This window comes from Ips typographus, linkage group LG10 (genome assembly GCF_016097725.1).
Source record: "Ips typographus isolate SLU linkage group LG10, UJ_Ityp_2.0, whole genome shotgun sequence".
Lineage (NCBI taxonomy): Eukaryota > Metazoa > Arthropoda > Insecta > Coleoptera > Curculionidae > Ips > Ips typographus.
The window spans coordinates 1,108,493-1,177,755 of NC_138431.1; the positions used below are offsets into that span (position 1 = coordinate 1,108,493).

Consider the following 69,263-nt stretch of genomic DNA (forward strand, 5'->3'; position numbering starts at 1 on the left):
CTATTTAATATTTTGAGCTGAAACGTTCCTTAAAGTGCTTTTAACATGGAGATTTCTGAAGACGCAGATGTTACTCATCATCACCTGAGCTGCGAGCTGTTGCAGAGGTGGCGGCACAGTCTCTTAACTATAAAAAGTAAGCTCAGATATGACAAAACGCATATTGACATTTACCCGGGTGGAAAGTACTTGCTTTCAGTACTCACTTTCCACGTGGGTGGAAAGTAAAAGCAGGTAACTTTCATCTTTCCACCTGGTTTACACATAAGAAATAACGTTATTACATACCTGGTTGAAAATAAAATGGTTTGTAATACTTCAACCTAATAAAAATGAGACGTTTTGGTGACATTGCGAGACAATCTCACTAAATTGCGAACTTTCAAATTAACAAGTTAATTTTCCATAGCATGTTTTCATTGCCAATTTTTCTCGTCCTCGTGAAATTATGGAAAAGATACTATCATGCAAATTATCTTTAATTTTACGTCGTCATCGAATCATTATAATTCCACGGTACAATTTTCTTATTATATGTGTTTATCAAAAGATACTTCAACCTTATAAAAATTCATAAACCTTATTTTATTTTGACTGTATAAAGCCTCCAGAAACTTAATATTTTATTTTATTTTATATAGGGTGGTCCAAATTGATTGTCGGATAATTCCAGGTTAGAAAGTACAACTAAAATTGACTCCAAAGTGTAATATAAACTGTAACAAAAAATGTCTCTGCGGAGTTCCTATTCTAATGTCACAAACACCATTTTTTATTTTCATTCTTTAACAAGAAAAGTTACTTAAATGAAATTTTGCATTCATGTTCACCATTTTAAAGTGGTCATATGAGAGTTTATCTATTTTTGAAAATAATCTGGACAGATATGGTGGTCGTTTAAAAATTTTGACAGCTTCAAATTTATTAAGCTGTAATTTTAAGGCATTCTGATGTAGCACATCTGATATTCCATACTTTCTTCTTGAAGATGATTGTCTGGATATTTTAAAAATTTAGAAAATTCTAAATATTCATTTTAAAATAGTAGCACTTTAAAATACAAGCATCCCAAATACGAGTTTTTTTGGTTAGTTAATTAAAATGACAAAACTATTTTTTTGGGCACATATTGAGGCACACTTCTCAACCATACATGACATGACTCAACATGACACTTTGGTGTTTATTTTTTACTCTCCATCCTTTAAGTATCCTGCAATAAATTTGGACCACCCTTTATCATATTTTTAATGTTAAGTTTCTGTATAAACCAGGCATAAATACAGCTCGCGCTTTTAAATTAGATAATTTTTTATTATATAAGATAATTATATTACAGGGTGCGGAATGACATACAGTCTTTTCCACTATAAATTTATTAACCCACCAGTTAATGGGGGCGCGCTCGACTAGTTTCGGGCATAGACATGCCCATCATCAGGAGCTAAAAGAATTAAAACGCTCTACAAAGGTGAACTCAAAAATGTGGACAATGGCGAAGGACATACCTTAAAAAGGGTATGTCTCTCTTGTATATATATACGTGTACTCACGATTTTATTATTAATAATTATAAGCATCAACTGAATAAAGCCACCAACATCAACCGTGAGGAGCTATTAAAAAAACTGCGTAAACAGTTTGTTGACGATTTTGCAAATCACATGTACATATTAATGTTTGACATGCTGCTTCCTAACAAAAATTCCCCTACAGAGCCCCAAGACCAACTAAGACAAACAATCTCAAATATAGAACATTCAATTTAAAACTAGTATACGCCAACATTAACGGACTCAACAACAAAAAAACATTTGATCTTTAATTACGTAGAGAGCAATGACACTGACTGCTGCTTGTTTGTAGAAACACAAACAAAACTGGGACAAACTCCGACTTACAGGGACTGGCAGTACATCTGCAAGCATGGTAATAAAACTAGGCAAAGCAAACCCTTCTTCCTTAAATAACCGTCTAAATGACTGCCTCCACTTTACTATACCCTACCTTGACGACAAAATCCATATCTTCCTTGTATACATCCATCCTTATTCAGACATCGAACAAAACATACTGACTAAAGCTTGCCTGTACAAGTATGCTATAATCATTGGAGACTTAAACTTAAACAGAAACAAGAAAATACAACTAAACAGATTTTTAGACCACTAAGACTTTATTAAAAAACAAACCCCGCCTACTTTTCTGATGCCACAAAACCAAGACTCGACCCCAGACGTATTACTACATACAGCAAACCTGACAAATAATATAAACAATGAAAGAGAACATGTTAGGCAGATAACAACTTATTATTAATATATATTTGTGGAGATCGACTTTGAGTTTTGCTTTCACTTACACTCACTACTCCACTGCGTGCATATGGACTACTACTTTTCGATACAATCAGCTGGTCAAGCTTTCCTGGTCCGTGGACTCAATAAGAACTTACTAAGGAGGAAGTTTGCCCTCCTGGACATATGGTTCAACTCTGAGAGTCTGCGTACAAGCCTACAACCCAAGTATGTCTCTCTACGATCCAACTCCAACACCACAGCTTCCAAGAAGGCACTCCACCATGCCTCGAGGATTTGGATCAAAGAGGAGATAAACATGCAGCTTTTACATCATTCAACTTCCTTGGGTTTTGATTAAGTTTTTTCCCCCTTCAAGAATAAAAAACCAAGCAACTAACTTGTTCACTTACTGGCACCTTACTTCACTCACTCTTACTGGCAAAAAATTAAGAAACTATCACGATACCATAAACCAATCCGCTGGGAACAATAGACGAAAATGGCACCGAACAATACTGAGACCAAGACAAAGCTAACACATTTGCCAGGCACTTTCAGAAGGCTTTCCAGACATCTACCAACCCTAACTTTGACGTCGAAAACTGGACCTTAGTAAATGACTGGTACAACAACTACATTGACAACCAAACAGACAATACTTTTCCGTTAATCTCTAACGTTGAAGCACTAGCTAACTTAAAGAACACCGCACCAGGCAAGGACAAAATTAAAAGCAAATTGCTGAAAAACTTAACCCCCGAAACTCATAAACTTATACTAGACTCACTTAACAACTGCATTCGCCACAACATAATTCCGGATGCATGGAAAACAGGCATAAAAATACCGCTTCCAAAAAGTGGACTCGACAACACACAAACTCAAAATTACCGACCTATTACACAACTTCCAGTACTAAGCAAATTACTCGAACTCATCATCAAAAACAGACTTCAAGAACAGATTGGACAACGCATTCCACTATACCAGTGGAATGCGTTGATAACACTCGAGTATACACCCACTTTTTATTTTAACTAACAACATACAAACAACGCATCTCAACGGCAACAAAACAGCTTGTTTGTTCATGGATGTCAACAAGGCTTTTGACAGTGTCTGGCACAAAGGACTACTCTACAAACAGAAACTTACTGGAAAATAGACAACTTCACGTTCGAATAGACAATACACATTCTTTTGCTTTCAGTCCTGAACAGGGACTACCGCAAGGTTCGCCTCTCTCACCCCTACTTTACAACATCTACTGTCACGACATATACAACCACAACAAGCAGGACAAAAACCAAATTGACAAAACAGCATACATTTTACAATATGCAGACGACACTGCACTTATTGTGCACGACAAAACCACGTCAAAGGCAGTGTCAAAACTACAATTACTTACTGACAACACTATGACATGGTTTTACAGATGGAGACTAACGCCCAACGCAACTAAAAACCAACTATTACTAGCAAACTATCAAATCAAAGACGACACTCCAACTATTACAGCGGACAGTCACACTGAACCCACAAATGACGTAAAATACCTTGGAGTGACACTAGACCAAAAGCTAAAATTTACAAAACACCTTAAAAATGCACGAACTGAAATTATTAAAAGAACGAAGCACTTTAGGACATTAACATACAAAAACAAAGGTATTAGCACAAAAACAGCAACTAAAATTTACAAATCCATCTGTAGACCAGTTCTGGACTACGGACACATACTTAGAGCAAACGCTACTGACAAAACTAAAAAATACACACAAACCACCGAACAGATTGCTCTAAGACTAATAACTAAAATACGACATCCTGCAAACCCTCAACACAACCCATCCAACCAATTTCTCTACGAACGTACGATTATGACCAAAATAACTGACAGACTCGTACAACTCCAAAACAATTGGAAAAACAATCCACACAACTGGACTATAATTACTCCACTGTGCTTAACAAGACCAACAAGACAATCCCGTTACCTCTTTCCCGCATCCACCCTGTTGGAGCATTTCCAATAGAAGTATTTTTTTTTTTATCTATAATTTGTAAATATTGATTAGGAATAAGATAATGTATATATAATATGAACTTGTAAACATAGGCAGAAAGACCACGTGTGGTCGATAGCCTTTTTTTCGCTGGAAAAATAAAGATTGTTTATATATGTAGATATATAGTTTTGTTTTTGTAAATTTTTTAATGTACCTCGGTGCGTTTAGTTCTCCTAAAGTGTTGAGATTTTAATTTTGGTCAATTATTGCTAAAATATCATTAGGTACTCATTTCCTTTAGTTTTGGCTTATACCAGGTGTCCAAGAGCACCCTGGACATAGGAGATTAACATGGGAAAACGGTTTTGATTTTTTTGCGCCTGTACGGTTGATTTGATTGAAAAATCGTAATAATGAAAGTTGTAGTGCGTATCACGCACTAGTTTTCTGTATTTTCAGATCTCTAACTTGTGCCCTTTCGTCGTAAAACACGAACACAAATGAGAAAATTTAAACGTTTTGGCCTGCACTGTATAGGCGGTTGTCGAGCAACGGGTAAACAGGTCATTGTTGCTGGTACGGCTGCTCGACAACCGCTTATACAGGGTAGGTAAAAAGTTACTAACTAGTCAGCTAAATCGATAATAAATTTGATATTTAAATGTTGTCAGTGAGTTTAACCTCTGAAATTTAAGCTGTATCGCCAAAATCGCTATACGTTTTAAGTTTCACCGTATGTTTTCTTTAGTTTGTATGATATGTGGTTATGTCCCGAATAAAGAGAGTTGATTTGTTACCAGTTTGCTTCACTCATCCTTGCGGAGCTCACAAACCCAGAAACTTCGTTCTCCACTATTTAAAAGCGCCCCGAAGGCAATCGTGTTCCTACTGGCAAGTAACAGCTCAGTAGGTGGCGCCCGAGTTTAGAGCTGTTGAATAGAACCATTTCAAAAACGCGTCACAAATTTGGCGCCCGAGCAGGGACCTTTTCTTTTTTAGTGGAGGGGACCATGCGAACTAAGTTCTTGAGCTCCGAAAGGTTTGAGGGAATAGGGAGTCCGTAGCTAGTAATTGCCCAAATTATACCCGGCTCGTAGTTTATAGACTTTTGCTGTTTAATAGTTATTTGCAGGAACCTACCGCTTGTCTGCCGTGACCGACTCCACCAACATAGCATAGGTTCCTTTCCTGATGTAAAAGGTATCCGAGATTAGCATGGGTCGATACTTGGTTTTTTTAGAGCAGCGTGAGGTCCAGAAGTAAACCGCTGACCGTGCCTGGAGGATGCGCCATGGCGTCTTGGTAGGTCAGGCCTGACTGAGCCTGTAAGGATGAATGGGATATCTTGGAGAGCCGACGGACCGTAAACCTCCCGGTGGGTACATAGGGCGTACCTTGGAGGACCGTGTCGGTGACTCTTGGAGAGTCAGGCGGGGTTTTCTAAACGATTTCAGGGGCACCCGTTGAACCAAACTGACTGGCCGTCCATGGACCGTATAACCAAGTTCCAGCTTCTGAGCAATAGGAATGGCAGCCCAGGAAGGGGTTCTGTTTGTTGGTGTTGTCTCGGATACCATACCAGATTCGCATGATACTAGCTGAGGTTTTTTTTTGGGTAAACCGGACCACCGCTGTTCCGTTAAATTAATTTATTTTTAGAATACGATAAGTAGATTGTCACAAGTAGATTTTCGTTAATTACTTAGTCAGCAAATAATCGGCCACTGACCGAAACAAGTCGTCGACCACTTGGGTTGCAAAATAAGCAATCGAACCTTTTAGAACGGAAGCTAGCTAAGGTGTTGCAATCGCCGGTCAGCAATAAGTCATCAATTGTTCGGACAATGATCCAAGTGCTTAGACAAGCAATTAAGAAATTGAACTGACTAAGGGATCGCAATACCTTACAATAAATAGCCGAGAAATTGGGAAAGAAAAGTTAGTTAGAAATTATCCGCGAAACTAAACGGTTCGGTCGCGAAAGTTAAGGGAACTCTACCTTGACACTTACCCTCGTCCAAAATGGTTTGTGCATTTATTATCATGTAAGTACGAACTTGTAATTTATAAATAAGCCAACTTGTGTCTGACAATGTGTATAAAATCAGTCTTCAACTTAGTTTCTCTCTATGAATAAACGTTGTTGTTTTTGTTATCCAATCTTTGAGTTTAACTTGACTACGACCCCAGCCTACACGTCCCCGCGTTACGGCTAAAAATTAGATCGTGACAACTTGGTGGAGGCGCCGGGTATTTCTAAATGTAGGTCTTCATTACCTACATTTCATAATTAGCATGTATAACTTTAAAGAAAAAAGTTTGAACTATGAATGAATATACGAGGTTTATAAACGATATCGTGGAGACTAAAAAAAGATTGGACACCCTATACAATGACGTTTGTTCTAAAAAATTTTACGAAAAAACTAGTGAAGCAAACGAAATAATTGACCTTTTAAAATACTTCTCAAAAATAAAAATTACTGTCAAGGTATTAGAAACCACGCTGATAGGGAAAACTGTAAACAAATATAGGAAATTAGGGGGTGCAATAAGTTTCTGGGCTACAAAGATAGTACACAAATGGAAACTCCAGTTAATTATTGAACAAGAGATGGAAGAGTTTCTCAGTGAAATTGAAACTCCCGAATATTGAAAAGGCGCCTAGTGATTTTTTTTTTTTTATTATTCTATTATCATTATTTTTTTTTTTTTTTTTTGTCAGACTAAGTTCGGCTATGTGCAAATGTGTTTTTTTTTTATGGGAACTAATGATTGCCTAAGGTGAATATTTGTATGCGTATATTATTTCTAAATGAGCAGTGGGGATAAAAGAACGACACGTAGTGCGGCAAAAAATAAATTGGATTTAAGATTGCAAATTGGGACATCGCCCACCCCATCGCATTCGCTATTTGACCCTCCCCTAAGCAGCACCACCGTAGGAGATCTCTGTCGTAGTCCAAAAAAACAACGCTTTACATTCGAGATTCACCAACCGCAAAACAGTCAAAAACCTGCCGACATAGCCCCAAGCCCTAGTAGTTTGTCCGACTCGGACGTCGATCAACCACCCAACCCACTAGACCAAACGGTCATACCAAATCCTACACAGTCTATACAGTCTTTACCGCCAAATAATCGAGTAACTACAGTAGAAATGGCAAATGTTACTTTATCTAGCGCTTTATCAGAAACAAAAAATCCTGCCAAACCAAAGTTTGTCCCGCCACCAACCTTCAACCCAAGTTTGGACTCGGCAATAACCTTCTTAAATAATTACGAAAAAATAGCGAATTGTAATGGTTGGGACGATGGTTTCAAGATAGCATATTTAGGGAGCTTCCTCGAGGGTCCAAGTGGTCGATGGTATCAAGGCTACACCGTGGACGACACAAATCGGAATAAGACCTGGTCAAACATAAAAGAAGATTTTATTAAAGAATTTGGAGGAGAAAGCCCTCTACGAAAGATAAAATTTAGGTTCAATAAAAGAAAGCAAGGGGACAGCGAGGATATCAAACACTACTACTACGATCTATTGAATTTAGCGAATGAAATCGACCCGAATATGAACTTTGAAACATTCAAAGACCAATTCGAACAAGGATTGCATCCTTCGTTTGCCGAGACCTACTACCTTTTTGGCAACGATGCGTCAAATTTGGACAAACTGAAAACTCTCGTCTTAAGATTGAGCGACGTCAGAGAAAGAGTACTGGTGGACAGAATGATCTCACAAACGGAAGTGCTTACGCTTTCTCAGACAACTAGTTTCGCAAACAGGCGTCAGGAAGACGAACGTCGAATGGCGAATAAGTCCAAATAGAAATTACCGGACAAATTATCAAGCTCAGTATGGAGGCTACCGTGGAAACAGAGGATACAATGGATACAGAGGAAACAATGGATACAGAGGAAACAATGGATACAGAGGAAACGGCGGATACAGAGGAAACGCCAGACCATCAAACTTTGCGAATAATGGTAACTACAGGTCCCAGCCCAGGAGGAATGAAAACTTAAGATACGACGAAAGAAGAGAACAGACCCCCAGGGGGAGAGGATTTACACATCGGGGACGCCCAACAGGACCGCAAAATCTACCTAATACTAGGTACAGCGACGGGAGACCGAGATGTAACACGTGTAATCGAGTGGGACACTATACATGCTATAGTGAGAGAAGAAGCGGAAACGCGCACCCAAACGAAGGTGGGCGACTCCAATAAGGGGGCCAACAGAGTTCGCCCTCCAAACATCAGGCCCGAACATACTGAAAATAAAAGGACTAGTAGACAACACATACTGTGACATAATTTTGGACACGGGATCCAGCAGAAGCATAATAGACAGTAATTTAATAAAAGAATATAAACCCCTTGACGAAAATTTGAATTTGGTTGCAGCCGGGGGAAATAAAATACAACCGTTGGGAACGGGAGAAATCTTAATAGAACTAGGCGAATTAAAAGGACGTAAATCGGTCTTAGTTGTAAAAAACTTGTCTAAACCACTAATTCTTGGAAACGACTTCCTGAACAAAAATAACGCTGAGATCAATTACGGCACAAAAACCGTAAGACTAACAAAAAATGACGCGACAGTAACGTTAAACTTCGGACAAACAGAATTCACAAATTGTATTAGTACAATGAAAATAAACCCCGTCAAGTCAGTCTCAAACCAGAGTACACAAACCCAAAGGGAAGACGAAGAAGAGGGATTACCGGAAATTAATTTAATTCAAGAAAATCCAATAGATAGGTTTGGACGTTGCACGACATTGTTTTGAAACCCGAGACATATAGCCAGGTAGCATTGAACCTACCGGTCGATGTAACAGTGACCGACTTATCAAATTACGAATTCATAGAAAAAGATGAATTCTTACGACCTAGGGGAATACTTCTACATGAAGGACCGGACTTAAACAAAAACACATGGACAGTGCACGCAACTACAAAAAAGACTAACAGGCAAAAAATTTACAAAGGAACCACGATAGGGTATTTACAACGGAAGACCAAACCTAACCTCAACGAACTTGCCGTTCTACAAATAGAAGACGATGAAGAAGTAGTCACCTTGGAAGACCATAAAATCGGGCACATCAAAGACGAAAAACTAAAAAACCTCTTCAAGGAAACACTACTAGAATTCCCAGACGTGTTCTCTAAAACACCGAAGTATATGGGAAAAACGAACTTAGTTGAGCATAAAATAGACGTCGGGGATGCGAGGCCAATAAAAAGCAGAGCTTACAGGGTGTCACAAAAAGAAAAAAATATAATCGACCAACAAATCATCGAAATGGAAAAATACGACATCATAAGACCCAGTCAATCACCATGGGCCAGTCCGGTCGTCTTGGTAAAGAAAAAGTCGGGCGAATCTAGGTTTTGCGTGGATTATAGAAAACTTAACGACGTAACAAGAAAATCAGCATACACAGTACCAAATATCGACGACATCTTAACATACCTAGGCAATTCAAAGTATTTTTCAACGTTGGACATGTACTCTGGGTTTTGGCAAGTACCGATAAACGAGGATTCTAAACAATATACTGCATTTCAAACACAAGGGCACGGACTATGGGAATTTAACTATATGAGTTTTGGACTATGTAACGCGCCGGCGACATTTCAGGCATTAGCGGATAGGGTGTTTAGAGACATGAAATGGAAAGAAATACTTATATACATGGATGACATAATTATATTTTCAAAAACAAAAGAAGAACATCTGTTTAAGCTAAGAAAAGTATTTCAACGCTTGAGGGACGCAGGACTAACCCTAAAACCCAGTAAATGCGAATACCTAAAAGAAAAAATTAATGTTCTAGGGTACAGCGTCTCGCGGGAAGGCCTTCAGCCAGATGAATCAAAATTAATAGCGATAAGAAACTTCCCAACCCCAAAAAATGTAAAAAGTGTACAAAGCTTTTTAGGGCTGTGTAATTATTATCGAAAGTTCATAAAGAATTTCAGCCAGTTGGCCAAGCCACTATACGGAGTGACACATAAGGATACAAAATTCATCTGGGGCGGAAGTCAAGAGGAAGCATTCCAAATTTTAAAGGAAAAACTTTGCACTGCACCAGTGTTAGCGCACTACAATCCCGAAAAGCCGACGGAGCTAAGAGTGGACGGAAGTTTGTTAGGCGTAGGAGCTGTGTTGCTACAGGAAGATGAAGAAAGAAAGAAGCACCCCATCGCCTATGCTAGTAGGACACTATCAAAAGCAGAGAAAAATTACACCATAACAGAAATCGAAGGACTCGCGGCGGTATGGGCATTAAAATATCTCAGATCATTAATATATGGAAAACCAGTAAAAATTATAACCGATCATCACGCGCTCTGCTGGTTAAAAACTTTAAAGGACCCAATAGGCAGGCTAGCGAGATGGCCTATCACACTGTCGGAATTCGACTACACCATAGAACACAAGAGTGGGGTTGCTCACAAAGACGCCGATTGCGTAAGCAGACACCCAGTCCTGCCGCCAGAAGAAGTGGAAGAAGTAGACACGTTTCTGTTGGAGGCCATTGACATTCAAGGATTTCAAAACAAAGATGATGCTATAAGAGAGCTAGTGGAAGCTGTAGAACACCCGGAAAACGCAAGTATTGGACTAGCGAAAAGGGCCAAAAACTTTAGACTGGAAAATGTTGTCCTATACAAGATAAATAGTAACAATACAGGTCGTAGTAAATTGTTGGTAATCCCGAAAGAATTAGTAGGAGAAATTATGTACAGCCACCACTCGGAACCCCTTTGCGGACACCTCGGTATGGCAAAGACCTTGCACAAAATCAAGGACCGTTATTACTGGGACGGACTTCAGAAGGACGTCGAAAGGTTTGTAAAAGGCTGCGCAGACTGTCAAGCAAGAAAAGGACAGCAAAATAGAAAACCAATAGGACTGCTTCAACCGATCCCTGTGGGAACCCCTTTTGAAAGAGTAGGAATCGACTTATTGGGACCATTTCGAAAAAGTAGGAACGGAAATACTATGATTGTAGTCGCAACAGATTACGCAACCAGATGGGCTGAAACGAAAGCATTACCAAACGGAAAAGCCGGGCCCGTAGCAAAATTTATACTCGAAAATATAGCAACAAGACACGGAGCACCAAAATATTTACTTAGCGACAGAGGAAAGGTGTTTCAGTCCGAATTAGTCAACGAATTATTAAAAAAAATGGGTACAACTAAACAATTCACAACAGCATACCACCCAAGTACGAATGGTCTCACGGAGCGATTAAATAAGACACTGGCGGACATGTTATCAATCTATACAAACACGCAACAGACAGATTGGGACGAATATTTGGGCCAAGTCACCTTTGCCTACAATACAAGCCGACAAGATACGACACAATTCTCACCTTTTATGTTAGTATACGGACGAGAACCAATATTACCTACAGAAGCAAATCTAATTCCCGCAGAAGGACCTTGCACAAGTAACGACATCCGAGAGGGCGCATTAGCGGCTAGAAATCGGGCAGTCAACAATATACAAAGGAAACAACAGAGTGATAAAATAAGATACGATAACAAACACCGACACGTAGAATATGCCGAAGGAGACCAGGTAAAGGTATTCACACCCTTTAGAAAAGTCGGGAAAAGCGAAAAATTACTTTTAAGATGGTCTGGGCCCTACTATATAACAAGGAAGGTATCGGACGTGGACTACGAGGTACAACTGGGGACATCGAAAAAATCAAAAAAAGATATAATACACGTAAGCCGAATATTACCATATAATGATCCTTGGACTCCCGAGGCTTATCCCAAAGACGATCACAACGATAACAATTAAACACATAATGTCTTCTTAATTTATACTTGTTTTTTTTAAATATATAGGCTTGAGCATATTAGGAAGAGTAATTTGCACTTATTAATCCTATTATCTTGTGTAGATTAACAACCCTGTTATACCAATATGAGGGACTGGAATATCATGTGGAAGTGAGCGCAGGGGCATTTTGGAAACCGCTGTCAAACACCATAACCTACGAAGCAACGATACCTCTAAAATACGAGACGACTTGGGATGAAAGTTTTGACGCCAGCTTTACGAGCCAAAAACCATTAAAAACACAATGCCAAGAAAGCAGCGAAGGATGCATATTCCAGCATCACCTAGACCAACTATCGGAAGCCTTTACGCAGGAATTCAGTTTATTTGAGGAAAGTTGGAGTATAAAATCAATGGATAAACACTCCAAAGGAGAGAAAACAGAGTATAGCCAGTTTAGAGGAAAAAGGGCACTAGATTTTATCGGAGAAGGGTTCGCGTGGTGTTGTGGTTTGGCTACAGAGAAGAAACTTACACTTCTAACGGAAAATGAAGAGAGAATGAAAAATCGACTCAACACACTAGGAAAAGGGCTTTCAAACACATTAAGAGAGATTAGCGAGAACTCTATGCATTTTAAGGAATACGATAAAGCTATTCGGTCATCGTTCAAAGAGACAGAAAATAGAATAAAATACATAGAAGGCAGCACAAACGAACTTCGTCGACAAATAATGAATTTGGGCCACCAAGCCAATTTTACCACAATTCTGGCATACAATGAATTTCAAAACCTCAAACGAATTATCGTGATAACAAGAGCCTTACGAAGACACACCATCCTTGACCAATGTAAGGACCATAAAATCCCACCCTCTATCATTAACCCATCGGTTCTGGGAAACGATCTGAAAAAACTAAAATTAGAGATTGAAAAATCCGAACAAGACATTGCAATCCCTCTTAAACAGATCTCCACGTATTATGAACTCCCAATTTCAGAATGCTCATTTTTCCAAAACAAAATTCTAGTATTAGTCAAAATACCAGTGATACAGAAAAATCAACATTGGGACCTTTTCGAATTAGTAACCTCACCCTTTGCGTGGTTTAACCAAACTTGCACAATACCACATCAAACATTATTTTTGGCAGTAAACAACGAACCCACCCAAGATAAACAAAGTCTACGTCAAATTTCGGGCTCAGGATTACACCAATGTAAACCCTATCACGATAAATTATGTTTCATCCCACGATTCTCATCAGATAATACCCAAGGTCCTGAATGTGCAAGAAAACTGTACGAGGGATGTACGGTACAAGAGTTAAGTCAATTCTGTCCAATGAACTGCCACACGTCAAGTTCACTAATAATTTCCGAAATAGCAGAAGAAACATACATTATTACCCACCCCGACCCTACAACGATTATCGAATGCGGCGAAACCAGTTCAACAATACCAAAAAATTACAGCCACCAGGGCTCAATTAAGATAAAACTGCCCTGTAATTGCAAACTGATAGCGCAAGGCAAAACTATCATTCCTCAGCGTTTTCCCTGTCCCGACGTCGTAACTCTCAAACCAATGGCTATCCACATTATCCCAGCGACATGGTCCAACCTACAGTCTTTCATACTTAACCCTAAAATAACAAATAATGTACCCACTTATAAAAACATAGAAGAATGTTTAAATACGAATTGGTCCCTGCAAATACCGCACTTGAATCTGACTAGCAACGAGAATCTAGTCAGGACAGTAATCGACCAAATTGACGAAATAAGCCAAGAGAATACTTATAGTGACAGATACGGTCTGCACAGTGACACAATATTCCTGGTGTGGAATATCATATTGTCAATTCTTGTGGTATATTTGATACAAAGTCAAAATAGAGTAATAGTAGCGTCAAATTTAGTAGCTGCCGCAAGAGCAGACAAAAAAGGGGAAGCATCCTCTGAATATCTACATGATGTATTCTTTTATACTACTTGTGCGTGCCTCCTTCTTTCGTAATTATTATAGCACATAAACTTATAAAATACGTAGTAAACCGCAGGAAAAGCAGACGCCGTGGAAATTCGAAATCGCCTATAAAAGAAAAAGAAAGAATTGAAATGACTAAGATGGGCGAAAATAAAATCTCTACAGAATCAAAAATTTTTACGCTCGAATTAAAAGAAAATAAAGAATTACGCTCACTGTCCCAAGGCGAAACAGTATTAGCCCAAATAGAGTGTACTAAAGTACGCAAGTAATTTTCCTTAGTAAGGGAAAAAGGAAAAAATGATACATGTATCTACAATTAATTCTTTTCTTATGCTACAAGCGGATGACAATCACTTTGTTATTTAAGTCATCGCGGTATGATCATATAAACTGCTGATGAATAAATATCATTGTTATTTCATTTCTAACTTGCACAATCCAGCATACGAGAATAATTAATAAAAGCGCGCGCGAAGATTAATAATATACAATGGTATATATATACAGGGTGGCGCAACGAAAACGAAACAGCGACGTTTTCAGCCACCCGGTATATTGTTTCGAAAAACGCTCGGACACGTCAATGTTATTTTCGAGGGGGAAACATTTTTAGACTATAAAGGGGTTCCTACCTGTCACACTCTGGTCAGGGCGGAATCCACCCCCAAAATCTTAAATGGAATGATAGGTCGAGTTACACATCATTTGATAGGTCTTTCGATTCTCTTTACAAAAATACCTGGTTTAAGGACTTTTACTTCAGCGGTTCTCAAACAACAGACTATTTAATTAATTTACACATTTTATTGGAAGAAATATTTTTACCTCGCCGCAGCAAAAAAATGACCATTGCAAACCTTCTTTATGGTTCCACTAACAAAACAAAACAGTATCGTAAAAAAATATTTACAATTAGCAATCGTAATTTTAAAAGAAGTTAATTACAAACGTACTTAAACCTAGTCAACAGATGCTGAAAATGTCCTCCATTAACTTCCATACAATAATACAGATTTTGTACAAATCGTTCACGCACGTTGGATAACATTTCAGGAGTTATCTGTTGGAATTCAAAAGTTATTCGTTGACGTAATTCTTCTAGTGAAGCTGGCTCGGTAGCGTAGATTTTACTTTTAATATGACCCCAAAGAAAGAAATCTAAAGGTGACAAATCTGGTGATCGTGCAGGCCATTCGATAGTGCCTCTCCGTCCAATCCAGCGACCAGGGTATACCTCGTTCAAATAATTGCGGACAGCCATTGCATAATGCGGAGGTGCTCCATCCTGCTGAAATATCACCTCATCTTCGACGTATTGAAGATTATTATCATTTGCAATGATATTTGTTAGTTCTGGATTGATACTTTCTTGCAATAGTCTAAGGTACATGTCCCCATCAAGATTGCCATCGATGAAAAATGGTCCAACGATATGGTTTCCGAAGACACCACACCAAACGTTTAATTTTTGTGGATATTGCGTATGTGTTTCGCGGTAAATTCGTGGATTGCTGTCAGACCAATAACGGCAGTTATGTCGGTTTACAGTGCCATTTAAGAAAAATGAACATTCATCCGAGAAACAAGTATTAAATACAAAATTCGGATTATTTGATGCTCTTTCACTTACTGTTTCACAGAACTCTAAGCGTCTGTCATAATCATCTTCATTGAGCTCCTGCACCAGCTTTATTTTATACGGGTGAAAATGATTACTTTTTAGTATTCTTTGTACACTTCGGCGATTAATACCAGACACAAGTGCTAATTGCCGGGTGCTTAGCCTAGGATCCATAATAGCGTGTCCCAAAACCGCAACTTGTGTAACTTCGCTCCTTACTGGCCTTTGAACATTTCTTTTCTTATTAGCCACTGATCCTGTTTCCCTGAATTTTGCAATCAGTTCTAAAACATACTTCCTTTGCACATTTCTATTTTCTCCACGTTCGTTGAAGAGCTCAGCTATCCGAAGAGCATTTTGGTTATTTAAAAAAAACAGCTCAACGATTTGGATTCTTTCTTGCAGGGTATAAACCATTTTTATTACTTTCTTTAAAAATCAAAATACAATAAGCAATACCTAAACTTCACTCAAAGTTTAACTGGTATCTGACTGAGAGGCTTTGTTACTCGTCGTCTATTTTTATTTGGATTTGAAATACCAACGATACTGTTTTGTTTTGTTAGTGGAACCATAAGAAGGTTTGCAATGGTCATTTTTTTGCTGCGGCGAGGTAAAAAATATTTCTTCCAATAAAATGTGTAAATTAATAAAATAGTCTGTTGTTTGAGAACCGCTGAAGTAAAAGTCCTTAAACCAGGTATTTTTGTAAAGAGAATCGAAAGACCTATCAAATGATGTGTAACTCGACCTATCATTCCATTTAAGATTTTGGGGGTGGATTCCGCCCTGACCAGAGTGTGACAGGTAGGAACCCCTTTATAGTCTAAAAATGTTTCCCCCTCGAAAATAACATTGACGTGTCCGAGCGTTTTTCGAAACAATATACCGGGTGGCTGAAAACGTCGCTGTTTCGTTTTCGTTGCGCCACCCTGTATAAATAAGGGGCAAATGAAAGAAAAGTATATTGGAAAAAAAATACACTACGAGCATATGCGGTAATTAAGTACCGTAGATAAAATATGGGGCGTTAAATTCCACGGGTTTACAATTTCAAAAATTATATGAGTTGCTAAATGTAATAAATAAACGGTTGAAAAATGTAACTTGAAGACTTTATAAAAGTCAAACGGGGCACGTAAGAAAAAGATTACAAAGTTTCAATATGGGGACGTTAACTGTTTTCACATGATATAATATGGGCAAGCAGCGCTTGATAAGCATATTACAAGTTTTCGAAGGCTTTACAATGTATCAAAATAAAAACCAGTGGTAGGCAAATGGACAATTTATAATATAGGTTTATATCGTATTTAAGAAAAACAAAGGGATTTATATTTTTTTTTTTAGTGCATAACTTAACTAAGGCTATTATCAATATGCCTAAGTAGTAGAGCAATGGGGGTTCTGCCTCATTTTGATGAAATGGTGAAGGCGCGAGGCGTGGTGCCCGTAGCCCCGGAGCCCCGCGCCCCGCCTTGCGGAGCCCCGTGGGCCCCCCTGTCACTTGTCGTCACGGGGCCCCCCTGTCACTTGTCATACGTCACGGGCCCCCCTGTCACTTGTCATACGTCACCTGTCACCGGGCGCGTCCCGGTGCGCCCCCCCCCACCCCCCCCCCCTCCTGGTGACGTCACGTGGTGAAGTCCACTGGTAATTAAACCTTGAATAGCATGTCACTTGTCAAAACAGGTTCGGTGAAGGTCACCCACCCAACCCCTAACCCCAACCCTAACCCCCAACCCCTAACCCCCAACCCCTACCCCCAACCCCTAACCCCCAACCCCCTAACCCCCAACCCCTAACCCCCAACCCCTCGGACCAATCCAATGACATATCAATAATACTTGGGCTAATATCTAAACCATTGAGAACTTTTTCTAAGAAATCTTTATTTGCAACACTTTTAACGTAAACGGCGTCACAACCGTACAGCGCTCGTTTAATTATATCATTTATTCGGTTATAATTAATATTACCACGCGCAAATTGAAGTCCATGGTAATTAAATGTTGCCCGACTGACTATTTTCTTATTAGCAGCAGATAAGGATGCGTACGTCATTGGCGATTCAAACAGGTAATGGTTAACTTGCGACCCATTTGAAATGGTAACTTCTTTAGCAATAAATTCTGAACCTTGCACCCCGTTTAAGGTAAAACCTTGAATATCAACAGCAAACACTTTCATTTTTTTCAGAGAGAGAGCTCAACTTTTTAGGTCAACAGTCGGACACCTACTGAAAAATGATCAAAAAGTGATTTTTAATTTCATACATGGTCTGACCAGGGTCACTACGTAGTAATTTTTACGCTTATTTTTCAAGTAATTAGGTATTTGGTTGCAAATATATTCAAAAACAACAAATTATGCTTTTTGTTAATGTCCTATCAGCCCATATTTGGTGCTGCACTTTTCCCACCATTGACACATAATTGTTGTTGATGTACGCTTATTTTTCATGTATCTACCCACAAAATATATTTAAAAACAACAAATATGGGGTTTGTTAATGTCCTATCGGGCCTACTATCAATACATAATTGTTGTTTTTCGCTTATTTTCATAAATCTGACCACAAAAATATATAAAAGTGACAAAAATATGTTTTTGGTAATGTCCTATCTCCCCTTTCTTTGGTCACAACTGCATATAAAAGCAGCGAACGCAGTAGTAAAAATAAACAGTTCTTTTCTTCCAAGTCAGTTTGCAGCAGCTAAGATACAACAAAGAACAATGTCTAAGTCACCTGCCATAGTGATTGTGCTGAAACCCTCATCGAGTTGTGCAACATTGTTACACCACCACAAATCCGGCCCGACGAAGTGATTGAAGAAGAAGAAAACCAAAATAATGATGGTGAAGATGTCGTAAGTGATACCTATAGCTGCTGTACGTACAATCCGAATATTGACGTGAGATTACGAATAAGGGAAGTGAATGATTTTTATGAGGCCCAGGTTGACAAGCGCATCCACAGCATTACTGGAGATGTGAATCAACGAGACAAGGATTGGTGGTTGTGGAATCGTGCTGTACAGCACCATGATTTAATAGTTTTTTGCAATTTCCATTATGTTCTCGAGATAAGATCTATAAATTTAGTTATGAATATTTGTCCCGAATGCCATGAAGATTTTGACGATGAGTTTTACAAGAAAGGGCTTATCACTACAAGGGTGTGTCTTTTTTGCTAGTGCATGAGCATAACTTTTTTCATATGAATTGTGATGTGTGTTGTAAAACAAGCGCCTATAATTTCAATTTTTCATGTGTTTGGGGCAACAAAATACATAAACGTTTAGAAATGGTAAAATTATGGGGAGCACGAGAAGAAGAAGAAGAATAAAATGTGTTTTTTATACTTTTTGGTTCTTTATTTTTCCACACAAAAACTCTCTTACAGCAGCAGCAGCAGCAGCAGCAACATTGTTTTTATTAGTACCCCCACTTGAAAAACAAAAAAAAAAAAACTTGTTTATTTAATTTACTTTGCGAACAATTTCACTAAGTGGTAATTGCTCCATAATACAATCCTGAATTATTACACAATAAGCTTTAGTAGCTGCGGGTATACCCACTCTTGTTTCAATTTCTATTTTAACATCAATAGCAGATGATTTTAGGCTATCATCACGCCGAGAACAGTCAATAACAAAAATACTGTGGGTTTTAAAAGCATCATAATCCAAAAGTGTTTCCCTCCTTTCAGCTGAATTAAAGAAACTCGATGCAAATTGTACATAGTTGTAGTGGGCGTCAGCATAATCATTATTGGTAAAATTTAAATTCAATCGCTCATAAGGATAATATTCACCGTTGAGAAATAGTCTGATATCAGATATATTCAAATTATCAAACTGAGTTATGTCCTTCAAAGCTTGATTAATTCTGTTTGTTTGAAATCCAACGATGATGTAACGAGGGCAATCTACATCTGTAGTTGTTTTCACACTCCAAATCTCTTTTGTAGAACCTGCATTAAGGCTAGGTAATTCATGTAGTTCCCATTTTCGGAATGGAATTAGAATGGGTTTATCGTTACGTAATGATTTTAGCAGCTCAAGTTTAGTTTTATCAAGTTACTTGAAACACAAACTGGAAACAAACTCAAGACACTCAGAACAGATAATGGGTTGGAGTATGTTAATAGAGAAGTACAACAGGTTCTTCAGCAAAATGGAATCAAACATGAAAGGTCATGTAGTTACAGCCCACAACAAAATGGTCGCGCCGAACGCGAAAATAGGACACTAGTTGAGGGTGCAAGGTCACTATTACATAATCATAATTTAGATAAGAGTCTCTGGGCAGAGGCTGTTAACACAGTGGCTTTTGTATTGAATCGAGTGGGTGAGAGTAGAGACGTTGAGAAGACGCCTTTTGAAGTGTGGCATAGAAGAAGATTTAATATTTCCGTTTTGAAAGAATTTGGAATACAAGTGGCCTGCCATATTCCAAAGGAAAAACGATTAAAATTGGACCCTAAATGCAAACTGGGAATTCTGGTTGGTTGTAGCGATGAAAGCAAAGGGTACAGAGTTTTCTTTCCCAAGTCAAACAAAATAGAGATTCATAGAGATTTAATATGTCTACCTAATTCAGCAGAGACAGTGGTTCAGTTGGGTGATACCTCTCGGAAAAGGGAAGAGCAGCTGGCTGTTTTGTCAGAAGAAGAGGACTCAAATTCAACTATAAATCAACACGACCTTACACAAAATGTTACATTGGAGGAAAGTGTAATGTTAGACTCAAGGTCGGATTTGGGATCAGACTATACACCTTCATCACATGAATCTGATGATGTTGATTCCTTGGGTGATGAAATTCCTGAACAGGTCCTGATGAATCGAAGGCAAGATCGAAGGGGACGTTTGCTAAAAAAGCCAAATTGGTTAAGTGACTATTCTACAAGTTTCTTCACAGAAACTGAAGAACCAATAACCTTGGAAGAGGCTGTGTCGGGAAGAGACGCTGATAAATGGACAAGTGCGGTTGACAGAGAGCTAGAAGCTCTTGCAAAAAATGATACTTGGTCGGAAGTGCCGTGGCCGGTTGGAAAACCAGTGATCGAAAGCAAGTGACTCTTTAAGATCAACAGTGACGGACAGTACAAAGCGCGATTAGTAGCTCGTGGTTTTCAACAAGAGTTAAGCGATGAATTATATGACATTTACGCACCTGTGGCTAAGCTTGTAACTTTTCGAATTTTGTTAGTTGTAGCAAATGAATTAGGATTACCTGTATATCAAATGGATGTGCAAAGTGCCTTTTTATATGGTGACATCACTGATGACGTTTACATGTCATTACCTGGTCAGAATGTAAATAACGCTACAACTGTGTGCAAATTGAAGAAGTCAATATATGGGCTCAAAGGTTCACCAAAATGTTGGAATTTCAAATTTAACACTTTAATGGTTGAAACTGGGTTCAGAAGATCTGAAAACGATCCTTGTCTTTATAGTAAAATTACAGACCAGTCAAAGATTTTTGTGCTACTTTATGTTGACGATCTTCTAACTTTGGGCACAGATATTAACGAAGTTAATGATTTAAAATTAGTACTAAATAAGAATTTTTCTATGAAAGACCTCGGAATTATTACTGATTATTTGGGTGTAAATGTTGTTCAAAATTTGGAGTTGGGATGTACTAAACTTTCTCAAGGTGATTATTTAAAACGGGTATTGCAAAGGTTTAAGATGCAAGATTGTAACCCTATTAGTACCCCAAAGGATTCAAATTTTGATTCTGATATGTTAAAATGTTCAGACATCGATAAAGACCTAATCAAAAAGTGCAGACAAATAATCGGTAGTCTTTTATATTCTGTATCAGCAACTCGACCAGACTTATGCAATTGTCAGAAAGAAGTAGTAGTCCATATTCTTTCAGTGGAGTCGCAAGAGTACGAAAGGAAGGAAATGACAAACAGTCTTCTCCACAATACTTTATTATGACCTTAGATGGTAAGGTCTGCTCAACAAGTTTCGGTCACATAAATGACCATCTTCAGGAGCTCAAATCAGTCGATCAATGTGACTACTGTCTTTTTACAAGGGGAGAGACAGAGAGACCCATGTTATACCGAATTAGTGAATTTAACATAGTTCAATAGGCGAACAAAGCTCATTATGGAGAAAAAACTAACTCTAGCACATTCAATTAAAAACAAAAAACTTAAACTAGACCCATTTTAAGGGCTGGGTGAGACCCTATGGGGAAAAAAGTTTAAAACTTATACACCATCCGCAGAAGAGGCGATCAAACAGGAAACCTAACGCGATTTATTATAATTTAAGAGATGGTTTACTATTTATTAATTTATAAACCCGGTGCGGGTTGCAGAATTTAGGACGACTACATTCTGTGGCGTGAGCGGGGTCTTCTGGCTAGGTACTGCCTTCTCCGACGTGGTGCACAGCAAAACTGGACTGACTGGAATGAACTGAACCCCTCTCTAGGGTATAACTTCCTTCTTATAGCATTCCAAACCTCTTATAGCGTTCCACCAATCAAAAACTCCCAGACCTGGTCTCCTCTAGCCGACAACTCGTGACGACCTTTCGACCCTCGGTACTTGGAAACATTCCACATATTTCGCAACTCAGCAATTGCATCATAAGTGCAGTTGCACTCTGACCGCATTCCACAACTTTAATGTTTCCGCTCAAGTAATATAAATTCCACATTTTTTAATGTTTCCGTTCAAGTGAAATAAATTAGATTTATTTCATTCGTGACGGTATTAAAGAAAATCAGTCTTAATTAATTACATCTCAAATGAGACTTAGCCTTAATATTTACGTTATATTAACTATAACTCAGTCTTATCTAATATCGATCTATCTTAATGGAACCTCGTAACAATAACGAACAAAATGTATAACAAAAATAAGCATTCATCTTAAATCAAACTATGCCTAAACTAAACAACTATAATAAAGAAGTTAATCTCTCCTAAACATTCTCTCAAATGCAGAATTCTTATAAGATAACTGCTCTTACCCAACAAGATCTTCGGACAATCCAAAATTTATCCCTCAGACTATTCAGTACTACTCGAGGTGATTCATGAAGTAATCGAATGTGTTCAAATTGTATTAATATCATTGTTAAATGACTAGAACCTGATAATAATGAAGGATGTTTCTGTGAATATTTCCCTCATGTGTTGAGTGATAATTGCATTTCGATAATTGCGGTTTCTTTTCTAAAACGTGTTCTTTGGGTAAATTTGAGTCGAAAATGTTCTATGAACATGGTCCGCAAAATGCTTCCTTACCAAGATATGATTTTTTTAAGTTTAATAGTGTTGTGTTGAAAACTACAATAACCTCACAAAAATATTTATTTTTTTATTTCGTCTTTTATTTTATTTAGATCGCTCCTTAACGTCTCAGGTTGAATTAGTGACAGTGGTATATGTTTATGTCTACATTCTTGTATTGAGGATTGGCTCCGCATTCTTCTAATTAGTAAGATCATTTTCCTTGCCATCCCCAGATTTGCTTGTATGTTTGCCTCCAGAGACCCTGTCGCTAATTCCCTTCCTGCTATTTCCCTTTTTCGAACCTCGTTTAGGAATTACTCCAATATGTGCACCCTATTTTCTGTTGTCTTGATTGCCATGTTGGTTTCTTCCTGGCAGCGTTTCTGTTCTTCAGAATGTGTGCTGATTAGTTTCAGTGTATCACTCATAGTGCCATGTAGGGCATTTATATGTGCCTCCAGTTTACCCTCTTCCATGGACATTGAGTCAAGTTTTTCCTGGGTTGCTACCCCGCAGCAGTAATAAGCCCGTCCGCGATGAATCCTAGTGAGAACGTTCGTTTCTGACGTTTTGTCTTACTAGGCTCTGTCCACTCCGGGTACCAAGCTGCTTTGTACTTGTCCATCTCTATATCTATTGCCCTTTCTAATTCTTGTAAGTGTTTTTTGGCTCTGCAGTATATCTGTTGGTCACTGCTCACGCAATTATCAACTCGTCTGAACTTCTGGGCTTAGTCTAGGTTCTGTCCATGGGATAACGTATGTCAATGGAATAGTGCCCTCATAAAGTATTGTTTCTGGTAGTGTTTTCCATGTTGCTCCTGCTGACACTTCCACATGCTGTGTATCCGACGTGCCGGGCCTACAAAAATTGTTTTTATTACTGTCTCCGTTCCATGTAGGCCGACCGACTCGTGCTAGTCATTGTTCCTCTTCCTTGCTTTCTACGTCTGAATCTACATCGGATATGTCCCCTAATGTCCATTCATCATAGAATGGTAAAATCCTCCCTATGTGTACTATATCCGTTTTTTTTCCCTTTTTTCCGGTTTTACTTCGTAGTTAACTTCACTGAGTTTCTTTATTATTCTGTAGGGTCCGAACCATCGTAGCAGCAGTTTCACACTTTTTCCCACCTTCCTGATTGGGATAAATATTTTCACCCTATCTCCTACCTCAAATTCACCATTCCTGTGGTATTTATCGTAAATGTCCTTGTCCTTTTCCTGTTTTTTGTGGATATTATCTACAGCAATTGCCCTTAATAGTAAAGCTTTCTCTCGTAATTCGTTCGTGTTCGGTTCGTCCTCAGTTTCTAAAAGGGTGGCATCCAGTGGTAGTGTGGGGTTTCTTGCGAATATTAGTTGAAACGGGCTAAAACGTGTCGTCTCTTGTTTGGCCGTATTGTATGCAAATGTCACGAATGGCAGATAAGTGCACCAATCTGTCTGCTCTGTATTGCAGTATAGTGACAACATGTCAGCCAATGTTTTGTTTATGCGTTCAGTTAGGCCGTTGCACGAGGGGTGGTATGCCGTTGTAAAAGTGCTTTTCAAACCCATAATCTGTTGTAATTCCTTCACTAGTTCGGACTGAAATACCTTGCCTCTATTGCTGAGGATGCTTCTAGGAACGCCGTGAATTAGTATTACCCGTTCTAATAGGAATTTTGCCACAGGTCCTGCCTTCCAGTTAGGCAGGGCCGCTGTGATGGCGTATCTTGACGCGTAGTCTGTCACCATTACTATCGTTGTTTTGCCTTGGTTACTCCTCCGAAATGGTCCCAGTAGGTCTAGTCCTACTTTATCAAATACCTTGCCCAATTTTATTGGCTGGAGTAACCCCAATGGCTTATCGTTTGTTGGTCCTTTTCTTGCCTGACAGTCCCTACATCCTTTAACGTAGTTTTTGACGTCCTTAGTCATAGCATCCCAATAGTATTTGGGAGTAAGTCTACTCATGGTTTTTGTTACCCCCATATGTCCGCTGGTAGGTGCGTTGTGAGCTTCCCACAAAATTTCCTCCCTAAGTGACCGGGGTATCACGAGTGCGTGTTCCAGTCCTTCCTTAGTTTGTGTCGCTCTATACAGGACGCCCTCTTTCAGCCTGAAAATCTTTATTTTTCGTCGTGTCAATGCATCGACGTTCGTTGCTTCGGGGTCGCTTATTGCTAATTTTAGTTCAAGTATGGCCTTATCTTTATTCTGCAAATCTCCTATGTCTGAAGTTGATAACGTGAATGTGGGTATATCATCTAATTCGTCCAATTCAGCTTCGCTCCACCCTGCCACCGGGTTTCGTGATTGACAATCCGCGTCTTGGTGTTTACTGCCTTTTTTGTAGACTACCGTGTAGTCAAATTCTGCCGACTTGAGAGCCCAACGTGCTAATCTTCTAGAGTGATCTTTTACATTGTGAATCTAGCATAACGCGTGGTGATCTGTTACGATTTTCACAGGGTGTCCATAAATGAGATGTCTTAGGTAGGCCATTCCTCAGACTGCTGCTAATAGCTCTAACTCGCTGATTGAATAGTTCTTCTCAGCTTTTGACAAGGCTTGGCTTATATATGCTATGGGGTGGTCTTGACCGTCACTGCCTTCTTGGAGCAGAATTGCTCCTATCCCGTCCATACATGCGTCTGTGTGCATTGTACACCCTACATCCGGATTGTAATGTTTTAATACTGGGGATGACGTGAGTTTTTCTTTCAGGAGCTGAAATGCCTTCTCTTGATTTTCACCCCAGCAGAACTTGTTCTTTTTTGTAGCCTCATGTAAGGGCCGTGCCAACACTGCGTAATCCTTGATAAATTTTCTGTAAAAATTGCATAGTCCTAAAAAGCTTTGTAGGTCTTTTGTTTTCTTAGGTGTGGGAAATTTCTTAATCCCTGCAAGTTTTTCTTCCTTTGGGCTTATTCCTTCTTTGCTTACTGTGTAACCCAAAATCCTTATTTTTTCCTGTAAATATTCGCATTTACTGGGTTTTAAGGTCAGATTGGCTTCTCTCATCCTTTGGAATACTTTTTGTAATTTTGCTAAGTGGTCCTCTAAGTTCTCTGAATAAATAATAATATCATCTAGATATATTAGTATGTCCTTCCATTTTAAGTCCCTAAATATTCTATCTGCAAGTTGTTGGAAGGTTGCTGGTGCATTGCATAGACCAAAGCTTAATACGTTGAATTCGTATGATCCATGTCCCTGTGCTGTGAAAGCCGTGTACTGCTTGGATGACTCTTCTATAGGTATCTGCCAGTAACCCGAGAACATGTCCAGAGTTGTAAAGTACTTGGCATTTCCCATGTATGTGAGAATGTCATCGATTTGTGGTATTGGGTAACAGGATTTTTTGATGACCGGGTTTATCGTCCTTTTGTAGTCCACGCAGAACCTGGTGGTGCCATCTTTCTTTTTTACCAGTACAACGGGGCTCGCCCATGGCGAGAGGCATGGTCTTATTACCCCGCGATCGAGCATTTCTCGTATTTGTGTGTCGATGATTTCTCGCTCGGATTGTGAGACTCTGTAAGGGCGGCATTTTACTGGTTTATCTTCTGTCACTTCTATTTTGTGCTCTATCAGTTGTGTTTTGCCCATGTATTTTGGTGACTTGCAAAACACATCCCCATATTCAACTAGTAGCCTCTCTAGTTCCCTTTTAAACCGCTTGTCCCTAATGTGGTCCAGCTTGTGGTCTTCTAACGTTACAACTTCCTCGTCTGTTCTCTGTGTTGTAAAGAGTGCTGTTGTGGTCAAACCACTGGGCTCTTCTAGCCGTGCCACTGTTGTGTCCTTGTAAATAACCCTTCTAGTTGGCCCTATGTTCTTGAGGGTCAATGAAATAGAGTTTTCGGCTCTTTCTATGTTGCATAGCAGGTGGTTGCGTACTAGCCATCCCTCATTTTGTACCAATAGCATTTCTGTAGATAAGGGTATTTCTGGTGTCGTTTTGATGGACTTTTCTTCTCCTGGCTTCAGGGTGTAATCTTCCCTTGCTTTTAACTTAATTAACAAGCGGTCATTGTTCTTTATGTGGTTAGGCAGGGTGTTCCATGAGCTGGTTTCTTGTGCCCTGATTTTTCTTGGACGGGGTTCTTTCTTTTTTGAAACAAGCACCGTTACACTTGTTTCCTTGAACGTCTCATATAGAAGGCCTTTAAGCTTTTCCCAATCTGACTCGCTGTTTGCAGATGTCAATCTAGGTATAGCCACCTTACTTATTTTATTGCGTATTGCCCAATCTTTCAATTTTCTACAGCAATGTTGGAGCGTATGAGTAGGGATATATTCGCTACCTTCCTCTTTCACTATCATCTGTAGGGTATGTATGTTTTTCCTGCATGAACTGACCACGCTCCCTATGGGTAGTTCTCCTGTGTTGTAATCTGCCAAATGGTCCCTGATGGCTTTCCCCACACCTCTATCCTTACTGGGAGCTGAAGAGACTGCAACAGCCCATGCAGTGCTACTCGGAAGACTGAAGATAGACCCAGGTATTTCCTGGATCACTTCTGACCAGCTCCGTGTCATGCATGGTTTCTTTGGTGCCGAGTGTGTTAGATATTAAGCAAACTGCTGCTTGCATTTCTCTTAAGAATTCCACGCCCAAAGTAAGGGGTTGTGGTGTATTCTCCAATATTGTTGCCCTAATCTCTAATTTTTTCATGTAGTTCACTCTGAGCTCCAGTGATGCCATTGTTTCGCCTAGACTTCTTAGTTTCTGACCGCCCGCTGTCACAAGCAACGTGGGTGGGTCTCTGATTCTATGTTTTTTGTTGACTAGGAGATGGCTTATCACATTTAGTTCTGCACCTGTGTCGATGATCGCCGGTACGTAACAGTCGTTTACAACAGTATTAATATAAAGTATTTTGTAGCACGTCGTGCCCCGAGTCGAGAGGGTGACGGAGCTTAGTTTTGCCATCCCCTGGAGTTTGGGTGCTGCTGTCTACTTCTGCAAACAGCAGCAAAGTGGCCTATTCTACCGCAGTTGTAGCATCTAGGCCTATTATCGTACGTCCTGGTGGATTGGTGCTGTCTTACAGGAGTACTGGCATGGTTTGTGCCATAGACTTTCCTGGGCGGTGGAGGGGTTCTGTCCTGGCGGGGACTGTAAAAGGGTGGCTGTCTTTGCCCTACTGGCATATAGTCTTTCCTGGGCGGTGGTGGTGTCCTGTACGAGCGAGTATTGTCAAACGGAGATTGTCTTTGCGCTACTGGCCCATATGCCTGTTCTTCTGTTTGACGCTGCGGTCTGAAGGTAAGTGGCGTGGAGCATTCTTCAGGGGCATTGTCTATAGTGGCGCAAAGTTTTTTGACCTCGTCCAAATTCCTGGGTGGGTTATTGGGAAAATTCGTCAGCCAGTAGTATTTGGCTCTCGGTATGTCCCTCAACCCATTCTGAAAGATTTCTAGGAATTCATCGAGGTCCAGATTTTCCCTGTATTCTTCGTATAGGACCCGTAGATCACAAAAAAAAATTTGTCTGTTCCAGGTCCCTTTGTCTCCTTTGCTTCACCTTGGCAAGCAGATGGCGACTGTGATTACCGTCGCTAAATTCTGTCTTAAATGCTTGACAGATGTGTAGCCAGTTGCTTTCGGGGTTTGCTGCCTTATACTCCCTATACCAAATGTTTGCAGCGCCCTGCAGGTACGAGTGGAAGTATAGGATTTTTAGGGCATCGTTCCAGCTATTGGCCACCGCCGTCCGTTCGTATGTGCCGATAAATTGGAGTGCTGAATCGCTACCCCGATTGAATGTTGGCGGGCTGATGAATTGAGGTAATGCGGGTGTTTTTTCCCCTGCCTCAACAGCCGAAATGGTAATGTTCGCCATTTCCCTTGATCCCTTCTTGCCTTCTAATGCTTGGGGGACACGAAAGGAGCCTCCACGTAGAATGTGTTAGATATACATTCGAGCGTCCCCTGGGCAACAGCTTCGGCTGGCTAATCCTTTCACTCCAGAAGCATCAAAAACGAAAAGCAAAATGCACCCGTCACAAAGGACCTTTTCAGGTCCAAAGATGACTATTATCTCTATAAACATCCAGGGGACCTATGCCAACAATACAACTGTGATGTTCTATGCATACAGGAGACCCACAGAGATGGTAACCAAAAGAGACCCAAAATACAAGGAATGCGGCTTGCTGCCGAAAGACCTCATGGACAATACGGAAGCGCAATTTTCATTAAGCCAAACATGGTCGTCCAGTCCACTAATGTGGCTGAGGAAAATGAAATCGAGATTTTAACAGTAGAACTAACCAACTGCAACATCACCTCTGTGTACAAGCCACCACACACTGAAATAAAGGCCAACGACTTCTGCCAACTGGACGCAGATAAGACACACTTCGTGGTCGGAGATTTCAACAGCCACAGCAGTCTGTGGGGCTACCGTGACGACGACAGAAATGGGGAGGCAGTGATCCAATGGGCAGACGCAAGCAAACTAACCCTTCTGCACGACAATAAGCTGCCGGCATCCTTCAATAGTGCCAGATGGCGGAGAGGATTTAACCCAGATCTGATATTTGTGAGCGATCGGATAAATCTCCAATGCGTCAAGGGAGTATGCCTACCCATCCCAAACACACAACACCGACTAATAATGTGTCAAGTCATGGCCATAGCCCGACCTCATAACATCCCATTTAGACGCAGATATAACTTCCAGAAAGCCAATTGGACCAAATTTCAGAAACTCTTGGATTGTGCAGTGGACACGCTCGAGCCCATTCCGAGCTCATATGATAGCTTTGTGGATACTGTAAAAAAGTGTTCACGACTCTCTATCCCTAGAGGCTGCAATACTAACTATATCCAAGGCCTAACAACAGCGTCGAAAGCCCAAATGGAAAACTACTTAACCCTGTTCGAAGCCAACCCCCTGGGAGAAGACACAATAGAGGCGGGCAAACAACTAATCACCTCTATATCCGAGGCCAAGAGGGAAAACTGGACCAAACTGATGGATGAACTTGATATAAGCATAAGTAGCCACAAAGCGTGGAGACTTCTAAAGCGCTTAAACAACGACCCTACCAAATCAAGTGCCCATGCCAACGTAACAGCAGATCAAATAGCTGCTCAGCTCGTGAAAAATGGCAAGCCCGATCAAATGCCACCAAAGAAGGCAACCAATATTAACCGAATAGAGGATAACGAGACGAACAACCTATCCACCCCCTTTAGAATGGAAGAACTGAACGCTGCCATAAAGAAATGCAAACCACGGAAGGCCGCTGGCCTGGACGACATCCTGACAGAGCAGATCAAGCATTTCGGGACGAAAACAAAACGGTGGCTTCTGAACATGTACAATGCCTGCCTACAACAGTGCAAGCTTCCTAATATCTGGCGAAAGGCCAAGATCATAGCTATCCTCAAACCGGGCAAAGAAGCTAATAACCCAAAGAGCTACCGTCCGATCTCGCTGCTATGCCACACGTATAAAATCTTTGAAAGATTAATACACAACCGGCTTTCACCGACCGTGGATCCAATCCTTATACCACAGCAGGCTGGATTCCGCCCTGAAAAAAGCTGTACGGCACAAGTGCTCAATCTAACTCAGCACATTGAGGACGGCTTCCAAGGGGGATATATAACGGGTGCCATCTTCATCGACCTCACGGCGGCATACGACACCATCAACCTCCGACTCCTGATGCAGAAGATATATCATACAACCAAAGATATCAATCTCACGAACATTATTAGGAACCTGCTTCAAAATCGGAGGTTCCTGGTGGAATTCCAGGGAAAACGAAGCAGGTGGAGGAACCAGAGAAACGGCCTGCCACAGGGAAGCGTGCTGGCACCACTACTCTTTAACATATATACCAACGACCAACCCCTCCCTGAAGGAACCAAGAGCGAGAAAAAGAGATATATATGCAGACGATAGGGCAATCACAGCACAAGGGAAAACTTTCGAAGAGGTGGAACAACGTCTGAGCGGGGCCCTAGTAACGTTGGACTCGTACTACAGAAATAACCAGCTGAAGCCAAACCCGGCAAAAACGCAGGTATGCGCCTTCCATCTTAAGAACAAGCAGGCCCGCAGAAAATTACAAGTCGAATGGAAGGTAATACCTTTGGAGCACTGCCCTAACCCTAGATACTTGGGCGTGACACTGGACAGGGCCTTAACGTTCAAGCGTCACTGCCTAAACACCAAACTGAAAGTCAGCGGAAGAAACAACATAGTCCGCAAGCTGACAAGCTCTAACTGGGGAGCCAAACCTGGGGTTCTCAAGGCCTCAGCACTCGCCCTCTGCCACTCAGCCGGCGAGTATGCATGCCCGGTTTGGTATAGCTCAGCGCATGCAAAACAAGTCGATGTCGCCCTCAACGAGACAAGCAGAATCATCACCGGATGCTTGAAGCCGACTCCCCTAAACAAAATCCACCACCTAGCTGGCATCGCTCCTCCTGCCATCCGTAGGGAAGCAGCTGCACTCAAAGAGCGATCCAAAGCAGCAACATCTGAACGCCACCTCTACGGCCTTCAACCGGCCCACCAGCGACTAAAATCAAGGCGAAGCTTCCTGAGATCAACAGAAGATTACGAAGAACCTAAAACCAGAGTGGACCTCTGGAGGAAGACCTCAAATCAACACTGGATGAAGCCGAATGAAGAGCTGGCACCGGGAGGCGGTGAAAACTGGGAAATCTGGAAGGCGCTGAACAGACTGCGGACGGACACGGCGAGATCAAAAGACACCTTAAATAAGTGGGGCTACCCCGTGGACTCCGATCTCTGTGATTGTGGAGAACTGCAAACCACGCAACATATGTACACCTGCCCGCTGTGCCCCGCTAGATGTACCATAGAGGACCTTAGGGCAGCAAAGCCGAACGCAATTGACCTCGCCCGCTTCTGGGCACAAAGTGTTTAGCTCACGTCTGTGATTATAGACATTTGATATAATGTGTTAATTAACTAGTATTTATTGTTATATAATGATGCTTCTGACACGAATAAATAAAATTCTAATGCTTTATCTCTTTTTTCAGGGTGTACGTGTGTCCTTGTCTCTATCACTGTATTTTCCAGATCGTTTTCTGGTTCTTGTGGCTGCTCAATGTCTTCCCTTTTTGTATTTGCAAGCGTAAGGGTTAGGTAATCTGTTTCTTGCATCCAAGGGTCTCCTACGCTTGAACTCCTGTGCCTTGGTTGAAAGGGGCTGTTAGGGTTTGCCGATCTCAAGTTGTACGCTTTTCTCATTCCTGTGGGGCGTACGGCTGGGTGTGGCCACGGATATGGAGATCAGTAGCCCCGGGATTCAACAAGGCGCCTCCACCATGTCACGTTTCAGGGGGTAGCGTAGGAAGAGAAACAAGATCGTAGCTTAAGTATGTCGTCTTTATTTAATACTCAGATAACATTTATCTAGCTCTTACCCCCAGATTAGGAGGGCCGCTAACACCGCCGCTGGCGGGACGCACATTGAACACTGTCCAAGAGGGGGTGTGTGGGTGTGGGTGTATGTGCGTAAGCCCTTCTGAAGTGCCGCCAAGCAGAACCCGCTCGATACGAGCAGGGTGTCCCTATGTCCGACACGCCCAAAGGATTTACTTAAGGCACTGCAAGCCCTCTTGAAGCGTCGCCAAGCGAAACCCGCTCGATACGAGCAGGGAGCCCCTATGACCGACACGCCCAAAGGACTTACTTAAGGTACTGATAGGGTTAAGAGTTCGGACGGTCACCTCTTGGTATGCGTAAGAACTCTTATCTTTTCAGCCTGGGCTTCCAAGAAGGTATCGAGCCGTCCGGGCACTAGATAGTTCGGACTGATGCTTGAAGACCGACCTAGAGACAAGTGATCTTAGATGGTTTGAGACGCTGATTAAATACCGACATCATGACACCAATTTGCCGGTCTTGCTGATTCAGACGGTGCACTGGGGGAGACCGGGGCCAGACTAGGTAACGGAACATAGTGCAACTTCTGTTATTCGTGACAATATCGTTTGCATTCTGACCATATTTGTTCAATTGGATTGTATTGGCAGTGATATGGTGGAAGTCTTAACACACGATGGCCATATTTAAGTGCTAACTCGTCAATTCTGTAAAATATGTACATTAAAACTAATTTCTTATAGAATATTATACCAGGTGTCCAAGAGCACCCTGGACATAGGAGATTAACATGGGAAAATGGTTTTGATTTTTTTGCGCCTGTACGGTTGATTTGATTGAAAAATCCTATTAATGAAAGTTGTAGTACCTATCACGGACTAGTTTTCTGTATTTTTTTCGGATCTCTAACTTGAGCCCTTTCGTCGTAAAACACGAACAAAAATGAGAAAATTTAAACTTTTGGCCTGCACTGTATAGGCGGTTGTCCGTGATAGGTACTACAACTTTTATTAATACGATTTTTCAATCAAATCAACCGGGTCCGATTCAATCCCGACGTGACTTGATGACGTCAAAATTCCATCGCGCACGGAATACATGAAACAGACCAGAAAAGCAATTGATGACGTAACCGCCACAGGAAAAAAATGGACTATATGTAGTTTCCAATAACAATAAACGAAAGGTAGACCTTATAGCTGCTGATAAGTAGAAAGAATTGCTGATAAGGTCGGCTGTGTTACCGCTTGCTCAAGATTCTCTTCAGTTTGAGGATTAATGGGCCTCCTGGCCTACACCTGTGCCAGGTCATCCGGATTCGGGCACGGTGCCGGATTGCGGTTAACTTGACTTGCGTGTGATTCAGGTGGTCCCAAAAAAGTTTGTTGTCCAAATGCACCTCCAGAAGATGCGCCAGCAGTATCTACTACTGATGTTTCATCTCTGTGTTGTGTTTGGGGTACTATTGGTACTGGTGAAACGTAACATTTGGTAATTCGTGTATTGGGAATAATTCGATTCATAGCATTTCTGGACACATTACTCTATATAACATCAGATGCAGCATTGTCCCTACTTACGTTATTCTCATCCTCACTTTCGCTGTCAAATTCTTTTGCATATTGACGTATTACAGCCTCAATGGAATTTTTCACATTGTCGCTTTGTTCGGTCGAAATGGTCGGATATTCAACAACAAATAATATAAACTCGATAAGTTTATTTTCATTTTAGCAAAGTAATGTGATAAAACTAAAACAGTGTGTATTTGTACGTGCGTAATTGAACTATTGATAAAATATTTACTTTATTTTTATCTTTTTCGTATTCTCCCATTTTGGCGCCAAATCGACCAACCGCATCGACCCTCATCCAGATAAATACTAAACACACGCACGCGCGAAACTAATCTGCCTATTTTATAAGCTCTTTGACGAAGTTCTCGAACACAAGCAGTGTTTCCGTTTTACTATATAATAACAGTTTTCCTATACGTTCACCTAGATGTTATGATTACATAATACCTTGGAAACGGTTTAGTACGGTAATCGTACTTCCACGGATTTCACCAGTTATGATGTCTCAATTAATGATCCCGAAAATGTACCTAAAGGACAACGGACCAATGATACATTCTGGAGTCACTCGTCCATACTTCAGATCATGCCGAAGTTTTGAGTTACTTTGGTCTACAGTAGGCTTACATGCTACTTTACAAACATCTTTATCCATGTGGTTACTGGCCAAATCTATGAAAGTATCGCATTCTGACCAGTCGAAATAAGTCTGGAGTTCAGTCCTGGATTACGCATCACTTGCCTAATAAAAGTTTAAGTTGTTTTCTCATCCACATAAAGAAGTAGTAGTAGTAACGTCTCCATCGGATATCGAAAATAAACTGTAGACTTTCCGCTGATAATGCAAACTCTCCTTGGTGCAAAACCATTTTTTCAAAAAAATTTGCAAATAATCTGCGATCTGTGTTCACTGATGAAGAGGCCAGTCGACCAGACATTTGTATTGTACGAAGCTACAAACTTTATACTTTTGTTGTTCTTCAGACACACACACCAAAAATCTCGCTGTTACAAATATCGATATCGATAACAAATATCTAAGGTTGTCTTTGTTTAAGGATTTTCGTCGAAAATGTCATACTGATAAGACATGCCTAAGTGTTCCTTAAAAAAGGACTACAAAGGATTGTGACTTAAAGTCTACAAATATTAAGCACAAAATTAACAAATTAAATAAAACATTACCAACAAAGGAACAATCAGCTTCACTAGTATTGCTAGTTTTTACAAGAGTAACACCAAATAGTTCAACTAAGCCTTAACATAATGCCTTACAATTGTTCAAGATGGCTCTTGCAAACTGATGGTATGAAGACAACGGACAGTTATAAAATCTCTCAAAGACTTCTGAGCGAGCAGTCCAACCAGCAGTCTTCCTGATTGTACTTAATAATATACCGTGACGAAAAGCGGCCGATGTCGCTGCATGTCTAGTTGAGTACGCCGTAAAGTTCCGATCTACACCCGCTTCTTGTAAGGGGTTAGGCGGATCCATTTACTGATGGTCTGAGTTGAAGCAGTTAAAAAGGGCTTCCTAGTGCTCAAGAACAAATAATCTTGCTCGTTCGAACGAAGATTTGCAGTTCTCTCTATGTATTGAAGGAGAGTTGAAGCAGCGCAGAGCGCAGGTTTTTCCGTAAAAAACGGTATGTGCAAAACAGGCTGCATTGATCTAGGGGAGCTTGTCTTAATGAGGTCAGCTATTGCAATTTGAATGCCATCCGACGAAACTACAATATCTTTTACTCGGATTCGGGCCAACATCTGCAACCTATGAGCAGAAATTAGAGCTAAAAGGGTTGCTAATTTTCTACTCAATAAGCGAAGAGATAGCTCTTCATTCTTGGGTAGATTCTCTAAGTAGTTTAGAACAATGGAGGGGTCCCAGGTAAAACTATATTTCCTTCTAGGCGGACGCAGTCTGAAAACTCCTCTAAGGAACCTTTTTAATACAGGGTCTAGCATTGTCTCTGGCTGCAGTATTAAGGATAAGGCACTTCGATATGAATTAATACTGCCGTATGACAATTTCTTTTGAGAATCTAGTATGAGCTGTAAGAAGGTTATGACTTGATTAATATCTCCTGAATAGGGGTATAATTTCCGTTCGTTACAAAAAGACCACCATAACTTTAATGCAACGTCATACTGTTTCACCGTAGATGGAGCAAGAGACTTCAGAATGGTATCTAAACTGGATTCTGACACATTTTTCCTGCTTTAGCAGCATTTATGCTTGCCTGAGAGCAACGCTGCAACCAGGATAATCGGTCTGTTCCGGCGTCTCTCCTGAGGCGAGGACCTACATGAAGTAACAGAATAAGAACTCAGTTCTAAAAAATTGCCTATAACTAATTTCTTAAAAATGGGAAACCAGGGTTGGGTGTTCCAGTAAGGGATCACCAAAGTTCCTTCAGCCTTATCCAATATGACTTTATTTAGGACTCTTAAAATTAAAGAAAAAGGAGGAAATGCATACAAAAAATAATTCATTCCAACATATAGTAAAGGCATCGACGGCATAAGCATTATGGTCGGGAAACCACGACACAAACCTACGACATTTAGTATTAAGTGACGTAGCAAACAAATCAATGTCAGGTAGGCCAAAGTTAGAAACAATTTTGTTAAAATCAGTTAACTTTAATGCCCATTCAGTGTCATCAGGCAACCTTCGTGATTCCTTATCCGCCTCCCAATTATCTCTCGAATTGATGTAGGAAGCTACAACCTAAATGTTGCGAGCTTCGCACCACTCCCAAAAAACACGAGCTTCCTTATTTAAGGCTGGGTATTTTATGCCACCCATTTTATTGATATAGGCAACTGCAGTCGTATTATCTACTCTGAACAGTACTGTAAGGTTTGAAAGTGCGGATGTAAAATGGCGTAAAACGCGACAGGCTGCTCTAAGTTCCAGAATATTGATATGGAGCAACCTTTCATTGTCGGTCCACCAACCGTGAACCTTAGATTTGCCACAAATACCTCCCCAACCAGACGTAGAAGCGTCAGAATGTATTGTTAAGTCGAATTGGTCATGTCTAACCTGGTTTACTGTAAAAGGAACCACCTGCTCCCACCAGGAAGATCAATGTTGGCTAAGACTGACAGTTCTACTACTGCTTCAAAATTGTTGATTGAACAAATCCTAAAAATTGACACCTTGGTGAAGGAGTTAAGATGCTTTTCTGAAGGTTTATTGAAAAACCTAAGGATTCTAGTAAAGACAATGCTATCTTAATAGCATGTGAACATTCTTGATGGGATTCAGCCATTAAAAGCCAATCGTCTAGATAATAGATACAAACTATTCCCTGGCTTCTCAATTTGGAAACCAGAGGCTTCATTAGCTTCGTGAAAAGATATGGAGCTACCGAGAGCCCAAAATGTAAAACAGTAAATTGGTACACCTTACCATCAAACTGAAAGCACAAGTATTTACGGAAATCCTTGTGAATGCTGACAGAATAATAAGCATCCTTAAGGTCAATTTTGGCTAAAAAGAGATTCTTCTTCAACAGCTTAAGAGCTGTCCGGATGTCCTCCAACTTGAAATGAGGAGCTAGCACGAATGTATTGAGTTGTTTAAGGTTTAGAATAAACCTTTTTGACACATTGTCTTTTTTGGTGACTAAAAAATAAGGAGATATAAAACCATCCTTAGAAGAACATAACTCTAGAATGCCTCTGCTAAATAACTCTGATAATAACAGAAAAAACTTGTCTTCTCAAGCTCAGAAAGGCTGGAAACTTTGGGAATCCTATACTGAACAGGTATCTTGTGAAAGGGGATTTTAAAACCCTTAACCCAATCCAAGGTTACCTGATTAGATGTGATGTCTTGCCATGCTTCGAAAAAATTACAAATTTGCCTAATATGCAAACTCACCTTTACTTCTGAGAATTTTGTCTTCTGGGAACATACTTCTGAGGATGTTGCCTCTGTGGCCGAAACTCCCTCCTTTGTTTCGGCCGGCCCCGGTGACCTTCTGACTGTAGAAGAATTACTCGGACCAGCAGTCCGCTGTACTTTAATGCTCTTCGCAAGCTTCAGTTTTTCGCCAAAGCAGGGATCAAACTTTGACTGTACATATGTTAGCTTCCCGCTTTGTTTGCACATACCCTATCGCAGAATCACCATAATTTTGCCTCCCAGCACTAAAACCAATATTGTTATTATTATGTTATTTTACAAAGTGCATATTTCTACACATAATTGAATTATTTATTTTATTGTATTATTACCTTTCAGCTTTAACCCCACGAATTTCAGCACAGTGAAAAACATCACTTTCTGCAAAAAAATTAGCCACCATAACAGCATCCACTGTAGGTAGATTCCGTGAATCGACTTTCACAAACCCTAACTCGGTCATGTTTAAAAAAAACATAAAACAGTTGAACTCAACAGCACTAAACTCCTTCTTCAAATTCAAAACAAAACCAAATTACCAAACACGAGACACAAACCTCAAAACGGCAAGGGCATGTCAAATGTCATTACTGTAAAAAAAAAATAGTATAATTTTCTGTTGCAACGTTGTCGGATTGTCTTCTAATTCTTACTAATTTGTGTTTTTTTATAGAATTGTAATATTTACGAGTTTTTCAATTTATGGTAAATATTTTTATTTCCCTTTTTAAAGGAAAAGACGTAGTTTTATAACTGAAATCTGAAATATAAAATATAAAAACCTCATAATATACCTACCCACACATACTTGTTTGAGTTTCTGTTAACTGTATTTTCTAATAAATATGGCATCATAGCTCAAACCTGAAAGTATTTTGAAATTGTACTAACTGTATGCGGTGTGAATAGGCAACGTTTTACGGGTCTGTTACGTCAGGCCCTTCATAATTGATTTTGCGCGGGAATAAAATATGAAAATTTGTAGGATTTTCATTTCAAGATATCTTCACTATAACATAAAATTTACCTTTTCTACCAACATTCCACATGGACTCCATATTATATAATTTTCTTCCAGTAGTAGCAAGTTGACCGTGAACTTGATAGCAATAATTATGGTTTCTTTTCAAACAGGCCGTTATTTGATAATTGTGCAAACTTTATACATCCTTCAGCTATACCCTGTCCTGGAGAGATTTTGAAAATTGTAAATGAATGTAATTTACAACATTCGGAGCTTGGCGTTGGTCGTTATCAGTTTTGTCCGAGGTCTTATTACACAACTTGCTCTACTGCATCAACCGCAGGATTATCAACATGTTCAGGAGCCCTTGAGGAAACAAAAGTGTTAGGCGACTCTTTCAAGTCTACGCGATTGCGACGCACAATATGGCCAGCTTCATTCTGCACCATATATGAACGCCGGTGCATTATTGACATCGACAATTTGTCCATGTTCCCATTGGTTCTGAACATGATTATACATAGTAACATCCTGCTTAGGAACTAATGGCTTTAAATCTCTAACCTGACGGATATACTTGCTATACACACTTTGCTTATTGACCAACTTATTATCTACACTTTCGCACAATTTAGGATACAACAAATCAGGATTAATCGGGACTTTGGTTTTTCAAATTCGGCTCATTAACAACTGAGATGGAGAATAGTCCATATGTTTAAGCGGAGAGTTTCGATACTGCAACAATGCTATTTCAACATATTCTTTACTCTTTAATGTTTTTTTTTATTATATTTTTCGCAATACAGTTTTTTTTTATTCCTTTTTCAGCAAGACTATTGGAACGCGGATAATTGGGGCTCCTAGTGACAATGCTGAAGCTCCAATACCTTGCAAAATCTTTAAAAGAAGCACTATCAAATGGGATATTGTCACAATTTACAAAATCAGGTATTCCAAAAGTTGAAAAAACTTTTTTAAGAGGCTCAATCACAGCTAAGCTTGACCTATTGTCACGATCTAATTTTTAGTCGTAATGCGGGGACGTGTAGGCTGGGATCGTAGTCAAGTTAAACTCCAAGATTGGATAACAAAAAACAACGACTTTTATTCATAGAGAGATTAGTAAAGTGAAGACTAAATTTTTATAAACATTGTCAGACATAACTTGGCTTATTTTAAATTACAAAGTTTGTAGGTAGAGTTCCCTTAACTTTTCCAACTTTTCTCTGCTATGATTTGATTTTTCTTAGAAACAACTTTGGTATAGGAAGGATCGTTACACAAAGAAGTTTCGTCTAAGTTAAAAATTTGATGAGGCTTATCTTGCAAGTCCAACGATTTAACAGTACTTTCATATAAATCAAAGAATCCGTAAATAACTTGAGGGGTTGTTTGCTCTGTCCGAACAATTTGCCTTTTTATAGGTTTTTTGCAGGAAAGAAAGACCATGACGCTTGCAAAAATGTATGAACCAATCCTTCTTTGGAATCCCATCTTTGAATCTAGTTTTTAATCCATTTGCTTTGACGTAAGTGCCCACAAGACACAGGATTTCTTTTCTTGACAGTCCAAAACCCTATCGATTTAAGGTGTCTAAATGTTGAGCTAGTTCAACTTCAGTTTCAAATGGTAAGTCGGTCACTCGTCCTGGGCTCGTCCGTTGTAAAGGACCTCTAGTTTTCCAACCTTTTTCTCTCGCAATTAGAGTACTTCGCGGGATATTATATATTTCAGATGCTTTCTTGAACGAAAGACTGCCATTTTTGACTGACTCTACGGCTGCAGTCAATGCGTTTTCATTGTATTTTTTAACTCTCTTCGCAACGTTCATTTTCAGTTCCAATCTTAAAAGAATCATTATAATAATTATTACATACAAAAATGTTCGTAGCTTAAATGTGACATGTGTCATAATTTAACTTAATGACAAATCACAATTAAAACCGCAAGATAAAAATAAAGTGTAAATGTGACACCTATATAAATGTAAATTCCAATGCAATTATGAACAGTCAATAAACAATTTTACATAATTCTGTATGTATAAGTTACTATAAAAAATTATATAAAGCTGATTTATAATCGTTAAGCAAGAAACGAAAATTTTAGCGTACCTTTGCCCAACTGCAAAAAACGGTTAAAAATGTTACGTAGACCCGCATCGACGTACAGCACTCAACGGCGTCAGGAATTTTACTGAAATTCTAGAACGTGTGCCGGTTAACTTATATGGCAAGGTAGGGGATCCAACGGCGGCGCTTTGATATTTACACGCGTATGTCACATTTAACCTCCCGTCACAATTACCCGAACGCACTGTATATAGTTTTTCGTTTTGAACAGAGCCGAACGTATACGGGACATGAGATTTCTTCCATGGCTGCCATTGGTCAAACGTCGATGTTTTTCGTGGGAGCCCAGTTTTCAGGAAAACACAATGATATGCGGGTGGATGGGGTACCTTGATGGATGTCGCTTTCACTCGATACTACAGCGTGGCAATGGAACCCGACCAGGAACAACTGGTTATTTTGTAGGGAGCCGATTTGAGACCGTCCCCGTGGCGGGTCTTCTTCTTCTTTCTCCTGTCTTCTTCGCGTTACTACCTCCGTCAGTGTTATACACAAGTAAAAAGAAATAGAAAAAAAAAATTACAAGACAATACTTATATTGTCACGAATGGAAAATCCATTAATTAAAAAGATGGACTTATTAACTTAAAATATGAAATATTCATGGATGGAAAATACTAAAATGCAAGTAGTGCATCATCGCTATTTTTGGTGGTGGCCAATCCCCGCTACTGTTGCGATGCAGGCGACGAGGAATAACAAACTACGTCAGCCGGTCAAACGGGTATAAAATACCCCGATTTCAGTAGTCTGGGAGAGTGTGAAATTAGTAGGCAGTAACGCTGCTAGTCGAAACCAAGAGTCGGAATGTCGACTCCCCTCGAGAAAATAAGTCAAGTTAAGTAGTCCATTCTACAAAAATATTCCAAGACAAAAGTGACCAAGCCAGCCGCCAGAAAACGCTACCCAGTAAACACAAATTGGTCCTAGAGATGTCCCAAGTACAGCATTATCGGATGTTAATAAAATCGCACGGACGTCCCGTATGATCCCATTACGTTCCTAGGATATATCTAGGACGTTCATTTGGAACAGTTCGGAATGTAATTGGGATTATCCCTAGGATGTCTTGCAGGATGTTCCTAGGGATCATCAATGGGACTTTTTCAGGGCATCCCTTAAATGTTTTTGTAAGACGTGTATGGGATTAAGCATATACCAGGTGTCCCTGACAGGTGCGGAAAAAATGCTAACACAAATTCTTGAGGCTTAAATATGACGATATACCCCAACTTACCTCAGTCCAAAAGTCGATAATTACGGAGATACAGTGTCAAAAATTCAATTTTGTTTTAGATTTGTGACAATAATACACCAATTATTAAAAGAAATATTTCGGAAAAACTAAAACCCTATTGAACTTTTGACATTCTGTAGCTCCGAAATTATCGACCTTTGGACTGAGGTAAGTTTTGGGTTATATCGTTATATTTATAAGTCTCAAGAATTTGTAGTAGCAATTTTTCCGCACCTTTCAGGGACACCCTGTATATAATTACATAAAATAAAACCCATCATGAACTAAACATGTGTTTTATTTTATAAACTTAAATGCTAAATGTTATTTTATTGAAAAAGTAGGTCATAAAGATATTCGCGAAAATTAAATTGAAGAGTTGTGACGGCTGTTCTGCCGTTTAAATCGTTTAGGAGCGTGCCTCAGCCAATTGGCAATTTCTACTTCGATTTCTTTTTTGGTGGCAACTATTTGTCTGTTTTGCATTATTCCATCTAGAAAAAAATGTTTTAATAGAAGAATGATATTTATAATTAATCTATGAGAATTTACACTATTATGTATGTTATATCATGGTCACCCACCAGAGACGGACACTGACCCATAAGATTGCCAAGTCAGCTAAACGGAAATCGTGTTCCAATTACAAAACCATAGCTATAGCAAAATTGTGCAATCAAGCTGTGTCAGCATAAGCTAATATTATAAATTAGAGGTGTAGTGTAAAAATCGGGTCTATTAATATTAAACTTTTGCATAAGTAGTTAATAGTACCATTATTTTATTATTCCAATATAATTAAGTGATTTCTTGAAATAAATAATTTTTTTTAAAAAGTGCTTCATAAGAAGAAGAACCCAACAAATTGGCGCAGTCGCAGTAGGATTCGTAAACGTTGCTAGAACACGAGTATTCTAACTAGTAACGGCGGATTCCAATCCCTTAACGAAGAAAAGAACCTCAGACTCAGAAGTCAGAAGCAATCCGATCATCACTCGTGAAAACTACGTCCGGAAAGTCCAGTAGCAGCAGCGAGAACACGACGGAATGTTAATTTTTATGTAAGTAAAGAATCATCTCGATTTACTTTACAATTTTACATTTTTGTGTGAAACTGTTCGATTTTCCAAATATCGCATTTCCTTACACCAAACTATTAATACCCTATCCTATCTTTGGTTTAAGCTATAAGAAAGTAAACTTAAACTAAAAACAATTTTAATACTAGTTATAAAAAAAAAAAATTATCTTAACATATCAAAATGCCAGATACAACAGCAACAGTTGTAGAAGTAGAACCTTACAAACTATCAGAAATTTTTTCAATTATTCCTGAATTTGATGGTGATCAAATCTTTCTAGGAAATTTTATTGATGCTTGTGATTGTGCTTTTAATATGGCTACAACACAACAGAAAGTTTTTCTTTTAATTCACATAAAAAATAAAATGAGAGGTAGAGCCGCTCAATTAATAAGTTCTAGAAATCCAGGAACTTATGCAGAACTTAAACATTTACTAAACTTACATTTTGGAGACTCAAGAGATCTCTCATCGCTAATTCAAGATTTACAAAGATTAAAACAATTGCCAAACGAATCACCCCTTACATTTTATAATCGACTTCAAGTATTAAATTCAAAATTACTTGCTAATATTCAAAAATCAGGCTTATCTAGACAACAAAAAGATGCTCAAACTAGTTTAATAGAAACTATGGCATTGAACGCTTTATTAACTGGTTTAGATTTTCGCTTAGGACAATTAATTCGTGCTAGTAATCCACAAACTTTATTAGAAGCTCAAAGCAGAATTCGAAGAGAACTTCAATTGTCTTATTTTGAACAACAAAAATCAAGTAGATTAACTCAAAATCCTAAACCACAAACCAAACCCAATTCGATTCCCAGATGTAACAATTGTGGCCGATCTGGTCATATTTCAAGTCAATGTAGACAAACATCAAATCAAAGACCTCCACAATTTAACCATAATTTTCAAAGACCAGTTTTTGATCAAAGAACAAACTCTTCTTCTATGCAGCGACCTATTATTAATAATAATAATAATAACGCACACTCAAATCGACCAACTAATTTTACCCCTAATGAAAGTAATTTTCAACCTAGATCAAATTCGTATCAACGTCCTTTTAATTCTAATGGAGCACAAAGAACTTTACATGTCCAATATGAAGATTTTCCTAATCAATCATTTAATGAACAAATTGAAACTGAAACGTTTCATCAACTCCCAAATAATGAATTGTACCAAATAAATGAAAATCTTGTTGACACATCATATTCCCATGAAACTGAAAGCAGTCAGGATTTTCAGATTGCTACGTCAAGCAACCATCCCCCAGAAAATTCTACAATCTCAAACCCAGTTTCACAAATCCAATCTCAACTTCAAACATTGAATTTCGACGACATGAACCCGAACATGAACTTCCCGGAACAACAGTTTCTTTAAGTCCACTACTAACAGTGAACTCAAAAAATCTTTATTATATTTACGACGCTTCGCAAACATTTAAATTACTTATTGATACCGGAGCAGGAATCTCAATATTTAAAGCAAACACAGTGAAAAATTATTCTCGTAGAAATCCCGAACATATAACAGTTCAAGGAATAACAGATCAAAAAATTTTAATTACTGAATCTGTTTGTATACCTTTTGTAGCTGGAAGTGATCATAAAGTTTATATCTACGATTTGGATATTGATTTTGATGGTATAATAGGTTTAGATTTTCTAGATCACTATAATTGTATTGTCGATTTAAAATCAAAACAACTTATTACAAATTTTAAAACTATTCCTTTACATAAAGTAACTAATGATTCAAGTAACAATTCAATTTCAAACTCTCCTTATCAAAGTCAAGAGAACAATTTTTGCAATAAAAAATGTAATAATAAAATTTCTATCGAAGGCCGAATCGAAAAAATATGCAAATTAAAATGCAATCTAGCTAATACAAGTGCAATTCTCTATGCCCAAGAAAAAGATAAGGTCCGATTACCTAACGCCTTAGTTAAAGTCAATGAACAAGGTGAATTTCTTACATCTGTTATAAATGCTAACGTAATTAATAAAACTGTCGAGTTTTCAGACATAATTATAGAACCATTTGTCCCGGAATGTAAGAACAACGAACTTGCTTATTCTTTGAATCCCGATAATTATACTGACCAACCACAAGACAGACACGCGCTAATAAAAAAGCAACTTAGAACAGATCATCTTAATGACGAAGAAAAATGTGCAATTACTGAACTTTGTCTTGAATTTTCCGATATATTCTATTTAGATGGCGACATCTTATCTTTCACTAGTGAGATAAAACACTCAATCGAAACTAATGGTGCCAGACCTGTATTTTCAAAATCTTATAGATACCCGCAAATTCATAAAGAGGAAGTAAAATCTCAAATTAATAAAATGCTTGATCAAGGTATTATTCGTCATTCTACATCTCCATGGTCTTCCCCTGTATGGGTTGTCCCAAAGAAGCTAGACGCTTCTGGAAAACAAAAGTGGCGAGTTGTAATAGACTACCGCAAACTTAACGAACTGACAGTTGACGACAAATACCCACTGCCAAATATTTCTGATTTACTAGACCAATTAGGTAAGTGTGAATATTTCACAACACTCGACCTTGCCTCTGATTTTCACCAGATTGAAGTAGATCCTAAAGACATTTCAAAAACAGCTTTTTCAGTTGAAAATGGTCTTTACGAATTTGTTCGTATGCCATTCGGACTCAAGAATGCACCGTCCACTTTCCAACGCGTCATGGACAACATTCTTTTAGGCATTCAAAATGAACGATGTCTAGTTTACATGGATGACATTATTGTCTATTCACCAACTATTCACGAACACATTACCAGATTAACGGAAGTCTTTAAACGTCTACGTAACGCAAACTTAAAAATTCAACCAGACAAATGTGAATTTTTAAGGAAAGAAGTAGCTTATCTTGGACACCTTATTACTCAACATGGTGTAAAACCCAATCCAGACAAAATTAAATGCATTGAAAAATTCCCAGTCCCTACTTCACCTAAAGAAATAAAATCATTCTTAGGTCTTTCCGGTTACTACCGACGATTCATCCCTAATTTTGCAAAGATTTCTAAACCATTAACTAAATTACTTCAAAAAGATGTTACTTTCCATTTTGATGAAGAATGTGTAAACTCTTTTAACACATTGAGAAAAGCTTTAACTTCAAATCCCATTTTGATTTATCCCAATTTTGACGAAACATTTTTGCTTACAACAGACGCAAGCTCCTTTGCGATAGGTGCCGTTTTATCCCAAGGTCCTGTTGGAAAAGATTTACCAATTGCTTACGCCTCAAGAACTCTATGTAGTGCTGAAACAAAATATTCCACAATTGAAAGAGAACTCCTCGCAATTGTATGGGCAGTAAAACATTTTCGTCCATATCTTTTTGGTCGTAAATTCATTCTCATTACCGATCATCGTCCTTTAACATGGCTCTTTTCCATTAAAGACCCCGGAAGTCGCTTAGCACGTTGGCGTCTAAAGTTAGAGGAATATGATTATAAAATCGAATACAAACCCGGAAGAATCAATAACAACGCTGATGCATTATCAAGAATAAGAGTTAATCATTTTCAAGAATGTGTGAAATTTCACTCAAAAGTTCGAAATTTTGCTTTAAACGAAGAAGCTGGACCATCTATTAATAATGAAGATCCACCTTTTGAAGACAACAGTTTTATGAATGTCGAAGAAATAACTAACGAATACAATACATTTACGCATTTATATAAAACCACATCTATGAATGACTACTCAAAAATAGAAATATCTAATTTACAACTTTTAGATAAATCTCACAAAAACATCGTTACATTCTTTTGGCGAAATAAACTCGAAGAACTGCATGAGAAAATCATTGACGATATACTAGAAAAAGATTTCGACTTTCAATCTAAAACGATTAATATTGTTTCTAGTAAAAGTGTCAAAGATCGTAAATATTTCATAATACCACTACCTTACGATAATGACTCCGTAGTTCCAATTCTCTTTTTAACTTTATATAAAGATCGTGAAAAATTTGAACCTAATAAAACATATTGTATAGAAAATAATTTACAGTTACCTATAACTGAAATTCTATGTTTTATTTTGGCCGACAAAGATGTTCATTTGAAAATATGCCAAAATATTGTCAGAACCCCAGACGATGACCAAATTCCAATCATTTTGGAGCAATACCATAGTGGAAAAAACAACTTACATCGAGGTATAAATGAAACTATTAAGCGAATTAAAGAAAAATATAATTGGCCAGGTTTAACCAAGGATGTCGAAAAGTTAATTAAAAGTTGCGAAATTTGTCAAAAAGTGAAAATTTGTAGGAAAAATCTTAGTACACCTTTAGTCGTCACAGAGACACCAAAAACACCTTTTGAACGAATTAACATCGATCTGTTTGAATATCCTACTCGCAATTACGCACTGACCATTCGTGATGAATTAACAAAATTCACTCAAGCTTATCCTCTATCTGATAAGAAAGCTTCAAATGTTGCGAATACTTTATTAGTATTTTTCCAACACTATGGAACTCCTTTAAGAATACATTGTGATCGTGGCAGAGAATTTGATAACGTCCTCTTAAGAGACCTTTGCCGTCTTTTTGAAATAAAATTAACTTTTTCAAGCGTTAGTCATCCTCAATCTAACGGTTCGTTAGAAAGATTTCATGCTACATTAAATGAAATGATAAATATCCACAAAACAGAACATCCCGATGAACATGCTTTTAATATCCTTCCATATGCTGTAATTTCTTATAACAACACAAAAAATAAAACTCATGGTTTCAGTCCTTACGAATTATTATTCGGACATACGTCTATTAGACCTCCTGAAACACTTTACAATCAAAAAGAACTAATCTCAAAATACATTCGAGACCTAAATAATCGTATGGAACACTATTACAAAATAGCAGGAATCAAGATCAATCGCGCAAAAAGAAAAAGCTAAGGTGAGATTCGATAATTTAATAACCAGAAATGTCCCTGAATATAAAGTAGGTGATAAAGTGTATGTAAAAGAATCTCAAATTAAAGACAAGTCCCATAATAAATTTAATGGTCCGTTCGAAATTATTGAAGTTTATGAAACATCAGCTAAAGTTAGAAATTTAGATACTAATTCACTTTCAAAAATAAACTTTGACAGAATGAAACCATTTTATGATTAGTTTTTCTTTCCAGATTCCTCGGAATTACATCGCAAGTCATCGCTCAATTCAACATATCACCAATTAATAATACGATAGGAATATTTTACCATGAAGCAGGTACAGTCAAAATATCAAATGACAAATGGACCCTTCTTGTATACAAAGACCTTCAAGAGATTCGAAATACTATACGTGACAATAATAAGATACTCGATAAATTAATAACATTGTTTGACGATCCTTCACCTCGTATGACATCATTTAAAGTTGAAATTCAAACTCATGTTAGTCTTATCAGACAAACTGCAACATCAGTAGAACAAAAATATAAAGAAATTCTAGCTGATACAAACAATTACGCTTTTCGTAGTAAACGAGGTTTAGTCAATGGCATAGGTAGTATTTTTAAATCTATTACCGGAAACTTGGATTACGCTGATGGCGAATATTTTAATGAATGCATTAATAAAGTTACACGCGACGAACGTGAAATAGAACAATTACTTAAGAACCAAATATCGGTTACAAGTTCCGTTCTAAGAAACTTTAATTCTACTATTCAGCAATTTCAGATAGACGAGAAAAATTTCAACGAAAACATTGTAACAATTCAGAATGCACTAAACAGAATTTCCGATGATGTAGCTTTTTATGAGGCACAAGTAAAAGTATTGAATTTTTGCCAATCATTAATGGAAAGCTATGTATTTTTGGAAAACTATCTTGATGATATTTTAAATGCCATCACTTTTGCTCGTTTAAGAATCTTGCACAGCTCAATAATCACTCCTATCGATTTAATCACTTCTCTCCAGGAAATTTCAAGAACTTTAACTAGGAATAATTTTCCCTTACCAACTTATACTTCAAGTGTTGCTAAATATCTTGATATAATTGAGTTAGAAGCCTATCAATCCAAAAATCAAGTTGTATTCGTTCTTCTAATAGCCTTAGTAGAACCTGAAACCTATACACTTTATAAAACATTTCCCATCCCAATTTTGGATAATCGTACAGGTTTCTTTCACATTCTTCCAACAACGCAAAGATATATCGCGAGAGATGATGATTCTTTATTGTACGTATCACTTCAAAATTTAGAAAGCTGTAAAAACCTTCAAACAAGACTGAAAATTTGCTCAAACATACTCCAGTATCCAATTGACAGCGATGCTATATGTGAAGCACAACTGTTACGACAACAGAAAATTCTTCCAAGGACATGCCAAACATCAATTCTAGCCGCTACAGACTACAACGTTCAAGAAATTGACTACAACTTATGGTTAGTAACAATCTCCGAACCACTACCTGTCACTGTAAGATGCGGAAACCGAAATCCAGAGTCGCAGATACTGAAGACGAATTCAATCATCAAACTCCAACCTAATTGCAATGCCTTCATTGGAAGTACCAGAATCCATTCGAAATATCTCGTTCAAAACTTCAAAAACATTACATATCAAAGCCATCCTGTTAAGATCCCCTACGAATGCTGTAACCATTTACCAGAACGATACAATGTCCCTGATTTGAAGCCTTTAAAATTAAGCAAAATCAATTACGACGATTTAAGCGTGGCTCAACACAGATTAAACCAATACTCGGAAGAATTGGACAAAATCATTCAAGAACCTTTTGTCACTAAACATTATCATTGGTTTACCACCGCTTCAATTGTAATTATTGTATTAATTCTTGTTGTACTCATCTTATGCAAATGCAGGAAAAAGAAGTACCCTAAACTTTGCCTAACCGGAAACAGTGGACCACCGCCATCTCCAAGATCTGAACGCAGCGAGTTAAAACAAACCCAATGGAAGAAGCTATTACCAAGAAGAAGGACTAGTATCCACCCAGAACCATCTTTTGATGAATCCTTGGAACTTCAAGCTAATCCATAAAAGTTGTTGCATGGCTACAACTTTTTCCTAAAAAGGGGAGCTGTTATATCATGGTCACCCACCAGAGACGGACACTGACCCATAAGATTGCCAAGTCAGCTAAACGGAAATCGTGTTCCAATTACAAAACCATAGCTATAGCAAAATTGTGCAATCAAGCTGTGTCAGCATAAGCTAATATTATAAATTAGAGGTGTAGTGTAAAAATCGGGTCTATTAATATTAAACTTTTGCATAAGTAGTTAATAGTACCATTATTTTATTATTCCAATATAATTAAGTGATTTCTTGAAATAAATAATTTTTTTTAAAAAGTGCTTCATAAGAAGAAGAACCCAACATGTATATGCAGTGCGTTTGTTTGTGATATTAACCTAACTTTTTTTTTAATGGATCGCCCTGTATATTATTGGATATATCGGTTCTACTCAAAATTTCAAGCATGTTTTAAGAAGCATAATATCCTATACCTATCTTCAACTGTTTCATTTCAGTGGTAGAACTAACCAAATAGTTTTAGAACAGATCATAAAAATTGCGCTGCATATTGTCTGCAATTTTCCACAATATATCTTTCATGAACTCTAATTGTATGATGTACTGCTTAGAGACGCCATTTTCTTGGAAACAGAGTTGAGGATAGGTTGTACAATATGCTTGGAACAAAAAAGTTACTGATCAGAATGTAATCAAAGTTTTTGAAACACACTACACCCAGTTAAACAACTGTTTTAACTGCTGTTCAAACATGCAAGCAATAATAAATAATGCATACATATACTTCTAAGAGAAAGAAAATATTTAAATGCTCCTACTCAAATTAAACAAGCTAAAATCATGAAAATGTATTATTTTATATGCTTACCTATAACACCTCGTCAAGTTTCAATGGTTGAAAAGAATGTTTACCCTTTTTTCCTTGCCAACTATAGGTTGATGCCAGTTGGTTTGTTAAAATTTTATTCAGAGCCCGGGAAACTGCGTCGCCTTTGTGGGGCCCCCCAAGTAATTACAATGACAAATTTAACCTGATAACAAGGTGTTCAAATCTAAAGATTTTTTAATATGAGATGTCTTATATAAGCTCTACAGAATCAGCAATTTTGTTAATTTGACAAAACCTAAATTACTTACACCAGGTGTCCAAGAGCACCCTGGACATAGGAGATTAACATGGGAAAATGGTTTTGATTTTTTTGCGCCTGTACGGTTGATTTGATTGAAAAATCGTATTAATGAAAGTTGTAGTACCTATCACGGACTAGTTTTCTGTATTTTTTTCGGATCTGTAACTTGAGCCCTTTCGTCGTAAAACACGAACAAAAATGAAAAAATTTAAACTTTTGGCCTGCACTGTATAAGCGGTTGTCGGGCAACGGGTAAACAGGTCATTGTTGCTGGTACGGTTGCTCGACAACCGCTTATACAGTGCAGGTAAAAAGTTTAAATTTTCGCATTTTTGTTCGTGTTTTACGACGAAAGCGCTCAAGTTAGAGATCTGAAAAAAATACAGAAAACTAGTCCGTGATAGGTACTACAACTTTCATTAATACGATTTTTCAATCAAATCAACCGTACAGGCGCAAAAAAATCAAAACCGTTTTCCCATGTTAATCTCCTATGTCCAGGGTGCTCTTGGACACCTGGTATAAACAATCTTTATTTTTCAAAAAGAAAAAACGGCTATCGACCGATACGGTCTTTCTGCCTATGTTTACATGTTCTTTTTATATGTACAGGTTATCTTATTTCTAATTAATTTGTGCAAATTATACATTGAGAAAAAAAAAGTTCTAATTAAAATGTTCTAACAGGGTGAGAGCGGGGAAAAGGTAACGGGATTGTCTGGTCTGTCTGTTATGCATAGTGAATTTACAATTGTCCAATTGTTTGGGTTATTTTTCCACTTGGTTTGTAGTTGTATGAGTCTGTCAGTTATTTTAGTCATGTTCGTCAAGAGAACTTTGTTGGATGGGTTTTCATTTTTTCATATTCGCGAAAATTAAATTGGGAGACGAAGATTGCTGTACTGATATGGATGGGTGTACTGCTGTAATTGGTGCACACAGGGGTCATATCGAGAAATCGTAACCAGCAACCATAAGCATAGACGAGGACATAGTGATTGTTAATTTACGAAAGGAAGGAAATGACAAACAGTCTTCTCCACAATACTTTATTATGACCTTAGATGGTAAGGTCTGCTCACCAAGTTTCGGTCACAAATCAAACTGTTTGATCGCCTCTTCAGTGGATGGTGCACAAGTTTTAAGATCTTTTTTCCCCCTAGGGTCTCACCCAGCCCTAAATGGGTCTAGTTTAAGTTTTTTGTTTAATTTTAATTTAATGTGCTATAGTTAGTTTTTTCTCCATAATGAGCTTTGTTCACCTATTTAACTATGTTAAATTCACTAATTCGTTATAACATGGGTCTCTCTGTCTCTCCCCTTGTAAAAAGACAGTAGTCACATTGATCGACCGATTTGAGCTCCTGAAGATGGTCATTTATGTGACCGAAACTTGTTGAGCAAACCTTACCATCTAAGGTCATAATAAAGTATTGTGGAGAAGACTGTTTGTCATTTCCTTCCTTTCGTACTCTTGCGACTCCACTGAAAGAATATGGACTACTACTTCTTTCATTGTTAATTTACTTTTTTCCTGTATTTTTTTTCGCCCGTTTTTATTGACACCGGCCGTAAAAGCGCATTTCACGGACGCTAAACAGTACGTGAAGTGACGCTATTTGTTTACGTGTTTAATTTAAGTTAAGTTACTGATAAAAATTCAAATTTGCATCCAAAATAACCCCTAAATATTTTATATAACTTTCGTGCTTAATTTGATCATTATTGATAACTATATTTATTTCCTCTATATTGACATCATTCAAGCTGTGTTTTTTTCCAAATAAGCAGAACTTGGACTTCGAAGTATTTATGCATAATTTGTTAATGCAAAGCCACTCGAAGATTTTTTCCAAATTACGATTGATAGTTTGCTGCATACCTTCCAAATTTCTCCCAGCTAAGTAAATCATAGTATCATCCGCAAACAACTCTATACTACACCCGTCTATGACACGCACAAGATCGTTAATATATAACAAAAACAACAGAGGACCCAACACTGTACCCTGAGGCTCTGTTTGCCGAACATACAGAGACTCTGAAACACAATTTTTAAATTTAACTCTCTGTTGCCTGTTGCTCAAATATGACTTAAACCAACTCAAAACATTGTCTTTAAGATCCATACAGCTCAGTTTCTGAAACAAGATATTCCGATCCACCGTTTCAAAAGCCCTTTTAAAATCTAAAAACACTGTTATTACGTAATTACCCCTATCCATCTCCCTTTTAAAAATATCACAAGTATTGACTATGTGACTCCTCACGGAAACCGGATTGATTGACAACTAAAATATTATTGTCATCACAATATTTACATAATTGCTCTTTAACTGTTATTTCCAAGACTTTTTCTTGGAATATATAATTCTTTGTATTGAGTATTTTCGCAACAGGAATGACAATTGATTCTTTCCATTTATCCGGAAACTGCCCCGTTGAGAGGGACGCATTGACTACTTTTTGCTTTAATCGACACTATAGAGGGCAAATACAAAGCTTTAACATTCCCTTTTCTTTTAAATTTCCGTTTAATGCCAATAATCGGGGGTAATATCCCCAGTGCATTTAATTTTTCCGGAAAAATTCGGAAAAAAACGAGTTGTTTTAACAAATTACTTAGAAACGAGTATTCCAATTTTTCCATAGGAAAAATTCGATGCACGAGGGATATTTGGTAAGATTATTTCCTGAGTTAAATAAACATTTTATTTTAATTAATACAATAAGAACAATAACTTTCAAGCTAGAAAGGGTAACACTATTCTTTATGTTGCTGTGAGGAGTGTGACATTTTTTCGAATTTTTTTCCGGAAAAACTGCTGACAGCTAAGTTGACAGTTGTTAAGTGATTTTTCCACTTAAAATTTACATTTGTTATACTAATTCTTGATAGCGATTGGTCAAAATTGATAGGAAAGAAATAATCGACATAAAACAATTATGCGTTTGAAACGCCCGCCGAATCGTGTGACGTAAATTACCCGTATGAGACAACGTTGCCAAAATTTAGTGCAATACAATTTTGAGAATTCCGGACTTCGACTTTGATTTTGTACTAGTGATAGTATTATTCTCTATGCCAGGTGCTGAAGTAAATTGGAGCTAGAGCAGATTGGCGTAATGGCGCATTCGTAATATTCGTATTGCCAATTTGTCCTTTATTGTCGTGTCTCTTAGTTATTTGTTGTGTGTTTCCTCGTGTTCCTTTTGAAATTGAGTTATTATACGGTTACTGTTAATTTTCCTGTTACTATCAGGTGACAATTATCGTATTATACCTTGTATCTAAACATGAGTGGTGAATATAAGTGGTGTTTGATGTCCTGCAGCAACACTTCCATCAAAACATCAACCAAAGAATTTTTTCAAATCCCTTCAAATAGAAGCACAAGATTGTTGTGGATAGCGGCAACTGGACGTGATTCGCAACAAATTGCCAGAAAGTCTTTATACATCTGTGAAGATCACTTTGACGTAAGTACATTTTAGGTAATATACTTAGTTTAATCCTTGGTTGAATCGAATTTAAACTGATACTATTATCCGATCAAACGAACTTACCTGTGAAGTTCGATCGAAATTATATGAGGCGCCTCGTCCGAAGAGATCACTAGGTAGTACGGCTTTTAGTGCTACACAGCCACACGCTTTAAAGAAGAGAAGACGAATTGACGGTCTTGTCTCACCTGTCATATGTGCAATAATCCTTCATTCGATTTTAAACACAAACGTCAAAAAACACCGTAAGGGCGGGACAGTTAATTTTGGGTGGGAGTGATCTCTTCGGACGATGCGCCTCATATAATGTCGATCGAACTTCACAGGTAAGTTCGTTTGATCGGATAATTATATTTCGGCGCCTCGTCCTCGAGATCACTAGATAGATGTTTAAAGACTTTTTTGACGTCATGCTGTATGTTAACATTGTTATATTAATAACGAAACATACGCACAAAAAAAAAAGTAATTGTGACTTAAGGTCTACAAATATTAAGCACAAACTTAACAAATTAAATAAAACATTACCAACAAAGGAACAAACAGCTTCACTAGTATTGCTAGTTTTTACAAGAGTAACACCAAATAGTTCAACTAAGCCTCAAGTGAGCTCACGTGCTATCACATTGTCATGTTTTGAACAGCTATAACATGCTTAGAAACACACTGCTATCACGTTTTATGATGTAGTAGAGAAATTCGAGGAAGAAAAAAAAAAAGGAAGACATGGGTCCATGATATAAACGTAAAAAGAAAAGAATTGGGCGAATTTCATTGTTTGGTTCAAGAATTACAAAATGACCCCCAACGCTTTAAAATGTATTTCCGAATGACCAAAGAGGAATTTTTCTTTCTACATGGTTTAATTAAAAAGGACATTCAAAAACAACATACTCAACTTCGAGGAGCTATCTCTACTGAAGAAAGGTTATCGGTTTGTTTGAGGTAAGTAGTAAACAACCAAGTATTTTACAATATTAGAAAAAAACTTTATTCAAAAACGTGGCACCACCTTATCTAAACAGAGAATAGCTTGAAATGTATTATGCATTTTAAATTATGTCATGTCATTAGTATTGTACTGTGTAATATTAGGCAAGGAAACCATTTCAAGAATTGTTGGTCTTTCGTAATAATTGTTCTCTGCTGAATTAGAATAATCGCTTGGGCGTAGCTTAAATTGTCCGAGGCTGACGTCAATGGAGTATATGACTGCTGCCGTGTAGGGTTGTGTTGGGTAAACGTTTGATTAGGGGAAGTTGAAAGAATTAATTGTTCATTGCATTTTATTTCTCCTGATAGCACCGAATTGCTCAAAGCAAGCTTAATCCGTGCTTGTTCAACTTTTGGCAATTTTTTGGTCATTTTAGCCATGCTTAGAAAAAACATATCGGTGTCGTCCATAGTTTCTAAAATACTAGGTATTTTATGTACCTTATTTTGTTGTATGGTTTTTTCCTCATACTGCTGTTTTCTTAAAGAAGCATTTTGTTTTAAAATTTCAACCATTTCTTTAGCAGGCGTATTAGTATCTAGTTTCTTACGGCCTTTTTGTGACAGTTTCATCTGTTTGTAACGTTTTCCTGCATCAGCAGTTTCTGCATCAGCTGCTTTGCCATCATCAGCTATGCTGCCATCATCTATGCTGTCATCATCTCTTCCGTTTCCTATATCAACCTCAATGTGTCGGTCTGAATGACAAGGTGTTCTTTCTTGTGCTTCTGACCCTGTGAACTGATCATCTGGTTCAGTCATCAAACTGTCAGAGGCCTGAGATTCGCTTAAATTGCTGTATGTCCTAAAATAAAAGCATATCGTGTAAATTCAAAAACGTGTGGTGTAAATCTAACCTTACGATTTCTATACTTACTTCCGGTTCTCTAAAAATGGTATAATGAAGGACATTTGAAGTTCATATTTCCAAATTGTTTTTTTTTTTAGAAGCCATGCCACTTCTTGTTTCATCCCGCCGTCTATTTCTTGCATTACAGAAAGATCTCCTTAGATTGTTCCACCGTTCTTTAGCTTTATTCCCTGAAAAACAAACCAATTAAATACCTAAAATAATATCTATACATGGTGTTCCAAAATTAGCGTAAATTTTTTTTTTTAAATTTTTTGACGTAGAATATGCAGTTAAATTATTTTACGCTAATTTTGAAACACCTTGTATACAGCTGGTATTATTTCAGATTTATGGCGACGGGAAATTCTTTTCTAAGTCTTGGCTTTAGCTATAGGCTGGGATTTAGTACAGTACGAGAAATTGTAATAGAAGTTTGTGATGCTATATGGAAAAGGTTGGGACCAATTACAATGCCTCCCGCTACAGAAGAAACGTGGAAAAATGTTGCAGCAAAATACAAGCAAATGTGGCATTTTCCAAATTGCATTGGGGCCATCGACGGCAAGCATATTAATATCCAGTGCCCTATTAATGCAGGATCTACTTATTACAACTATAAAGGAAGCAATTCTATTGTATTATTAGCGTTAGTTGATGCCGATTATAAGTTTATAGCCATTGATATTGGCGCATATGGCAGAAACAGTGACGGAGGAATTTTTTCTAAGTCTGCCATAGGTAAAAAACTAAACAGTAAAACGTTCAATGTGCCAGAGCCGACACCTGTAGTAGAAAATGGGAATCCAGAACCCTATGTTGTTGTCGGAACATTTCCCTTAAAAACTTATTTGCTTCGCCCATATAGCAGACATCATTTCGGAGACAACGAGCCCAATAAAATATTTAATTACAGATTATCACGGGCAAGACGTGTAGTGGAAAATGCATTTGGCATTCTAGTTGCACGCTGGAGATGTTACAGGCATTTAGAAGTGCAACCAGAATTTGTAGATAAAATCGTCCTTGCATCATGCTGCTTGCATAACATGCTGTGTGCAGACAATGAATTTGATGCGGATATTGAGTCACTTCGACTTCCTGATTCTGTTTTTTTGAATTTGTAACTTCTAAGAAGAAACAGCACTCGTGAAGCTTTCCAAGTTCGAGAAAATTTTAAAGAATATTTTAATTCTGAGGGTGGTAGTGTTGTTTGGCAACTCAGTCGTGTACGCAAGGGAACAATTCATACATAATAAATAATACGAGAAGATCATTTTATTGTAACAATCTCGGAGTTAAAGTGTTAAAAACCCGTTTTTTGTTCAATATAAAGTCAATTTTTAAGTTAGTAAAACTTTTGAAGCATACGTTATTGTTTTTTCTACTTTTTCAAAACTTCACTAAGTCCAGCAACATCAAAAACCAAGTAAAACTTACCTGGTATTCCTAGCTCTTTTCCAATTTCCTCCCAAGCTGCTTGCCGGATATGTTGATCTCGATATTCAGCCAATCCATGATTGTATAAGACAGAATGTTCCCTAACTTTTTCTATTAAAATTTCATCCATTTTCAGTCTTAACAGAACAACAAACTCAACAACTCAACCAACAACACAACGTAAGCAGCACAAGTTCAACCAATCCGACGCAAACGTGAGCTCACGTAGACCAAAAAAGTGTGGATCTGCAGAAAATTATTACATGCTAGCACGCGTGCGGTTAGAGATGTCGCGAAATACGCATGAGATGACTTCAGTGTGGTTCTGATGCATTAACATTCTATGTTAACCAGCTACCCACATTTTTTGTATGTAACGTTATAGCACGTGAGCTCACGTGACGTGAGCTCAGTCTGTTTCCGCCTTAATGCCTTACAATTGTTCAAGATGGCTCTTGCAAACTGATGGTCTGAAGACAACGGACAGTTATAAAAACTGGCAAAGACTTCTGAGCGAGCAGTCCAACCAGCAGTCTTCCTGATTGTACTTAATAATATACCGTGACGAAAAGCGGCCGATGTCGCTGCATGTCTAGTTGAGTACGCCGTAAATTTCCGATCTACACCCGCTTCTTGTAAGGGGTTAGGCGGATCCATTTACTGTCTTTACTGATGGTCTGAGTTGAAGCAGTTAAAAAGGGCTTCCTAGTGTTCAATAACAAATAATCTTGCTCGTTCGAACGAAGATTTGTAGTTCTCTCTATGTATTGAAGGAGAGTTGAAGCAGCGCAGAGCGCAGGTTTTTCCGTAAAAAACGGTATGTGCAAAATAGGCTGCATTGATCTAGGGGAGCTATTGCAATTTGAATGCCATCCGACGAAACTACAATATCTTTTACTCGGATTCGGGCCAACGTCTGCAACCTATGACCAGAAATTAGAGCTAAAAGGGTTCCTAATTTTCTACTCAATAAGCGAAGAGATAGCTCTTCATTCTTGGGTAGAAGTAGTTTAGAACAACGGAGGGGTCCCAGGTAAAACTATATTTCCTTCTAGGCGGACGCAGTCTGAAAACTCCTCTAAGGAACCTTTTTAATACAGGGTCTAGCATTGTCTCTGGCTGCAGTATTAAGGATAAGGCACTTCGATATGAATTAATACTGCAAGCAAGAGACTTCAGAATGGTATCTAAACTGGATTCTGACACATTTTTTCTGCTAAGTGCTTGCCTGAGAGCAACGCTGCAACCAGGATAATCGGTCTGTTCCGGCGTCTCTCCTGAGGCGAGGATCTACATGAAGTAACAGAATAAGAACTCAGTTTTAAAAAATTGCCTATAACTAATTTCTTAAAAATGGGAAACCAGGGTTGGGTGTTCCAGTAAGGGATCACCAAAATTCCTTCAGCCTTATCCAATATGACTTTATTTAGGACTCTTAAAATTAAAGAAAAAGGAGGAAATGCATACAAAAAATAATTCATTCCAACATATAGTAAAGGCATCGACGGCATAAGCATTACGGTCGGGAAACCACGACACAAACCTACGACATTTAGTATTAAGTGACGTAGCAAACAAATCAATGTCGGGTAGGCCAAAGTTAGAAACAATTTTGTTGAAATCAGTTAACTTTCAGTCTTTTTCAAGTCGTCGTAGTTTTTCTTCCTCTTGTTTTTGCTTTTCCCTCTGTCGCTCCTCTTTATCACCTCTGAACATCTCAATCAATTTCTTAATTTCAGCCATTGCGTCGTAATTGGTCGATCTTGTATTCACCATTCACGTAGAGCACAATTCTTCACTCACTTCTGACACCAAATGTTACACTTTACTGGGTTTGTTTTGATAAGTGAGACTTTGAATAAACTCAACAAACTTTAGAGATCATTACAACACTAGAGATCACTTTTTCAACCACTAAAGTCACTTTTAACACTTCACTACTTCGTTCCCTGCTTTATAGCGCTACTGCTATTTCACAACTGTCTGTCCGTCGGCTCGGTCGGTTTATATACATATGTGTGGGTAATCAATTCTCAAATGTTCCTGTATGCACAGAATGTCCCCGCTATACGTCTAGTAAACGTTCGTTCGTATCCCGAACATTCCATCCGATGCGCCGATCCAAGTTTAATGATACCGGGACAGGTCCAAAAGTAGCTATTTTGTGGATTTGCATTTTACATGGGGTTAAATGGGTAACTCCCTTATTTTAAGGCCTAGAGGGTTGAGACTTCGTATTAGGGGGTAAGTTTGGGACATCCCTGGAATGCGGTGTTGCCAAGTTGTGCACTTTTTCCCTAAATTTAGGGAAATTCTATATAGTGACCCCTCGTTTTCCCTTAAATTTCAGGAAATCTTAATCTGGTTATGAGGCCTTTGTAACAATACATATAACAAACTAGCCTTTTTTATTGATTTACCGTTTATTGACCGATTATTCTACCGCCATTAAATATTTTGACTCGGCAACACTGAGTCAACAAAATAATATTCGATTTAATTTCAGATAACCTGAAAATTTCATATTATTTGCCTCATCAAATAACACCAGCCTAAATTTATACTAGGCTTTTGCCAAATGACTGTATAAATTTATAATCATTCTACTAAATAGCAAAATCTTGAAAAAAAAATTGCTTTATTATGTGTCATGGATCTTTAGTAAATGCCTAGGCAAAAGACGATATGCCTAAAGTTCCTTAAAACATAAACTTAAAACTACGTTTTAAACCTGTTTCAAGAGATTGTCAGCACCGGGGCAGTACATATCCAGGAAGTAAGTGAAACGATCTCCGTTTTTCCTGTTGATAAATGCCAAAGAATCTGTGTTGGCAAAAACCAGAGAAACATTAAAATTTTCTTTTAGGATTTTTCTGTGTAAATTAACTTTGTCTGAAAAATTACAAATGTTTGTATCTTTTCCACACTTTTTTACGTCGTTATAAAAATCTTACCTTGACGTGAACAACAGGCAAAAATTGCCACTAATCGTGGCTGGTAAAATCTAAAGCAGCTTAAAATTGACATGGACTGCTTTTGGAATTGAAGGGAATGCGACAAGGAGCAGATAAGCAGAAAAATCTTTAAAAACATGTCACTGCTAAACTTTATACAGTTTTACGCCTTTTAAGGTCTAAAAATGACCATAACCGTGTTTCTTGGAAATTTGAAAGGGAATATTAAATTGCATATCTGCAATTAGGAGTTAAAAATTCAAAACCGTTCACTGTGTTTCTTGAAACAACTGATTTATTTAGGAACATTTACGTTATATAATTTGATAGGAACGATCAGCTTTCAAGTTTTCTTCTTTTACTTGTTAAATACCTGAAATTTGTAGGAATATAAAAGGTTTTATCGTATTGAATTTAAATTGTTTGAAAATTCGCACAGTAAACTTCAGTTTAACAAACAAACTCAGTTTCTCAGATATCGACAGTAACTTAAATTTTTCAAAGGGACCATAATTTTTTCGTTATTTTTAAATACATATGTTATCCTAATTTCGTATTTTTATATCAGTTGTGTACTTTTGTCGAAGTTTTCCTGAAGAAATTTATGATCAAGATTTATTGTTTTCTTAAAAACATTTATTCATTTTAAAACAATTGCAGAGATGGTTGATCAAAATTTGAATTTATGACTATACAGAGTGTTTATTAAGTAGTTGCAGACACTTTAAGGAGTGAATCCGATCAATTTTAAGCAAAGAAGCTCATGTAAACTTCTAGACTTATAGAGTGTATTAATTTTTCGAAGAAACCTGAAAAAACACCGTGTGAGTAAAAATAGCATCAATTGAAATACCTATTAAATTCCAGAACTACAGTTTGAAAAAACAGGTACAAAATCGCTTGTAAACTGTGAGAAAATGACTGTTATAACACATTTTTGGAATCCTCTTTAAATTTCTTATCCCATAGACTAAGAAAACACTACAAAATTAGGTGAAATCAAGGTGAAAAGTGGTGTCAAAATTTGAACTTTTCAAGTGCGCATTACAGGCGATTTTGTCCCTGTCGTTTTGAACTGTAATTTTCTTACTGCAAGTGCGCTTTACAGGTGATTTTGTCCCTGACTGTCAAATTGTATTTCTGGCAGATCAAATTTTGACACAACTTTTCTCCCTGACTTACCTCCCTCCTTGACTACTGAAGAGTGTTGAGTGTTACTAGAATAGTGCTTGGATATGTCCAGTAGTTGTTCAGAACGAAAGCGGACGAATAAAGAATCTAGTAAACATTTTATAGGAATGCAATAGAAAAAAATAGAAATTTCAAATATTTATGTGATTTTGGGACGTACGATGATGGGATGAACTTTGTGTAGTGGAAAGTGTTTCTAGGAAACCTATTGGAAATGTCCAGTAGACATTCAGAACGAACGCGACCAAATAATTAAGTGTCCAGTGGTCATTTTATATGAGGACAAGGTGTGTTGGACAACAAGTATTGAGTTTTACTAGGAAATTTAATGAGGATTCCAAAAATGTGCTTAAAACTGTCATTTTCTTACTGCAAGTGGACTTTACAGGCTATTTTGTCCTTGACTGTCTTTTCAAACTGGGTTTCTGGCAGCTCAAATGTTCACACCACTTTTCTGTCTGACTTTACTAGATTTTGTAGTGTTTTTAATGTCGTTGGATAGGACATTTAAAGAGCATTCCAAAAATTTGCTAAAACCCTGTAAATATATAGTTTTCACTATGTACCGTTTTTCATAATTATTTTTTGAACCGGCAAAAAAGCAAGTTTCTTCTTCCTCTCGTTGCTCAGCTACTTTTTATGCCAAAGTGTAGTTTATATTCAAAAGTGTAGTCAAAGGAGTTCAGTCAAAGGAAAGTGTAGTTTATATAATGCTTAATAGACCCTGTGAATATAAAATTTTTAGTATGTACAGTTTTTGCGTAATTAATTTTTGAACTGGAAAGACGAAATACAAACAATATCCTCTAGCAACTGTCTTCTTCTCGTTGCCCAGTTAATCTTTATGCCAAAATGTAGTTTATATAATGCTTAAAAGACCCTGTAAATATACAATTTTTACTAGGTATGTACAGTTTTTGCATATAAATAATTATTTTTGAACCGTAGTGACAAAATACAAACAAAATACTCTAGCAACTGTCATCCTCTTGTTGCCCAGCTAATTTTTATGCCAAAGTGTATAATATTTTATATAGGTATGTGGGTCTTGTAAGAATTAAGCATCCACGTATTTTACGTAATTTTTTTTTTAACAGTTAGATTTCGGCTTCTATATTGTATAGACAAAAAAAAGTTAAAATGCTAATGCTATATATTAAAAACCAAAATAATGCTTAGCAACCTAGTGCTAATCGTAGTGGCCGATTCGTATTAGTGCCAATATTTGTTTATTGCAAATTTAGGAAAAAATAAGCATTAATAACTGACCTAGACTAACCAGGTGCGAAAGTGATTCTTCAACCAATTTTGTAAACAAAGGAAAAAGGCGGCAACTATGCTTTAACCTTGTGGTGACATACGACATGTTTCCGACGCCTGACAGCCGCCAGGAGGAAGAGGGCAGAAAATGACAGAGATAACAAGAATAGACAGAGTTTTCCTGGCTACACGTGCAATCCGAACTTTCGACCAAAAATGATACTCTAATTTGTATTTTATTAAGTTTCCTATTCAACAATAAAGTAGTGTGTTATGGTAGTGTACATTTGAGTAATCCCTGACACAACTCGCTTCAACCTCATAATTGAAGGAACATTGAATAACATCTGAAGTTGACGTACATACTGTCAAATATCAGTTATCCTCTGTAAATTATGCGGCGTTGTCAGACGCTTTTTTTTTTCGTTGTTAATATTTAATACTTCAAATGATTTTTATTGTTTTTATTCAGAAAAATATGTTTGGTTGTCGCGACGATCGCGCCCTAGTCGGTTCGCTTGAAGAGCCGGCACCGACGCTTACGCGTGGGTCCACAGATCGCGACCCTTCGAGGACCCCCGCGGATTGATGAACCCGAGATCTCAACAACATCGGATGATATCCATGAGTTCCCGGGTCGCTTCCGGATGTTAGCAGTGCCGGGACCGCCCCGGGCGTCGTACCCCGGCGAAGTGACCCAGTACAGATGGACCCCGTTCCCTGTAAGATTCCCGTGGGATTTAGGCGAGTATTATATGGGTATGTCGCACGCCGAGAACGCTCATCTCGGTTTCACCGGTATTATACGGCTGGTCCATTCCGGCCCTGAACCAAAAACCAAAATTCACGGCTACAACTACTCGGACCGAGCTTCACAATAATCTCTTTACCGGAATGTTAGTCGTTTGGGACTTATTAAAACCTTCTGTCAAAACCAAACGATAAAATAATCACAGAAAACGGCAAAATCTCTCCTATCTATGCTCAATAAAAAAAAATATATTCAGAATTATAACAACTGAAACAAACATTTTGTGTTACTGAGTTTTACCTCCAAAGGGGTGAGTACGTTGATGTCAAGGGATTCCAGGTTGTCATATACTTAAGCAATCAATCTATATATGACCACCAATCTGATTGAAGGAATCAGAGATATGAAAATTAAATTTAAAATAAAGAACCGAAAATTATACTAATAATGTAGACTAAATGTATTACTGATAAATATCAAATTTATTTTTGCAATTATTTGTTCCAGTATGCCATTCCGAACAATTGATGATTTTAATTATGGATTGTTCAATATCTCATTAATTACTCACTTTATGACATTAATTACGGGGCAGCACGCTGAGCAATGAGTACTAGAAACAACGGACCTAATGAAAAATGCTACTAACACTAAACTAAGTGTAAGAGTAGTGTAAAAACTCGTAAAAAAGGCAATACACTAAAATATACCTAACCAAAAACGCTAATAACACTAAGTGGCCACTTAAGGAACCAACTACAAATTAAAAATATTCTGCCTTTTAATTAGGAAATAAGGATCAAAACCTGTTTTTTTTTTCGACGATTTAAAGTAGGCAGGCAGATTAACACAAAAATTATTTTGTGCAAATATCCGGAGAAAAATTTCTATGTTTTCTTATACACTAATACACCAGGCTTTCACAAAGAGAAAAAAAATTAGCAGCTGTAAAAGCCACACCCTGTATATATAGAGTAAATACTCCTTTTCACCTGTAAAGGAAAATTATTACAGTTTTGTCAGTTGTGTGCATTCTACGTCAAATTTTAGGCCTAATTGATGTAAAATGTCTGTATCGATATTCATCTGGTTCCGCAGCGGCGCCCTGTATAATAACTGTTTAGCTAAGAATAAAGTAGACCTAAATATCTACTAGTTTTGTATTTAACGGTTTAGGCTAAAATCAAAATCAAGGAAGTTAAGGGGGTGGTCAAAATTCAATCAATCACCCTGTACATAGCGCAGTCCATTTCCCAACCATTATCTGATATAATTAATGAGTCTTTTTGTGAGGGCCATTTTCTGGATTGCTTGAAGAATTCAATGACCGGTGTCTTTTCGGCCCTCTCTTTCGAACAAAAGATCGTTTCGAACGATTTTGATACTTTGAGTATTCTTTCAAAACACCAATATGGATTCCTACCTCGTAGATCAACAGAGTTGGCCATATACCGGGTGTAACATTTAACTTGAGACATCTCAATATCTCGAAAAATAAGCACTTTTCGAAAAAATGTTGAGTATCAAAGTTGTATTATTCAAACAGAGACAAAATTTGTATTCCTCTGTCCCTCCATGTGGGGGGAAAGGGGGGTAACTTTGATTTTTTAAATGGCACCCCCAATTTTTTATTGCAGATTCAGATTCTGCGGCTAAAACACGTGGAATAATTTTTTTAAAACATTTTTTTGTATTAACGATAGATGGCGCTATAAACGACAAAATTTAATTTAAAAAAAAAATTAAATTTTTTAAATGACAAAATTTAATTAAACTCTTTACAGCGAGTTTTTAAGTAAGTAAGTGCTCAAAATAATGGCCTTCAACCTCAATACACTTATCAATTCGTATTTCCACGTTCGTACCGAACACAACTGAGAAGTACGTCTGGTGGAATTTCGGCACAAGCATTTCTGATTCGCACAATCATATCTTCACGTGTCGTTGGTATTTGTTTATAAACTTTGTCATTAAGATAGCCCCATAGAAAGAAATCTGGCGAAGTGAGATCTGGTGATCTAGCAGGCCAGTTCACTGGACCAGCTCTACCGATACAACGATCACTAAATTTACGATCAAGCGTTTCTCGTGCCACCAACGAATATCCATGGAGGCCTTGGTGTTAAGAGATGTGATAAGGAAGAAACTTGTGCATCTTCAGCATTCTCCACACACTCATATGAGAAATACCGTGATTGCAGTGCACTTCTCGTGTGCTTGACTGGGGATTAACATAAGCCACAGCACCAAGGACTGCTGCTTGATTGTCTGCGCCACAAATTGTAGCTCTACGTGTTCTTTTCTTCTGCTCGGGACCGCACTTTGTCCGGAAAACGCTGAGCATAGAGATTGACAGCATTATCAATACGCCTGCCAGCTTCTCCATAAACAAAAACAAAAAGTATTAATACCAAAATAAAACTAACTGATTAACATTAAGGGTTTCTGCAAGTTATTTCTTTTTTTTAACGTTTCAACCAAAAAAAACCTTTTTTACCCTTTTTTTTGTATATTATTTTTTGTTATATATTTTAAGCAGATTTTACCAAACATTCCGGTAAGCCATGAGCGCAAAAAAAACAAATTTAATTAAAAACTGTAAATTAAATTTTGTCGTTTATAGCGCCATCTATCGTTAATACAAAAAAATGTTTTAAACAAATTTCACGTGTTTTTAGCCGCAGAATCTGAATCTGCAATAAAAAATTGGGGGTGCCATTTAAAAAATCAAAGTTACCCCCCTTCCCCCCCACATGGAGGGGCAGAGGAATACAAATTTTGTCATCAATGTATTTTCCCCCGCGCAATAATACAACTTTGATACTAAACATTTTTTCGAAAAGTGCTTATTTTTCGAGATATTGAGATGTCTCAAGTTAAATGTTACACCCGGTATAATACAGTTACTTATATAATGGAAAACCTTGACAAACATATTAAAATTGCTGGAATATATTTTGATCTGTCAAAGGCATTTGACAGTATCAACCATGCCCTTTTAATAGAAAAACTGGCAAACTACGGTATACGAGGCATCTGTTCTAATTTGCTCGAATATTATTTGCAGAACAGAAGACAAGCGGTCTGCGTGACACAAAATAGCGAATCGTACATATCACGGCCGAGAGATATTTCTCAAGGAATACCACAGGGATCCATTTTGGGCCCGCTACTTTTTTGCGGAGCGGTTGAATGGGAATATGGTCTGCCAATATGCCGACGATACGTCCGTTGTATTGGCAGATCTCTCTGAGAATGCCTTGTTTGCGGCGTGTTCGTTGGTCATCCAAGATATGGAAAACTGGTGCTCAGACAATTGCTTAAAACTAAATCTACAAAAAACTGGTTTGATTAACTTTAGTAAAAGTAAACCAAATTATTCACTTTATGTCCCCTCTCATGGCAAGGCCACCCCAGTAAGTGAGAGCATAAAGTTTCTGGGAGCCACGATGGACTGACAGTTTGGTTGGGAGATCAACTGTCAGATACTCGTATCTAGATTGTGCAGCGGTTGTGCTCTTTTACGCAGACTTCGAGATGTTCTCACTATCCAATCAATCCGGACATTCTATCTTTCTTGTATCCAGTCATTGATCACCTACACTGTCTTGTTCTGGGGTGCTTCTAGTAGCAGCGCATCAGTGTTTGTTGCACAAAAACGCATTACTCGTGTGATTTTTAACCTTAAACCCAGGACAAGCTGCATGCCTTACTATGATAGGCTTGATGTACTTACCGCCCCATCTTTATACTTTTTCTCCCTGGTAATGTTTATGAGAAAGAACCCTCATTTGTTTCCTAAGAACCGTGATCATTACGCCCTAGGAATGTCAATTGAGACTAGAGGTGCAAGTGAACCACGCATCCCTCAACACAGGTCAACCTTTTTTGAGAGAAGTCCATCATACAGGGCTAAAAAAGCGTACAAAATGCTGCCGCCGCTGTTCGTTCGTTTTAAAACAAAAACAGTTTTATTGTTTTAATTTTACTATTTATTTTATTTATGTATTTTCATATCATAAGTGTATTTTACTTTTATTACTGCTGGTGTCTTTTATTATTGTATACTGGTTGGTATATCTACTGCATGTTTTGTAACGTTATACATGTATTTAACCTAAAATGAAATAGAGCTTCATCAGACCATAGTTTAGATCTTAAGATTATTTGTAAAGGTGTTACAGACACCATTTGTACGTTGACGTTGCTTTGTGATTTGTATATCATTTTGTTGGCCAATAAAGTTTATTATTATTATCATTATTAATTAATTAATTAAGTAAAAGATTAAAATCTTGACAATTTGGTGAACCCCAGTTTCTATATGACATGGTAGCAAAAAAAAAATTTGGTGACCAAACTCGTGGATGCTTAAGTCGCATTCGTTTTCGAGCTCCATGGGAGCGAGCAGAGCATTTTTGACGTTACGATGACGTAATTTGGCAAAACCATAATTTGGCCAATTGTCAAATTACGTCATTGTGACGTCAAAAAAGTCTTGTCTAGTCTTGAGAGTTATGCTTTCTGGAAGTTCCACCAAATTATTACTCGTTTTGAAAATGATATACTGGGTTTTATCCATATTTACAGTAAGATGGTTCTGACTAAACCACCTCTCTATGTGTATGTGTATATACAAAGTTCTTCAAGAGAAACACAACATTATCCTATTCCGTATTTTTTCAGCTTTTCTTTGAGAGGTCTAGAAAAAGTCCACAGACCTTCTCGCCCCTCTCCAAAGCCTCCATTGTAGGTTCAATAAATTCATAAAGTGCGGTCTCTATTGATCTTCCCTTCATAAAACCATGTTGAAAATT

The 69,263-nt window shown here is 38.0% G+C and overlaps 1 protein-coding gene, 1 long non-coding RNA gene and 1 pseudogene across 2 annotated transcripts; 2 read left to right on the forward strand and 1 right to left on the reverse strand.

Annotated features, from left to right (window-relative positions):
* The first annotated feature begins 17,571 nt into the window (after positions 1-17,571).
* Positions 17,572-18,113, forward strand: LOC145734879 (uncharacterized). Its single transcript, XR_014179539.1, has 2 exons — positions 17,572-17,827; positions 17,948-18,113. It is a non-coding gene; the product is annotated as an uncharacterized LOC145734879 (long non-coding RNA).
* A 37,627-nt stretch (positions 18,114-55,740) lies between these two features.
* LOC145734670 (uncharacterized) lies at positions 55,741-58,324 on the forward strand (annotated as a pseudogene).
* LOC145734669 (uncharacterized) lies at positions 55,974-62,321 on the reverse strand. Its single transcript, XM_081988161.1, has 4 exons — positions 61,245-62,321; positions 58,291-61,182; positions 56,878-57,041; positions 55,974-56,805 (listed from the first exon to the last, which is right to left on the reverse strand). The coding sequence occupies exons 2-3, from the start codon at positions 58,418-58,420 to the stop codon at positions 56,920-56,922; spliced, it is 252 nt and encodes an 83-aa protein (XP_081844287.1). The 5' UTR covers positions 58,421-61,182; positions 61,245-62,321; the 3' UTR covers positions 55,974-56,805; positions 56,878-56,919.
* Between the last annotated feature and the right edge of the window lie 6,942 nt (positions 62,322-69,263).

Coding starts and splice junctions, on each gene's coding strand:
- LOC145734669 (XM_081988161.1), bottom strand. CDS start 58,420: ATGGATGAAATTTTAATAGAAAAAGTTAGGGAACATTCTGTCTTATAC. Junction 57,042..58,290: donor AAAAGAGCTAGGAATACCAG/GTAAGTTTTACT, acceptor TTTGTTTTTCAG/GGAATAAAGCTAAAGAACGG.